At 36.4% G+C, this 72089-nt stretch overlaps 3 protein-coding genes across 4 annotated transcripts in view; 1 reads left to right on the top strand and 2 right to left on the bottom strand.

Annotated features, from left to right (window-relative positions):
• Window positions 1-12801: 12801 nt before the first annotated feature.
• Window positions 12802-28017, bottom strand: LOC110460490 (carbonic anhydrase 14-like). The gene is made up of 8 exons (XM_021513436.1): window positions 27879-28017; window positions 23967-23999; window positions 18752-18925; window positions 18255-18400; window positions 16766-16861; window positions 15644-15710; window positions 15179-15342; window positions 12802-14339 (listed from the first exon to the last, which is right to left on the bottom strand). Exons 1-8 carry the CDS (start codon window positions 27937-27939, stop codon window positions 13650-13652), a joined length of 1431 nt encoding a protein of 476 aa, XP_021369111.1. The 5' UTR covers window positions 27940-28017; the 3' UTR covers window positions 12802-13649.
• Window positions 28018-36842: 8825 nt separating this feature from the next.
• LOC110460478 (phosphatidylinositide phosphatase SAC2-like) lies at window positions 36843-58422 on the top strand. Its single transcript, XM_021513413.1, has 12 exons — window positions 36843-36879; window positions 37235-37448; window positions 39490-39567; window positions 40385-40505; window positions 40900-41028; window positions 44747-44817; window positions 45448-45687; window positions 48049-48120; window positions 48690-48763; window positions 49261-49416; window positions 49873-49963; window positions 54661-58422. Exons 1-12 carry the CDS (start codon window positions 36843-36845, stop codon window positions 55649-55651), a joined length of 2274 nt encoding a protein of 757 aa, XP_021369088.1. The 3' UTR covers window positions 55652-58422.
• A 7640-nt stretch (window positions 58423-66062) lies between these two features.
• Window positions 66063-72089, bottom strand: part of LOC110460488 (solute carrier family 23 member 1-like) — a 47230-nt gene continuing 41203 nt past the window's right edge. For both annotated transcript variants that reach the window (XM_021513434.1, XM_021513433.1), the window contains exons 10-12: window positions 69813-70086; window positions 68172-68267; window positions 66063-67825 (exon numbers count right to left, since the gene is read on the bottom strand). In XM_021513434.1, coding sequence (XP_021369109.1) covers window positions 67563-67825; window positions 68172-68267; window positions 69813-70086 — 633 coding nt within the window. In that variant the 3' untranslated portion in view covers window positions 66063-67562. The remainder of the gene's footprint in view (window positions 67826-68171; window positions 68268-69812; window positions 70087-72089) is intronic.

Genomic DNA, 72089 nt, shown 5'->3' with positions numbered 1-72089 from the left:
AACAGCTATATTTTATAAACGTTTACAAGAGATTTGTGGTAAAGCCTAGTGATCAATGAGTGTTCTACATCCTACCACTACCACTTTCATTTATTGAGTTTTGATATCCATAAAAGACCATATCTGAATCTCCTAATGAGAGTAACAAGACATTTCACTTCAAACAGTTTTTGTCCTGGATGGAAATAATTTTGTAATTCAAAGGGAAACAAAAATAATTAATGTCTAATAAATCTGTGGCTTGTTGTTCATTGATTTTAATGTCCATGTCATACACACAGCATTAAAAGGGCAGTTATGTTCAAGGTTCCCTGTTATATATGTCTGGTAGTCCAAGCTATCGGTTATAGTGGGACCTGTCTGGTAGTCCAAGTTATCGGTTATATTGGGACCTGTCTGGTAGTCCAAGCTATCGGTTATTTTGAGACCTGTCTGGTAGTCCAAGCTATCGGTTATATTGGGACCTGTCTGGTAGTCCCATCTATCGGTTATATTGGGACCTGTCTGGTAGTCCAAGTTATCGGTTATATTGGGACCTGTCTGGTAGTCAAAGCTATCGGTTATATTGGGACCTGTCTGGTAGTCCAAGCTAACGGTTATATTGGGACCTGTCTGGTAGTCCAAGCTATCTGTTATATTGGGACCTGTCTGGCAGTCCAAGCTATCTGTTATATTGGGACCTTTCTGTTAGTCCAAGCTATCTGTTATATTGTAACCTGTCTGGTAGTACAAGCTATCGGTTATATTGGGACCTGTCTGGTAGTACAAGCTATCTTGACCTGTACATGTCTTCAATAAAACCAATGACCTGTACAATGTCTTAATTGAGACCCATGACCTGTACATGTCTTAAATGTGACCCAGGACCTGTACATGTCTTAAATGGGACCCATGACCTTTACATGTCTTAAATGTGACCCATGACCTGTACATGTCTTAAATTTGACCCATGACCTGTACATGCGACTTAATTATGACCATGACCCATATATGTTGATTTTAATGTCCATGTCATACACACAGCATTAAAAGGGCAGTTATGTTCAAGGTTCCCTGTTATATTGAGACCTGTCTGGTAGTGCAAGCTATCGGTTATATTGTGACCTGTCTGTTAGTCCAAGCTATCTGTTATATTTGGACCTGTCTGGTAGTCAAAGCTATCGGTTATATTGGGACCTGTCTGGTAGTCCAAGCTAACGGTTATATTGGGACCTGTCTGGTAGTCCAAGCTATCTGTTATATTGGGACCTGTCTGGTAGTCCAAGCTATCAGTTATATTGGGACCTGTCTGGTAGTACAAGCTATCGGTTATATTGGGACCTGTCTGGTAGTACAAGCTATCTTGACCTGTACATGTCTTAAATGTGACCCATGACCTGTACAAGTCTTACACTTGTAAATGTGACCCATGACCTGTACATGTCTGAAATGCGACCCATGACCTGCACATGTCTGAAATGTGACCTATGACCTGTACATGTCTTAAATGCGACCCATGACCTGTACATGTCTTAAATGTGACCCATGACATGCACAAGTCTTAATTGAGACCTATGACCTGTACATGTCTGAAATGCGACCCATGACCTGTACATGTCTTAAATGTGACCCATGACCTGTACATGTCTTAAATGTGACCCATGACCTGTACAATGTCTTAAATGTGACCCATGACCTTTACATGTCTTAAATGTGACCCATGACCTGTACATGTCTTAAATTTGACCCATGACCTGTACATGGGACTTAATTATGACCATGACCCATATATGTGACTTGTGACCCTTAATTGACCTGTGCATGTCATATATTGTGACCAATAACTTAATTCAACATGTAAGTTTTGACCCATGACCTATATTATATGTGACTTAATTGTGACCCCTAACCTGTAAAAACATGTCATAACTTGACCAATGGCCATCACAGTGTGACTAATAATTTACAGGCATGACACGTGTGACCCATGAATACATGTACATAGAATCTGTGACCTGTGACCTGTGACCTGGAAAGAAATTAACTCCCAAACAATATAGAAAACCCTTAGTGATAACTGTGAAGTCAATATCAAGTTGACTGATCAAAATATCTGCTCATGAACGTAAAAAGAGGCAATATTTTGTTCCCATGTTGCAGACAGTAGCTACATATATGTACTATAGAGTAAAGTACACAGTACATACTACATGTACAGTAGGGTATTGATATAGGGGCCTGTAGTCCGACTTCTAGATAAAGACATTATTACTGCACGAAAGAATATATTCCTGATGGCCCTTCAGTTTCAGCCACTTAGTGCTCTATCGGTCCCTTGCTGCAGACAACTTGGGGTATCATCTGATTACAACATATATATATATATATACACGTAACTATTGTTATAACATAGCTACTGTTGTATTATTATACTGACATCTACAGACTCCAGACGTTTCCAAAGAGGATCTAGCTGTCACCCATAACCAAAGCCTCCCTAACTCAATAAAAGTAAGCATTTACTGCTGACTTGGGATTACATTTTTTCCCATCATGTCAGATTGAATAAAAAGAACTGTTTATAAAAGTTCAGCTGGTCTGGTACATGTATTCCAAAGTGAATTTTATATAGAGTGTGGTGAAATTCATTGAGTCACCAACACAAAGAGGGAAAAGGTCTTCAAGGAAGTTCTGGACAGAACAAATAAATAATATTTAGATAATTGAATTCCATTTCCAATAACAGAGGCAGTCTGTTAAGCTGTCTGATCTGATAACAAGTTAGCGAGTACTGGACCTTAAAGTCATCTGAAACAGTTATTAACACTTAATGACAATAAAAGTGACGATTTCTTAACATAAAGATGTCACATAGTGCTAACAGAAATGTCTTCTCATGATAAAAATGTCCCATAGTGCTAACAGAAATGTCTTCTCATGATAAAAATGTCACAACTATTAGTGCTAACAGAAATATCTTCTCAGCATGATGTTTGTGACAATAACTGTTCAGGAGTTGCTGGACATGCTAAGGTGTGTGCTGTCTGAGTAATATCTGGTTTGGTATTTGCATTTGTTACTTTTCACACTCCTACACAGTATCGCGATACAAACTTTATAGATAGATATATTAACCATTACAAACACAAGGCAGACCCAGACTTCAAAGGTTACAGGTTTTAGTGTTTATAGAAAGATATATCAACCATTACAAACACAAGGCAGACCCAGACTTCAAAGGTTACAGGTTTTAGTGTTTATAGATATGGACACAGAGACAAATAAATGTTATTCTAACAGAAGTAGATAGAGAAGTTGTACATCTGTTGAGATAGGAGACACTGGTTCACTTCAGCCTCACCCGATCTTATGTGTGATGATCACGGATAGAGAACTTTGTACGATATCTGCTGACATCTTTCGTCTGACTTCAGCTGACTCTTTATGGACTCAGCAGTTTTTAAAATTACCATCTTCCTCAGGGTCATTATGTAGGTCATCCAGGGATCACCATCAAATCTACTCCAGGGATCAAGTTCATTCCAATCCCTCGTTAACAGAGACGCGTTAAACTATATGGCTATCACATTATCAATATAAGTATTTATGTAGTCATATGACAATTGTATCTTATACTTATCTATAATATAGAACATTGTTGATAAGGTGTGCATGTGACGGAGTCCCACCTACCTTTAATTGTTTCTCCTGTGCTAAATGTTAAAATACACATTAATCCATATGTACATGATATTTTACTACAGGTGTTAGAGAACATTGTACTCCTATTATAGGATGTACAGGCTAAACACTTGGGATTTACTCTGTCTTTTGTTTCCCCTTATTACAATGTCCTTTTGTCTTCCTATTGTGTACTAATTTAACGTCACGCTACCACAATTGGCACAATTTTGACAGTTTTTCAGTGATATTTAAAAATTCAGATCTTATATCTGAAATGTGTCGTGATTATGGATGAAGACAACCCATTGTAGTTCATTTTCAGTAATTTGTTTTTGAAAATAGAACGCTAAACTTGCAGTGAGATTTCGTCCGTTTTTCAGCCATGATTAGTACCCAAATTGGTACAACACATCACAGGCTATGAAACTTGTTTTTGTTTCTATTAGTTGATGTGCCGATTTGCAATAAAATATATTGCTTTTATAAATACCATACTGAACTACAATATATACATATACTTTTATATTATCCAGTTATAAGGACCAGATATAAACTTTTTAACATGCTTATGATATTTAACCCCTTCAAAATCCTCCAAAATTTCATTGATGTACATCGTTTTTATTTGTTTTGTGACATGTTTACGTTGAAGTCATCGTGTACTCTTAAAATGTTCCTGAAAGCAAAACTATTCTGTGGAAATGCTGATAAATATCTATTTTTTGTTTTACTATCAGAGGAAAATGCTCAAATGGGATTTTCTGTTCGTGTACCAATTGTGGTAGCGTGATGTTAGTGACCATGTAATGTTATGTTGTCCTTACACTTTTAAAATGTCCTTGAATAACCTTGTAATGTATGGTGACTTTGAAGTGTTATGATGACTGTGCCGTGAAGATTACCTTTTACTTTTATAATGACGTTGAACTTTTATGACTACTTTGAGCTGTTGTGATTATACCCTTGTATGACCTTGAACTTATGGTGACCTTGTACTATTATGATAGCCTTTTATGAACTTACCCTGTTGTAATGACCTTGTATGGTTATGATGACCTTGTATGACCTTGCACTCTTATGATGATCTTATTTGACCTTACACTGTTGTAATGACCTTGCACTGTCATGATGACCTTGTATAACCTTCACTCTTAAGATGATCTTGTCGTGTTTTGTTGATCTTAAGCTGTAATGTTTTCCTTATATGACCTTGTACTCTTCGCTGGCCTTGCTGTTTATAATTGCATTTTTAGCCCACCATCATCTGATGGTGGGCTATTCAAATCACCCTGCGTTTGTGGTCAGTCGTCCGTCCTTAAACAATACTTGTTATCAGTATTTCTCAAGAAGTACCAAAGGGATCTTTCTCAAATTTTATATGTAGGTTCCCATTGGTCCTTAGCTGTGCAGGGCAACTTTTGAGACTTATCGGAAAAAGAAAAAAAACATGGCCGACAGGCAGCCATCTTGGATTTTGATAGTGAAAGTTTGTTATCGCTATTTCTCGGTAACTACCAAAGGGATCTTTTTCAAATTTGATATGTAGGTTCCCCTTGGTCCTTAATTAGCTGTGCAGCAGTGCCTGAAAAGTTGTCAAAAGTGAGGTAGTCACTGGCCAAACAAAAATTTTTTGGGCAACTGTCAAAAAATTAATGAATAAAGAAATTATTGTCCCTTCCACATTAACTGGGGGGGGNGACCTGAATGGAGTGGATCATGTCAGGTTTTAACTAGGGTTGAAGAATTAAAAATATAATGTTTTATTCTGTTTTACATATTACAAACATTGTCATGTTATATGTGATTTAAATGTGCTGAAGCATTGTGTTAATTTGCTGTGGAAATATTTCTTCCCAAAATTATTTGGGCCACCAATATGTCATTTGGGCCAGTACTAGTGCTTCAAATGTTTTACTCGCCCAAAAAATTTGTTTTGGGCCAGCCAATGCAGGTTCCCCACTATCCTTTATTGTTCATGTTAACTTTTGAAACTGATCAGTTAAACAAAATGGCCTACCAACAGCCATCTTTGATTTTTGACATTGAAGGTTTGTTAGTACTATTTCTCAGGAATAACTTGAGGGATCTTTCTCAAATTGATATGTAGGTTCTTTGATCCCTCGTTGTGCATGGTATATTTTGAGACTGATCATAAAAACAAAATGGCTAAAGGAAGAACTAAACAGATCTTTCTCAAATTGCAATGATCGATTCTATTTCTTTCACATTAAGTACTGTACTAGTAAATATGTGAAATGACAAACTCACTTTGAAGGTTGGCTTTCATACACATCAGTATAAAGTTTAGATCAAAAGTTACCTCAAGGTGCATTTACTGTTTACATGACTCGATCAAACAGATTAGAGGAAAGAAGAGAAAGGATCGAACTGACAAAGAACTAATGAAGACGGTACAATGGTGGGTGCCAAGATCTCTCTGGGATCTCTTGTTGTGTATATATATATGGGGCAAAGAAGTAATTCCAACAGTGTGGACAAGTTTAGGTTGTCAAATTTTCGGAGCGATCCGCTCCTTTTTCAAGACACAGTGAAACAGATATATATAGATATAGAAAAAATAAGATTAACAACCAACTACAAAATATATATATATAGATATAGAAAAAATAAGATTAACAACCAACTACAAAACTAGCTGCTTTCACTCTTCACAGGGCTCTTCAGGTTGTTAAAAAAAAAATAGTCCGTTGTTAATCTAATTTTTTCTATATTTACTTCCTTCACATTGACATTTAATCCTTTTTTATTATATATATATATATATATAGTCTGGTACGTTACATTGGTCACATACTGATATGTAGGCTAAACCCATGATTCATCATTTCAATGTTTCTAATGATGATTTACAACATGATACACAAGAAAGTTAAATAATGTGCATATACGCATGCAATATGTGATTTGTTTGAGACGGTGAAAGGACTAGCATGAGATATCGGAGCCTACGGAGAATTTACTAAACCCCAAAAGGCCTTAAAGTAAATATATGACTCTGGCCTAGTGATATATGCCTGTGATAATGCAGATGGTGTTTATATGTAATGTATAGTTTATCATTTGAAGTAACATGTCAGAAATGAGATTCTAGATAAAATTGATGACAAGTTTTTTTATTAGATCATCCTTATCTTTTGTTACAGTTTTTTTACGATTTGTTCCAAATGTTGGAAACTATAAAAAAAAAGGAAGACTTTAAATCATATAATAAATCTTTAGATTGCTTCTACTAGCGGAGACTGTTGCAAGGGAGAATGACATTCATGCCTGTGGTTGCTATTTTATCAGATAGTGTTACTTTAACTCATTTACCCCTGAAATTTCATAATGAACTATTCCATCCTTTCAATTGGAAAAATTTGAATGTGTCTTCAGGGGTAAATGAGTTAAGGCTTTAATACTGTCACTTACATTTTCTATTTGCAGCACATTTAATGATACTCAGTTTGACATCATAACAAATAGTGAACAAGTATGTATATGTAGATATAGCTCTCAATAGGTAATTTGAACTAATATGGCCTGGAATATTATTTCTGCCTCCTGTTGAGCAGGACCATGAAACAGTAACAATATGACTCTTCCGTCATAGATCATAAGCTTATGTGATATATGGTCAGTCAACTTAACTTGCCTGGGGAAATAGCTCTGATCTCAGGGAACCAGAAAGTTGCTATATCCCTCAAGCCCATACTTAAACTTTATACTTATATGAACTACTACTGCTTAAACCTAATAGAATTTTAGATCACAAACATCGCCATTATAGTCTTCTCAATCTCAGTTAAACTGTACAAAGCATTTAAATTCAACACATGATCTATTGTTATGTAGCTCTAAGATGTGATATATATTATTGTGTTCATTGCAATTTTGGACACATGATTTTATTCATCTTTTAGGCAAGATGTATATGTGTTCCTAGTGATGGGGCTATATGTTTATATAATTACTGCCGATATATATTATTGTGTTCATTGCAATTTTGGACACATGATTTTATTCATCTTTTAGGCAAGATGTATATGTGTTCCTAGTGATGGGGCTATATGTTTATATAATTACTGCCGATATATATTATTGTGTTCATTGCAATTTTGGACACATGATTTTATTCATCTTTTAGGCAAGATGTATATGTGTTCCTAGTGATGGGGCTATATGTTTATATAATTACTGCCGATATATATTATTGTGTTCATTGCAATTTTGGACACATGATTTTATTCATCTTTTAGGCAAGATGTATATGTGTTCCTAGTGATGGGGCTATATGTTTATATAATTACTGCCAAACTAACTGGAAACATGAATGGTGTCATCTAGTGTATATTACCTACATCTATGAATGCACCCAATCTGTACCAAATGTAGAAAATATTCTTTAAAATCGTCAATACGTCCAATGGTTGAGAGCTGCAACGAGGCAAGAAATCAGGAAAAATCTACACAAAATCTTACAATATTTGATTTTGGCCAAACTACAAAATAAAATTTTAAATTATTACAAAAAAAAAGGCTTTTAAAGATTAGAAAATAATTAAATACCAACCATGAAACATAAGTCTGAAATGTCCCTATCTTACGATACAAGATTAATTATTCATTTCTGTTCTGTTGCTAATGTATATTTCTGGTCCGTTGCTAATGTATATTTAACTCTTTGAGTTCTCTGCGATCTTACAATTCTGGAAATTAAACAGATAATTTATTGTTCTTTCATAAAATTTTCTCACCGATATAATTTTGAAATATCTGTTTTTCATTTTTTTCTGTTGGAGAAATTAACAATCCAAAACCCAATAGCCTTGATTTGCTTAATGATGAAATGCATGTACAAATTAAATGCAACATAACTTTGTGATTGTCATTATTTTTATCATTATTCGCAATCCTGAGATGTGGTTATATTTCTTTGGATATGATTACATTGCCTTATCACGTATTCTGCCTGATGGACAAAACAGAATGAGGTGAATAATTTCTGGGGAAAACTATGAGAGTTATCTCCCTTAGGGAGCATTCTTTCACTCTGTAGTAAAATATTCTCGTTCTTCAGCTCTACATGAGTGCAGTCTATGTAATGGGCAGTTGTTATTGCACACACAATTTTCTTTCATTGGTGTTTATTTCCTTTTCGGATATAAAACATTAATTGGGGTCATCCGCCTGAAACCATGGTCTTTTTTAGGTGCTATGGACATCATTCCTTCAATATATTAAAGCCCCTGCATGCTTCTGTACAGCCCACATATTTCAAAAGAGAAATTAATACAATCATTTTATATGCTTGTTTCATAATTGTTGAAAATCAGATAAAAAAAAAAACAAATTTCAGAAAAACATCAAAATGTTTTATTTATAGGGAACTGATGATTGCTCAATTGTCAACATCAGTAAATTGATCTACAAATCTATTGGGGCATCAGTACATTGATCTACAGATCTATTTGGGCATCAGTAGATTGATCTACAAATCTATTGGGGCATCAGTAAGTTGATCTACAAATCTATTTGGGCATCAGTAGATTGATCTACAAATCTATTGGGGCATCAGTACATTGATCTACAGATCTATTTGGGCATCAGTAGATTGATCTACAGATCTATTGGGGCATCAGTAGATTGATCTACAGATCTATTTGGGCATCAGTACATTGATCTACAGATTTATTTGGGCATCAGTAAGTTGATCTACAGATCTATTGGGGCATCAGTAGATTGATCTACAGATCTATTTGGGCATCAGTACATTGATCTACAGATCTATTGGGGCATCAGTAGATTGGTCTACAGATCTATTTGGGCATCAGTAGATTGATCTACAGATCTATTGGGGCATCAGTACAATGATCTACAGATATATTGGGGCATCGGTAGATTGATCTACAGATCTATTGGGGCATCAGTAAGTTGATCTACAGATATATTGGGGCATCAGTAAGTTGATCTACAGATCTGTTGGGGCATCAGTAAGTTGATCTACAGATCTATTGGGGCATCAGTAAGTTGATCTATAGATCTAATAGGGCATCTATTGGTTAGGTTTATTGCTGTTTTCATGAAGACATCATGCATATATTTGAAAACATGCATTACGATCTTTTGCTTTAAATTCTGAAAACTTAAAGCATCCCCATACCGCTGCCAAAAACTGTTACAGAAAAAAACTGTGTTTTCCAGCATGACAATAGCTTTGATAAATCATTTCTGAAAAGGAAATCATACCTTACAGGACTTTTATGAGAAAAGGAAAAAAAAAGAAATAAACAAGATACAATCAACAACCACAGTTCTGAGTTTAAAAACACACCAGGTGGCTTTACTTCAGGATTCGAACCCTGTACCTCAGACTGCTTACCTATTGCTCTAACTGATTGAGCTACATGGTCAACGGACGCGTTCTGGCCCATCAGTTGTACAGTTATATCTGAATGTAAGTTAAGTGGAGGTTACTGTATATAGGATAAATCACAGTGCAGTGTGACAGGGGTCCTTAAGGTGAGGTTACTTTATATAGGATAAATCACAGTGCAGTGTGACAGGGGTCCTTAAGGGGAGGTTACTGTATATAGGATAAATCACAGTGCAGTGTGATGGGGGTCCTTAAGGGGAGGTTACTGTATATTGGATAAATCACAGTGCAGTGTGACAGGGGTCCTTAAGGGGAGGTTACTGCATATAGGATAAATCACAGTGCAGTGTGACAGGGGTCCTTAAGGGAGGTTACTGCATATAGGATAAATCACAGTGAAGTGTGACAGGGGTCCTTAAGGGGAGGTAACTGTATATAGGATAAATCGCAGTGCAGTGTGACAGGGGTCCTTAAGGTGAGGATACTGCATAAAGGATAAATCACAGTGAAGTGTGACAGGGGTCCTAAAGGGGAGGTTACTGCATATAGGATAAATCACAGTGCAGTGTGACAGGGGTCCTTAAGGGGAGGTTACTGCATAAAGGATAAATCACAGTGAAGTGTGACAGGGGTCCTAAAGGGGAGGTTACTGCATATAGGATAAATCACAGTGCAGTGTGACAGGGGTCCTTAACCATTTCACCCCTCTATAACTTTACTGAACTCTACCATGCATTGATCTGGTTGTGTCCATTATGGTCTACAGTGGTGAAAGGGTTAAGACATCACAATTCCTAACTACAGATAGAATCATCACATATTCAGTTAGGTACTACATGTTATGCGTATAGGATCCTGAACTTTGGTCAATATTTTCCCAGTTCCAAAGTATGGCTACAATATCTACAATTACATATATCTAATTTGAGTTCTTTACTTCAACCTCTTGTTAATTAACCATTAAATACTTTGGTGAATCTCTTTATAAGACAACATAAGCATTTTTCGGGTATCATGTGATAAGCATAACTTAGAGTTGTCTTCCTTAAAGGGGCTGCATTTCAAACAACCAGAAATGCAAATGCAATTTTTTAATGTGTTTCACAACATTTCATCGTAAAATGGTCCACAAAAAGGATGCTTTTTTGTGAAGATTTGATTTAAAATTTGAAGGATTGTTCTTCAATATGATTAGATCTCTACATCATAAAGTGGTCCTCACAACAGATGGGGCGTGCTGTTATTCACACTGGAGCTGTCATATATTGTGAATTAAGCTTCCCAATGCATAATTTTACTCTAATTTTCAAAGGGTAATGTTCCCCCCTGGTCTGTTTTCTTTGCCGAGATAAAAGCTACAGGAGGTCACTAGCACTACCTGGGATAATGGGCGATACAATCCTAATGTTCAGATGTACTCAATAACTCCGTCGGAACAATACCACCAATAATAACGCCAGTTCCCTCTCCATGGCCAAAGCTTGGCTACATCAAACCCCTGTATCAGTTATTGGAAAGGCAAATAATGTGTATTGTGTAGCTCTTTGTTGTGGGAAGTGTTTCAGTGGGTGTTCCTAATACAGGGAGTGCTGTCTGTGGCAAGATGTCCCAATTCTGTTACTGGCTTATTAACTTGTGGTCATGGTACTTGTACCGGCTGTCAGGCATCAAACATTCTGTCTACATGAAAGGTGACGTTTAATATGTCAATACATTAAAAAGGCGCTAGATTTTATACATGATTTTGATATTCAATTTGAAGTCCCTCACTTTTTTTTTTGCTAGTCATTGCTTGCCTTGATTTCTGCCTTTTATGTCAATTTTATTGACTCAAAATTCATTGAATTCCTTTTAAATGTGATTTTACTTGTCAGAAATTTGTCATAGTTTCTGATATTATCATTTCTAATATTTTTAGGTGTGCTTCACAATATAAATAAAATTGAAGAAAAATCTCTCATATTATGATATTCAATGGAAAAGCATTTTACAATGGTTTGTAAAGTTAAAATCCCTGTCAGAGAAGGAAAAACAGATCCTTTTTTGTAAAGTTTTAAGTAACTGATCTGGATTAGAAGTTTTGAGTGTATTCACTGGAACTACAAGGTCATGAAAAGGTTATAGCAAGGTCATCTGCTGGTGAACCCTGTACAGTGTCCTAAACTATAAGACGAAGCACACAAGAGGATGTGCTTTCTCGTTAAAGAATTCAAGAATATTAAATGGGCCTGATGTTTATGGAGAAAAAAAATCCAGAATAAATAAATTTCAGTCAAAAGTTATCACGCTTGTAAGTGGTATAAGTAATATTGTGACAGGAGTTATTCCAAAGTTGTCGCTTTGACTGTGGTATTTGTATGTCGAAGTTGTTTGAATAAAGATCAATGTTGCACTCTGCAATGGTATAGCAACCTGTATAGACAAGAATAGTCTACTGTCTGTGTGTGGTCCTTTACTTATTATGTCAAAGATGTTTGAATAAAGATCAATGTTGCGCTCTCCAATGGTAGCAACCTGTATAGGCAAGAATAGTCTACTGCCTATGTGTGGTCCTTTACTTATTATGCTGATGTCTGTTGACTTATATTAGATTATCATGATATATCTTTTGTGTATCCCCCTTTTTCACCAGGTACGTGGTCTGCCTTCAGCTGTTAGTATATGTTTACTTCCTTTCCAGTGTCAGTTTTAATATGACACATATCACACAAAATGGCTTAGTTTTCAATTTCATCAAACTTCAAAGATATCAAGACAGCATCTCAATTAAAACATTGTTTATTTTCCAGAATGTTTATACAGAAGTTCTTGGTTATTAAAGATCAAAATAATCTAGACTAGGAGATTTACAAAACTTGTCCTGATCAAGTTTCCTTTTAGCTGACGAAATTTTTAATGTATATGTAGCATGTCCAGAAGTTTCCTTTCAGTGCTGGCTTTATAAAGGCCTAATTCACTAGTCTGTGAATTGCCTTTTCGGTGGCCTACTAGGCCTATAGGAACTTATCCAGAAGTTGCTGTTTAGCTGGCTGAAGGCTTGTCAATATGACAAAGTTGAGGTTTTGTATTTTTGTAGATCTCAGGAAATGAAAAACTCATTTAAGATACCCGACTTGCATGCCTGACATCCTGTATAATGCTGTACTTAGTTTTACGAGAAATAAACTTCCCCGCAATACTGTTCATAATCAAATCCTCTCTTAGAACATCACCAAACTGGTTGGATTTGTATTTCACTTCTTTTGTAGTTCATGGAGACAGAATGAAATCAAACTACTGCAGACTTTCAGCACAATTCAATAGCATCATTGTGTCAGTATTTTTAACAAATTACAATATGTTAAAAACGGGGATATAAAGACATATTTTCCTTATAACTTATAAAGCTCCCCCGGCCTTTTCATTCTTGATCCTCACCGATTATTGAATCTAACATTTTCACGTCCAGATATATATCGGTAGATGTTTATGCTGACATGGTAGCTATTAGGGTGGTGTTCCTATTACAGTATTATCACTAGCTGTAAACCTCTAGTCTATGTGAGGTGTAGCTACAGCATACAGTATCAATCACACAACATTTGTACACTAGACATCGACAAGGATATAGTTACAGACATGTTAACACGGACAAAATGGCTGACATGAGGATAACGATATGTGATATGTATAATGGGTTTCCGGCGTTGTAATCGTTTTGGTAACTGTTGTAGTCCCGCGATCTTGAACTTCCTGATTGATAGCGAACTCTTACTTCATCGAATTCAAAACTGCGTTCAATGGTACGACCGTTGAGTGGTTGGACTGGCCTGAAGTTGTTGACCAGGTATTCCTGGATTAATTCTATCTCGTCCACCTCAATCTCTGCCCCAGCGTTGTTTTGATGGTGACGACTGCCGTGGTCAGCATGGTGTCTAGGTTCTGGCTCTGGTGTGGGTTCCTCCTCATGGTCCGCATGGTCTCCGTGATCTCCGTGATCTCCATGGTCTCCAATTGTGGGTTTGGTTTCACTTTCATCTTGCGCTTGTTTTGGAACCTCTTCATCGTACAATTGAAATTTCGTTGGTGTTTCTCCGATTTTGGCGTGACCAACTGGATCGTGTTCATGATGATCAGGTGGAGAAGTGTTCAATTCTAATTCACGCTTTAATGCTGCTTCCAGTTCCAACTCCTCTGCTATGTTGCCCTTAATTCCAGCCTCGTCAAGAGCAGCTGCCGAACCTCTCTTCATATGTCGCCGGTTTCTCTTGGGTTTATGCTTCCTGTGTTTCTTTTGTAAAACTTTTCTAAATTTGGCAAGCTGAAATTGATAAAGATGAAACTTCAGAATTCTGTAGAAGCAAAATGTTGTCAAGTGAAATGCCCATGGGAAACAAGCTGCCAACCATTTCCAGGGAATAACGATCACCCACCAAATTAATTAGACTTGCTTTGTAGAGTTTAAGTGAATATAAGATCGCTATTGAATATGGAATAGCAAACTACAAAAAGTCATGTGGCTTTTTCTTTAAGTCAGATTTGATACAATGAAATTGCTAGGTCAAGTTAAAATTATAAAGTCATCATGGTTCATATCTCTATATGTTTTCATATTGTTGACGACAATTCCAGCAAAGTTTTTGGTGATTTTTTTCCCTGTTGATTACATAACTTTAACATACTGTTCTTGATCAAACAGATTTTAAAGTTAAAAATAGTAGATTAAATGATTTTTTTTTAAAAATAAAAATCACATATAGTGTTAAATTGGTCGTTTGATATATACAAATTGTAACATTTACAAAATATAAACCGGTACTTTCAAAATTCCAATAAGTCTCTAATACTACTTTTAGCTCCAGTTCGATTTGTTGTTGATCACAATAGGATGACACAAATATATAATCAACAGGAAAAATATAATCGACAGGAAAAAACACCCAATTTTACGTGGACTTTTCATCGTCATCAATTGTGCCTGTGGGTTAGGCTATGTTGTATCAACCAAAACATAGTGATGTGATTAAATACGACAAGTTTTAATAAGATGGATGCTGATATTTCTGTTGCTAAAAAATATTCAAAATTGGTCGATCAGAAAATAAGAACTGTTTATCATACTTTAGAGAACTATGGTAAAAAGTTGGGAACAGTGTTTACCTGTCTAAAAGAGATTGTCTGTTTGTCCTCAAACACAGTCCAGATGACACTTTCGAAGCAGCCCGGGGTGGTCAGAGACCCGTTGTATCGGTAATATTTACTGGTGTCCTCTGGTAAAAATTCCCGCATCCTTGTGGCGGGGATTTCTACCTCCATATTGATGTCTGTAACAAATTGCGCAGTTTTATATACCACGGATAATAATTTGTGAACCGCTTTGAGACAACCTACGAACTAGGTTGTGATAAAGCGGTATATAAGAACCTCAAATTATTATTATTATTATCATTATTTTACTTCATTGTTTAGAACATAACTCTAAACATCATATTGTGACCCCTTTTTTAGTTCCCTTTTTTTTAGTCCTATGCAAAGAGATATTATCTGATGAATACAACTTATAAGGACCAGATTGTAAATGTTTTAAAACTTTGAAGTGTAAATGTTGTACGTTGTATCACCAACCTGGATCCTGGATCATGTCCAGCGCCTCTATGATTGGTGTCAGGACAGGGTTGTCTCTCTCACTGATCTGTGAAGGAGACGGAGATCAAGTAAACATATTACATCAAAGTCTGGAGGATGTTTATTGTAATATCACATACATGTAGCTTATACATGGTATTATAAAAAGTTACCAACTTATGTAATCCTACTCGTAAGTAAGGATGTCAAACAAACCCTATATCATAGCTTATCCTTGAATAAAACACTCACTTTGGTTTGTCTCTAAGTTAGGTAAGGTAGATGATAGAGGGTGGAGGCGGGTATTAAATATACAGAATGGAAATTTTGTCTGAATTATTGCAATCCTTCATTAAAACATACATGAACAAATGTCAAGATTGTTGGTGGTAGTTTGGGTGGTGAGAAAGAGGGATCAAATGTTAATGGTTCCTGTGTGAGAAGTATAGGGGAAGATGTTAATGGTTCCTGTACTGTGAGAAGTATAGGGGAAGATGTTAATGGTTCCTGTGTGTGGAGTATAGGGGAAGATGTTAATGGTTTCTGTGTGAGGAGTATAGGGGAAGATGTTAATGGTTCCTGTGTGAGAAGTATAGGGGAATATGGTAATGGTTCCTGTGTGAGAAGTATAGGGGAAGATGTTAATGGTTCCTGTACTGTGAGAAGTATAGGGGAAGATGTTAATGGTTCCTGTGTGAGAAGTATAGGGGACTATGGTAATGGTTCCTGTGTGAGAAGTATAGGGGAAGATGATAATGGTTCCTGTGTGAGAAGTATAGGGGAAGATGATAATGGTTCCTGTGTGAGAAGTATAGGGGAAGATGTTAATGGTTCATGTGTGAGGAGTATAGGGGAAGATGTTAATGGTTCCTGTTTGAGGAGTATAGGGGAAGATGTTAATGGTTCCTGTGTGAGGAGTATAGGGGAAGATGTTAATGGTTCCTGTTTGAGAAGTATAGGGGAAGATGTTAATGGTTCCTGTGTGATGAGTATAGGGGAAGATGTTAATGGTTCCTGTGTGAGGAGTATAGGGGAAGATGTTAATGGTTCCTGTGTGATGATTATAGAGGGAGATGTTAATGGTTCCTGTGTGAAGAGTATAGGGAAGATGTGAGTACAAACCTCGAACATGACTCCCAGCACAGCTAATCCCTGCTGTTTCACCATGGCATCTGCAATGGTCTCATACTTGTCAGCATCCCAGTTCACTACGTGTAGCTGTGGGAAGAGAGATAACTCTTGGATCTCGGATGAAGATATTGTGTTCTAGCTGAGCTAGTGTCTCTACTCAGTTAAAGAATCCTTTTGAATAATTCAATTTTGAAAGTAAAGAGTTTTGTCTAGGGCCTGATTTCAGCTCAGAAGCTTACAAAATATATGAATTTCACAAATTCAAAATAATCAGTTATAAAATGACATGATTGCAATATTATATGAAAACCATCCAGTCAGGATTATTTACCTGAATATTCAGGTATGCCTAAATCTGAAACCAAATTAGTCTGGCTCAGTTGTAATTTAATTACTTTAGAACTAGCCCATTCATTACCTTTACCTCTATAGGACTAGCTTGTATAGGATTAGTAAGATCATTTCTCACCTCTATAGGACTAGCTTGTTTAGGATTAGTAAGATCATTTCTTACCTCTATAGGACTGGCCTATCAAGTCTAGCAGGGTCATTTGTCTTACCTCTATACTTGCTTGTTTAGGGCTAGCAAGGTCACTTACCTCTATAGGACTAGCTTGTTCAGGATTAGTAATATCATTTCTTACCACTATAGGACTGGCCTGTTAAGTCTAGCAGGGTCATTTGTCTTACCTCTAGAGGACTGGCCTGTTAAGTCTAGCAGGGACCTTTGTCTTACCTCTATAGGACTGGCCTGTTAAGTCTAGCAGGGTCATTTGTCTTACCTCTATAGGACTGGCCTGTTTAGAACTAGCGAGGTCACTTACCTTTATAGGACTAGCAAGGTCACTTACCTCTATAGGACTGGCTTGTTTAGCAGGGTCATTTGTCTTACCTCTATAGGACTGGCCTGTTTAGAACTAGGAAGGTCACTTACTCTATAGGACTATTGAGGTCATTTGTCTTACCTCTATAGGACTGGCCTGTTTAGAACTAGCAAGGTCACTTACCTCTATAGGATTAGCCTGTTTAGAACTAGCAAGGTCACTTACCCCTAAAGGACTAGCCTGTTTAGGACTAGCAAGGTCACTTACCTCTATAGGACTAGCTTGTTTAGGACTAGCAAGGTCACTTATCTCTATAGGACAAGCTTGTTGACGACTAGCAAGGTCACTAACTCTATAGGACTAGCTTGTTTAGGACTAGCAAGGTCACTTACCTCCATAGGACTAGCTTGTTTAGGACTAGCAAGGACACTTACCTCTATAGGACTAGTGAGGTCACTTACCTCTATAGGGCTAGCTTGTTTAGGACTAGCAAGGTCACTTACCTCTATAGGACTAGTGAGGTCACTTACCTCTATAGGACTTGCCTGTTCACGACTAGTGAGGTCACTTACCTCTATAGGACAAGCTTGTTTAGGATTAGTGAGGTCACTTACCTCTATAGGACAAGCTTGTTTAGGACTAGCGAGGTCACTTACCTCTATAGGACTTGCACGGCCATTGACGTAATGCTCTGAGCCGTGATGGTTGGCATGGCCCCAGTGGAAGTGGAATTGAGCCGTGGAGTAGGCGGAGGGTAGACCACCATTAGCCACAAAGAAAGGGCCGAAGATGTTCACCTGTACTGATTTAGTAAATAAAACATAAAGAGTTAAGTCTATAGGGAATCCCCTGGGATAGTGTTAGCTTTTACAATATAGCAAGGTAATTGAAGTTTTGTTAGGACCCCAGGGGTAAAACTCAAAAAGATATTTAATTGTATCAAAAAATAATTACATAGGTCCTGAGGTTTTTCTTAACATGTTTTACATGAAAACCAATTACCAATTTCCTTGGATTTCATTATCAGCATTCTTTACTCTTTTGGAGTCGTGAATAGCAAGATTCTGCTGTGATTGCATTGTGCCAGGGTTGTATAACACAACCAATGAGATGTTCGAGATGCTGTTATATTTGGTTCCTCATTTATACTCACCAGCATGACCATTGTTGAGGATGTTGAACTTTGACCCTGGTTTTGGTGGGTCGTGCCAAAATACAAAGTCATTTAATTCGGAGTTGTAGGAGGTTTTCTTGGTGATTATGTTGATAGGAGACTGGTGTTTCCCGCCGCAAGCTCCAGGGAATAGCGTGTCCCACTCGTGTGTACCTGAAGGTTACATAAGGTCATAAAGGTCATTTAGTACAGAAATATGTCATCTTCAAGGTAATGATGTCTCAATTCAAATTAAAATATTCAGAACTGACAGCAATCCATTACCTGTTTGAGACCCCCTTGAAACATCCATGATTATATGGTTGTCGTTTTGATATTCATTGTTCTAAATTTCCTTTAATAATTTTGAAATTAAGAAATACATTAGCTCGTGAAGTTGAATGGACTACAAGTTGTGATATACTGTAAGTTAATAGTATTGAAAATTTTGTTAATACTTTTTCGAGTTAAGCTGACTGGGTTTGTACTGCCTCAGTGTGTTCTGTCAATGTCAGACAAGACGAGTAATTAAGTGTTTAGGTAGACGGCCAGACAGTTTTACATCTGTACGTGATCTCCTATTTGGTGTTCGTGGACTTGAAATGCACTGTAAGGGGAGATAACCTGCGAATGTCTGCAGTTTTGTTTTTTCTGTCAATAAGCTAGAAATAAAGTCCTCAATCATAGTTTAACCAGACAGTATTTATTTTATTGATTAAATGTTTATTTCTGACAGTTGATGTCGTCTATTGCATTAGGTGTTATAGCAAACTGTTGTAATTGATTTATATTTTCTGTTTAATTGAAGGCAAATATTTACTGAGTTTTTAAAAATTCTGATTGATCAACAAGATTGAAAAAATTATGACAATTAACACATTGTTAATAGTAATAGGATAAACTGTTTATCATTTTATATCAAAACAAGCCGATTAAATGTGAAGTCCCCATGACCCAGAAATACATACTTGTGTTGTGTTATCAGGTTTGTTTAATTTGGCAGACACACTGGATCTTTGACCCCAGCACCATGACCTTTCAGGAATTTTCATGCTATGTCACAGTTTAATTGATGTACGAGAGTTCAATTTTAACATGCTGGCCGGGCCGGACTGGACATTTCTCCTTATTCGAACAAGTGACACACACACACGGAGGATAGATAATATTTAATCTTTTTGTAAAACTTTAGTTGTTTGTATGGATACATTTTGTACTTAAGATATATAACTTTTATTACTGAATTAACTAGATTTTCATCAGAAACAAAATCAAAAATCTGTGCATTAATCTAACAAGTAAATACATGTTTTTTAAATCATATCCAATGAAAATGTTGGAAAAGATGCAGATTACTTTTCAAGCTTAATAATTGGTGGGGAAAAATGGATGCAGAGTAATATAATAGTCCAAATGAAGTGATATATAAAATGGCAGTCTTTAGGTACCTTAGTTCTATACCATTTATACAGAATAATCCATGTATGGTAATTACTGGTATGTTAACATATATTGTAGACAACTTCATGTATGCGAACATCTTTATGTATGTGAACATCTTTTATGTATGTGAACATCTTTATGTATGTGAACTTTATGTATGTGAACATCTTTATGTATGCGAACATCTTTATGTATGCGAACATCTTTATGTATGTGAACATCTTTATGTATGCGAACATCTTTATGTATGTGAACATCTTTATGTATGTGAACATCTTTATAAGATAGAGAGGTCAGTGTTGATGACCTATTGTTTACATGCTTTGTCTGTGGGCCTGCTACAATTACACACTAAATTCCTTATCATGCTCTAAAACAAAAGCTGTAGGAAACAAAGGGGTGTAACATTAGTGTAACAACCTCTTATAGACCCCAGCTATATATAGCGATATAGCATGCATGCTGTCATACTAATTCACGGCTTGTCTCTTACTTTATCCATCAGGAAACTTTTGACAGATTAGCAATAATATCCCAAGCGTCTGACACCAATAGCGGTAATTAAAGTGTAATTTCGCTCATAAGGTGTGACTTCAGTGTAGATTTTACGGGGTCTCTTGGCATGTTCTTATAGAAAAAAAATGTTATACATTTATAGACATTGTAAATAATTTGTTAAAAAGAAATGTTATACATGTATAGATATTGTAAACAATTTGTTTATGGTAACTAAATAAAAGGACCCTTTAGACGTGTAAATATCTACAGGCATTTGAATAATGAGATGAAGATTAAAAAGACGATATGTACGGGTATAAAAAAGTGTCAACATCACAACTTTTGAAGTTTGTTTTTCAGTCATTTATGAGATCTAGTATTTTTATATCATCTGTATATGTCTCAGGGGTATCCATAAAACAGATGTGTTTGAAACCTGATCATAACAAAGTCTTGTAAGTCCATAGCTGAATTAATTTTTGCTGCGATGTACATTTCCAACAGTACCGAAGGCAAATCTGAACGCCTGAGATTTTTTCTTTATCTTTTTGATATTACGATACAGAGGCTTGCCACCTTGTTTCAGATTTGGCCCCACATTTTAAATATCCGTTATCAGTGTCTGAGTCACTATAAACAGGACACCCAAAGCTGTGTTGTGTCATGATATCTTCATATTTACGTTAGCATAACAATGAAAGTTGTCAAATGTCATTTTATAGTCAGATTTGATATTCGTTTTGTGAATCCAAATAGTTGCAGTGTAAGATTGTTTTGCAGTTGAAATGATTTTTGGGGGATAAGATTACAACCCGACTCCCTTTTTTCAGCTAGATGTGAGTGGTTCAAGAGTGGTGTCACTCTGAGGTATAACAACGTAGTTCAAAGTTTGAGTTCGCCATAGCTTTCAAACTACTGAGTGTCAAATCTGCTTTTTGTTAAGATTTATTTCCAAGCACGAAATCACTACTGATCATAACAAATCTCTTTCAATTCTGCTGTTTATTTTAGTGCCCTGGCCACATTTGTCTCATCCTTTGCTGTCACGGTCAATTTCAATTTGCTTTGGGTAGTAATTCATTGTCTTGACTCTGGATAAAACATGAATGCCAGCTGATCTGATTTCACCCCAAAGTGAAAATGCATAATTTATAAATCCAACACCAAATTGTAGAACAATTACATTAATCAGTACACGGTTCAAGTTTGCTTTACTTCCTTTCCATTACACCTGACTGTACATTTCGACCTCCTTTCCATTACACACATGACTGTACATTTCGACCTCCTTTCCATTATACACACCTGACTGTACATTTCGACTTCCTTTCCATTATACACCTGACTGTACATTTCGACCTCCTTTCCATTACACACCTGACTGTACATTTCGACCTCCTTTCCATCACACACCTGACTGTACATTTCGACCTCCTTTCCATTACACACCTGACTGTACATTTCAACCTTCTTTCCATTACACACATGACTGTACATTTCGACCTCCTTTCCATTACACACCTGACTGTACATTTCGACCTCCTTTCCATGTAATAGAAACAGTTCTGCACCACTGAACATGTGACTAATGTATGTAGGATTATATATGGAATTGGCATTAAATTAATGTACACGATATTTGTAATAACATCAACAAAATTGATGGATTGTGGCAAAGGATCATTGACAGTGACCCGGATCCACCCCCACAGACGTACCCTGTACACAAATAGTCACACCAAAATGTCATGTGGAAGGTCAACTCACTGAATTTGACTCATCACCAAAACCATTCTAGAGCACCAAAGAGTGGGCTAGCTGTGCAAAGTATGGGAACGGAGGATGATGTACAAAACTGTGTACTGTGGTGTACTAATAGGATCTTTCACCCCTTGTGGGTGAGATAGGAGAATCTCAACCCGAGGGGAAGATTCTTAAGTTGCCAAACACAAGGCTTTGCCGAGTGTTTAGCTACTTAAGAATCTTTTCCCAAGGGTGGAGATTCCCCTATCTCACCCACAAGGGGGTGAATGATTCTTTTTCTCTTTCCCTGTTCTCCCATTGTGTATCATATACACAATGTAACGTTAACGTTACATGCTAAATTCAGGGTTGAAGTGACGTTGATGGATTGTTGAAGTGACGTCATGCCATTGTTATGAATAGGGGAATCCTCCCGGTCTCAACCCTAGGGTGAGACAAGGAAATCTCACACCGGTAAAAGTGCGGATACACCTGTCCAGGGTAAGAGAAATATATATTCGCCCCCTGCCCCTGCTTGATATAGGTACAACCCAACCAAACTGTACTGTGGTTTACAGTTATATTCGTCCCCCCCATTTTATTTCTGTCAGTTATCTTTATACTGCATCATACCTCCGTAGGCAACACCTTCAGTTCTGGCTATATTGCAGAATGTTCACCAAATAATGGGGTTGTCTCCCTAGGTTCGAATATACCAAAGTTCTTAAAACTGGTAGTTGTTCTTCCCTGCTTAACGTTCAGCATTTAGGGAAATGGCAACAACTGGTTCACCCGTTGTCAGTATACTGTTTCTGGGTGAAATACTGTAATGGATGCCTTCGACATGGTAATTCATAGAGGTAGCACTCAGAAGAAGGCATTACATTCGCACAAGGGGCTAATATACCAATATACCGCCTCCTGGGTACGCACACATTATAGTTACACACATACAGACACTTCCTTAAATTACCTTGGCTTGTATTTAACCCTTTCACCCCTAGGTAACTTTAGTAGACTCTTCCATACATTTATCTGGATGAGTCCACTGTGGTCTACAGTGGTGAAAGGGTTGAAGACATTATGAACTCAATAAATCAAACCATCTTCATCAAGGTTCAGTTATAATTGCATATATCACTTTAAGGAGACCAAGTGACCGAATGAGTATCATAAAATTCAGATGAAAATACAGAAATAAAAACTTTGATTTGAGATTATTTTTACAATATGTTCATCAAAACCTGTTAATTACCTATTTTTGTGATATATTGACTGCATGAACAATTAAGAAAAACACCACAAGATATAATTAGCTTGTCAGTGTGACTTTGTGTGACCTTCATGTAAATTACACATCTATTTTTTGTGTTTTAGTGGGTGATTATTCACAAATGTTACATGTCAGAAATGTATACGATGGTATTTATTACATTGCATAGCTGTCTGTGTATATGATAGAATGATATGTGTTAATGACATACCACTACCGGACTCAATAGCAGCTATGGAAGTGTAACGGTATACCTACCCCTGTTGCCATGGTAATTCCAGTCAGAGGCACCTGAAACATTCAATAACATATTGGGGATAAGATTCATCAGTTCTGTATAAATAATAAAGGTTAAGTTTGTTTTGAATAAAAACATGAATTGAAAATTTGCTTTGCAAGCTTTCGAAAATGTCTGTTTCCTTTTTTAAGCAAAAAGTGTGCTTAAATAAAGAAGATCTTGTCATACTGTTTTAGAAAGCATGCAAAATAGGTTTTCACATAAATGAGTCACCCGTTGTATTCCATATAGTTGTTGCTTCATGGAGGTCAAATGTCAAGGTCAGAAAGGTAGACAAATTATAACAGAAATTTTATTGTTTCTTTTTTTTTCTTGGAGATATTTTCAGAATATTAGTTGTGTAAATGAATGTTGAAAAATTTAATTTAACCACAATAAAGGCAGCCAAAGCTTTGGTCATAACATCATTGTATATACAAACACAGCACTCACTACAGTAATCAAGGCTTGGTCATAACATCATTGTATATACAAACACAGCACTCACTACAGTAATCAAGGCTGTGTGTACATTTCTAGGATGTTGCTTCATTGAAAACAAAATCAAGTCTGAATCAAATTGAATTTGTTTATATCGATTGGAACTATGGTAATGTTATAACTGGTTTGTTGATTTGAGACAATAAATGTAAAATGAGGATTGTATTCAGAAATAATTAAGCCCTTCTCATATATATATATATGAAGGCTAAATTTCAAATGTACTGGCCCAATATAATCATAAGTTTTTTCACCCGATCTACCACATTAGTGAGACAAAATCATCAACGAGATCAAATGTGATGTATGTATGAGCATGCTCTCTATTTATTGAAAGGAAATTTATGACTGAGAGCAACAATAATATGCTTTCTCAAATGTTATTTGATAATGTTCAGGTACATTGTACTATACCTGTAAGTCTGATCTGATCCAAAGACTGACTTTACTACAAACTATTGAGATGACCATTGAAGAGACACCACACAGACTTAACATCTAATGAAGAAGGAATTAAATGTCAATCAGATTGTCATCAAAGTTATTCAAGGTGAATTGTTAACAGAAATTTGACAAAAAGAACACGAGTTAAAATTGGCTTTGCCCTTCATACTGTGAAGTTCTTAACTCTGTGTCCCCAGGCCATGGGACTTTCCGACCAATCTCGCTCTGTACATTGTCCAGTCTCTTGTATTATACAATATACATTCGTTAATACCACAGAAAAAAAAACACATTTTTTACCTGGTACTTGTGGCAATGACCTGACACGCCATTTGTTGGCGAAAGGTGACTCCTTCGAAAGTTATACATATCCTAGTTATAAAGGAGCTAGAAAGTGTAATTCTTTTTACATCTGTTATAAAACTAATTCTTAGATTTTTGCATTAATCATGTAAAGTAGATGAATCACGTACACTACCAAATATCTTAACTGTGTATCATAATTGATAAAAAATTACATGTTAATTTCAGTGATCTTTTGTACAATATTGCCAGTACATGTATACTACTTGTAGCTACAATAGACAAGGTAGTTCATTTGGTAATATATACATTTGCATTGCATTGTCACTTGATATCCTACTTGAAAGTGAGGGTTTCGTTGATGGGACTTTAAATGACATGCACCACATGATACAATTCGTAGCCAATAAGCAAGCAAAAATATGCTGTTCCAGTTATTGAACAAATTCATTCAGACTGTCGATAAGGTGAGAAGCTTAAATATAATTTATAAGTTCAAAAACGTGAAAGGTGGAGAAAACTCAAATATGAATATTGAACTGTTTTTGTATGGCATTTATGATCTGATTGAATGACACTCCTTTGCAAGCAAACAATTTGAAATGTGCTTGCATATGCCTTACGTTATGTTAATTAAATTAGATCATAAATGTCATACAAAAAACACTTCAATGCTTAGTTAATAAATCAAAATATTAAATGATGAATATTTAATTTTCAAAATTACTCTTAAGGTGTTTAAGAGTGACAGTACTATTATCAAAGGGACAGGGTTCAAACGCTTGTCTCAACACAGGTTATGTTGTATTTTTACGCTCAGAACACTTGTTTATATTGTTTGTTTATTTAACCTTGATTACTCTTTTATGAAAGTTTTGTAAGGTTGGATTTTCTTTTTAACAATGATTTTTCAGAGCAATTGATATATTTTAAGCCAATTGCTGAAAAAATAGTTCTGAAACACAGTTACAGTTTAGACAGTGGTACAGGAACCCTTGATGGTTTAAAATGTGTTACCACTGCAAAAAAAAAAGAAGAAAATGAACTGATTCAATCTACAGTTGCTAAATTAAGCCAGCCATTTGTATTTATTACTCGGAGAACCAGGATGTCTTCAGGACTGTATATATATTATTTAACTGGTATGTTGAAGTATATATAAATACAGGTCTGTAGGACATGTACATTTCAAAGATACCAATCTGATGTACATTGCCTAGCTGCAGTTCTGCGCATATCTTACCATAGCAGTCAGGAGTACATGTGGTTAAATGAACTAATTTGGTAGTAGAATGTGTGATGGATGTTTTACCTGTGCACCTACCTGTCACATATCTTCTGTCTTACCTGTAATCACTCTGTATGCACACATGTCATACAAATATTTAACTGGATGTTAATTAACTGTCGATTTTATATTAACAGTTTAAGTTTAGAGCTGAATATCATTGTTAAATTTTTTGACATTGTGAAAGATTTTTTTTTTTATAAAGATTGTGGCATAGTTGCGCTTTGTAGCGGTGTATTCTTATGTGTTACTCATTTGGGTATGCACAAAAAAATTGGTCATAAATCGGCCAGAAGATGTTTATATGTTTACCATTGTCATTAAGTCATAATTTCACTTTTATGACCTTGATAACCTGGTTTATTGATGTCACCAGCTGCTAAGAGCCTTGTACATTTTGTATGTTATACCTAGGTTAAAAACTGTTTTATGATAGATTTGTACGTAGATTTAAATAAATAGAGTAACTATATATATATTTACACATTTAAAAAGGAGAAATTGTTATACCTAAATATTAGTCAAAAAGGTTTTTCGCAATTTGGGTTTTAAGGGAATATCTGATAAAAATATTTAATATAAATACCTCTGTGATTAATTACCTCTTAGAATAATGTGTACTAGTCTCGTTCCTCAGTTCAAACTTACAAGTTAATATCACATGAAGGAAACAACTTTATTAAGTGTTTTTATAAGGTTAAATGTCAGGAAACATTTGTTCACACAGAGAAATCTTAATTGATATGGGGAAAAATCCTCTGTCTGTTGTTTTAAATTCAAGAAATGTTAAGCAAATTGAATACAAATTAAGTGAACATTTAGAAAAAAGCATAAAAAAAATTGCTTTAAACTAAAAAAAGCAACTGCATTTTTCAATATTTTAAAGTAGTGTTATTTTATTACAGAGCTGGTTGTCAAAGGATTGTGAAATCCAAATATATCCGGGAGAAATCTTTGCATCTATTGCGTATAACATACACGTATGAAAAAAAATCAGAAGTAGAAAATAATTGTCTATATAATTCTCTCTTGTTTAGTCTTGTAAAATTTTATTAAAAACAGTTTTGTTTGTTAAAACTTTTCTTTTAGACAAAAGTTTCATTTAGAAATTTCTAAACTTCGATATACTGTGAAGTTACAGATATTAAGTTATTTTTTCTCCCAGATAAGACAAAGGTGACAGGTAAAGAATGTATTTGTCCTAGCGGTGACAGCTACACAAAACCAAGGGCATAGGGACAATTAGGATAACTAAATATATGAAAAATGAAAATAATTCATCTATACAAATAAACAAAATACAGATAGATCATCAATGGAGAAAATGTTGGAAGTTTTCAGTGAAAGGTGAACTTACCTGTACAGGTGACTAGACTAGCTAACAAGGTGCACACTAATGTCAAAGTAAAGCCCAACATATTTCGGCAGTCAGCTGTAAGTGTATGTCCTTGTGGTTGTCTCTCCACCTAACCATGTGATCACACGCCGACTCTGTGGGGGGGTTATACTTACCTTCACACTATACAACTTTCCTACACCCGTCCGGTCCCCAGATTTTAACTCTGTTACAGTGACTCTCGAGGGGTGTTATCCTGTTCTATTATAGTGATAATCTGTGGTGTTACCCTGATGTATATAAGTTATATATGATGTTTGTCAATTAAAGTATAATTATAAGTCTGGTGTTACCTTGTTTGATTTCCAGGTGATACTCTGCTTCGATATATTGTTTTCTTATAAAGTTACAGTCTAAGGTGTTGTTCTGTTTTCAGGTGTTATCCAGTTTTGAAGTGCTACGTATACCCTATTTGAGGTTTGAAGCAGTTTTTATGTGTTCCCCAGTGTGTTGAGGTGTTACCCACTTTTTACTTTTTAGGTGTTGCCCAGTGTTGAGGTATTTTTAATTACCCAATTTTGAGGTGCTACCCACTTTGTTGTGGTGCTACTTATATACCCTAGTCCTATTTTGAGTTGCTACCCAGTTATGTGACATTACCAATTTTTGTTTAAATATTTTAATTACCCTGTTTTTAGGAATCCCAGTTTTGAAGTGCTACCCTAGTCTAGTTATGAGGTGCTACCCATTTTTGAGATTCTACCCAGTTTTGAGGTGCTACCCAGTTTCGAGATGCTACCCTGTTTTGATATGCTTATACCCTGTTTTGAGATGCTTATACCCTGTTTTGAGATGCTTATACCCTGTTTTGAGATGCCAGTTTTGAGGTGCTATACGTACCCTAGTCTTTTTTTGAGGTGTAACTTGTGGGTTGGAGGCTGGTGTGTTGGTGACAAGCTGAAGTGTTAGGTGAGGCTATGGTAACTACTGTTGGGGTGTTGGTGTCGGGCAGGAGTGTTTGTCCCCCCCATAACAAATGATTATAGTTGACTGTCCAACATTGGACCCAACCCTTCATAGCTCAGGTTAAGATTCAGTCTTGGGGTGGGGATCGTTTTACCTTGGAGTGCTTTATTGCCATCGCTGCTAGCCCTGCTTTTGTTATTTATCTATTTTTTTCCTTCTTGCTCTGTAGAATGTTACAGTGGACATGATAAGTGTCTGCCTTTATTTCCATCAGGCTTTCTGTCAGTATAATATCTTTGTTCGACATTTAGCGCCAGATGTCCATTACTGTCCTCAGAATTCCTCGGTCGACATACAGAATGTGTACATTTTGAGAAGTAACAACAAATTTATGTCAAATGTAGGTCACTGTGACCATGCAATATTTCCACTTTACTGAGTTCAGTGCTGACGTTTCATTTTACTTTATTTCTTTGATTATAGACCACTAAAGAGGGGCATATTTATCTTTTAAAAAGCTATTTTTTGTTCAATTTATAAACTAACTGGTTGAGATATGTTTTCATTTGTGCCAGAAAAACATGAAAGTTAAAAAAAAAAATCTGAGCAACTTTTTTAGGGGCGAATCTGTTTTTCAGTCAAGGTGATGTCTTCCACAGATGGTCTTTACCCAGTATATTTCATTAAAATCAGAAATGTTGAATCAATCAAAAAATGCAGAATTATTTTCATTTAAAATAATCTTTTATAATGTTTTGTGATAAGTGTATGTACATTTCCTTTGATAAATAGTGGATAGATTGTGAGATATTTTTATGAAATTTAATAATAATTCTTATTTTTATATTTATATATATATTATTCTTCAGTTCGTCTGAAGAAGCCCAAAAAGGCAGAAAGTCCTAGTGGTCGATCTTGGATACTTATTATTTTGTTTACTATATATACAAACAACTTTAATTTATAACTTATCAAATGGGACATTATAGTTTTGTAACAAGTATTAGCTGTTTGACTTTGAGAGAAAACTGCTACATGTGTATACTAATCCCAGGAGTTGTCACCTTCTGTCTGGCCTGAGTGCTCACAGACATAGCCTGTATATAGTAACCTGTGATTTCATTAATTTGGAGAATAATTAATACCACTTTACCTATTTGATGGTATGTGGTTCTACTGGTAAAAAAAAACACTTCAAAAGGGAAGACAGCAGCCAAGATAAATGGTACTGTGTTTTGTGTGAAAACAAACCTCTTAGAGAGTTTTATTGTCGCACTGAATTGCCTAATAGGGTGTAATTAAATAATTCAAGACATGCTTATTTAACATTGGGTAATCTTACAACACCCTCTCAAACCTAATTGTCACAGACAATCTGAGCCCCAGGCAATAACTTAACTCTATGCAACAGGTTTTTGTGAATTGAAAAGGCCTCAGAAGAAAACAAGAATATTTATTTTGTCCATGAATGAATCAGTGGTCAACGTTACTTAACTACTGAACAGATGTATACACTTAATGAATTGTATTTGTAGAGAGAGGATTACATATAGCTGGCATGTTAATGTGTTTCTAGTAACATAACCTGAATATAAGTAGCTATACTTCAGAAGGATACAAAAAAGTACTAGTAAATGCGGATCTGTATCAATGAGTCAACCACACAGATCTGTGTCATTGAGTCTACCACACAGATCTGTGTCAATTAGTCTACCAGACAGGTCTGTGTCACTGAGTCAACCACACAGATCTGTGACCCTGAGTCAACCACGAAGATCTGTGTCATTGAGTCAACCACACAGGTCTGTGTCACTGAGTCCACCACACAGATCTGTGTCACTGAGTCAGGTCTGTCACACACAGGTCTGTGACATTTAGTCTACCACACAGGTCTGTGTCAATGAGTCTCCCACACAGGTCTGTGTCAATGAGTCTACCACACAGATCTGTGGCAATGAGTCAACCACACAGGTCTGTGTCACTGAGTCTACCACACAGATCTGTGTCCCTGAGTCAGGCCTGTCACACACAGGTCTGTGTCATTTAGTCTACTCCACAGGTCTGTGTCAATGAGTCTACCACACAGGCCTGTGTCAATGAGTCTACCACACAGATCTGTGTCACTGAGTCATGCAACCACCCAGATCTGTGTCACTGAGTCAACCACACAGATCTGTGTCACTGAGTCAACCACGCAGATCTGTGTCATTGAGTCAACCACACAGGTCTGTGTCACTGAGTCCACCACACAGATCTGTGTCACTGAGTCAGGTCTGTCACACACAGGTCTGTGGCATTTAGTCTACCACACAGGTCTGTGTCAATGAGTCTCCCACACAGGTCTGTGTCAATGAGTCTACCACACAGGCCTGTGTCAATGAGTCTACCACACAGATCTGTCATTTAGTCTACCACACAGGTCTGTGTCAATGAGTCTACAACACAGGTCTGTGTCATTTAGTCTCCCACACAGGCCTGTGTCAATGAGTCTACCACACAGATCTGTCATTTAGTCTACCACACAGGTCTGTGTCAATGAGTCTACCACACAGGTCTGTGTCATTTAGTCTCCCACACAGGCCTGTGTCAATGAGTCTACCACACAGATCTGTGTCAATGAGTCAACCACACAGGTCTGTGTCACTGAGTCTACCACACAGATCTGTGTCACTGAGTCAGGTCTGTCACACACAGGTCTGTGTCATTTAGTCTACCACACAGATCTGTGTCAATGAGTCAACCACACAGGTCTGTGTCACTGAGTCAACCACACAGGTCTGTGTCAATGAGTCTACCACACAGATCTGTCATTTAGTCTACCACACAGGTCTGTGTCAATGAGTCTACCACACAGATCTGGCATTTAGTCTACCACACAGATCTGTGTCAATGAGACTACCACACAGATCTGTCATTTAGTCTACCACACAGATCTTTGTCAATGAGTCTACCACACAGGTCTGTGTCACTGAGTCAACCACACAGGTCTGTGTCAATGAGTCTACCACACAGATCTGTGTCAATGAGTCTACCACACAGATCTGTCATTTAGTCTACCACACAGATCTGTGTCAATGAGTCTACCACACAGGTCTGTGTCACTGAGTCAACCACACAGGTCTGTGTCACTGAGTCTACCACACAGGTCTGTGTCAATGAGTCTTCCACACAGATGTGTATGAATGAGTTTAGTGGACAAGCTCTATACCATTCTGATTTGATATACTGCTTCCCGTAGTCTAGCTACGATTACTTTTAAATGTACAGGTATAACGGATTAAGATGTCGACAGAATCAGTGAGGAATAAATTATACGGATATGCAAACACGTCAGACAGGTGAATGGCAGTGCTGATCTGCTGAAGGATTTATTAATCACACTTTCTCTCAAGTGTTGTCAAAAAGATGGCTGGTGAAAACGAAGTATATCAGTTTACATTGAACTTCACTAAAGCCCCAGTACAGAATCTATAGGTTGATCAAAGAACTGATTCATTACTCAAACAGCATTGATACAAACCTTTCAAAGAAGTTTAATGTAATAGGAAAAGTAAATGATCAGTACAATCTAATGTCCCAGATTCTGACAGAACCTTAGGTGTTATAGCTATGTGTGGCAGGGTCCTAGCAGCGGGATCTATTTAAGGATACCCGCACCACTGTTAAAAACTGTAACTAATTAGTAATGGAAACTGCAGACTTTTCCGGCATGACTTTAGCTTTAATAAACCATTTCTGGAAAGTAAAACATTCCTTGCAGGACTTTTATGAACACAATACATCTACAGCACACACACTGGGAGATATTAGCCAGGTGGCATAGGACTAGTAGTTTAAGCACCTGATAAGGCAGCTCCTGCGAATTCCTGAAATGGTATTATTAATGTATATGCTAATTGTATTGATTGTATAACTTGTATATATGTACCGTAAAGTGTTTTAGAGTGGCTTATTCTCGCTAAGATAGGGCGCTATATCAAATGTTGTACTGTTGTGTATATTGTATTGTTTGAAAATAAAATAGAGTTGAAATCAACAAAATAAACAACAACAGCGTTCTGAGTGCCTTAACGGGAGGTTAAAGTATATACAAACAAACCAGAGTGCAGTGGGACAGGGATCCTTAAGGAAAAACCAAATAGTTAACACAATTCAATAAAGACATAGGAGAGACAGGAAATGTTCCCCAGTTATTTAACATAAATGATGCTTATAAGTCACAAACAGATAAATTAGGCATCATTAATCAGTAGAGTAGACAGTATTTATAGGCCTGGTGAGGGAGGACGTCATCTCTGACAACTTGTCTACATAGCAGGACTGCTAGGCCTGGCAACATATAGTATTTAAACCTCCTGTTTGTATGTTACAGTACCCTACAGGTAACTTAAAGGTGAAACTGAGGTCACATATTTAGTTATCTAGAGGTCATACATTATCCTGGATGATAATGAGCCCAGAGTCGGTATAGATCTTGGGTATACTGTAGTACTTTCGTACATGATGCTATCAAGACAATTATTAAGAATATTTTAATTATCAAAATTCTATACAGAGAATATAGGTAAAATGAATTTAATATAAATGAAATATTATTACGTTGTACAAGATACCAGAGGACATTACCTTATCAGTACATTAATTAACATATGATTAATAAACTGACACTTAATTAAATGTCAAAATTTCTCTGACTCATGAAAGAAGAGATTGCCATTTTCGAAACAAATCCATAGTACAAATATTTTTAAGCTAATAATAATTAGTTTTACTTGAAAAAAATTGGAACTCATTTAAAAAATAAAAAATGTTTAATATATTATTCAATATGTAATTTTCTTCTTTTGAACATGCTGTATCTTCTCCTCATTTTGATTACATACAGCGCACAACCTTTGACCCCTAAAATAAAGGGGCCTGCATCATATCCCTCGGGGCGTGATGTTAAATGTATATGCACATGCAGGTCATTAAATATAGCTATTTTACACTAACTGTTAAAGGTTTTAAATGACAAATTAAACTAAAATTGAAAGCTATAAACCTGATTCTCATAATACAGGTAACATCTAGGGGATGTTTCAAAGGAAGTTTTAAACTCTCGGAGAAATACATAAAGCATGTATAATGTGTATACTTTGATGTAAACTGCTTTTCAGCAGGTAACGTTTGTAATTATGAAACATAACATTATGTCCAATTAAACTGAACTCTTTTATCCGATGAACCATTACAAACTAGCTTTCTGACGTTATAACTACAAAGAGATTGTTGTAGCGTGATTGTGATACACAAGTACACATACTGATTAAGTATAAAAGAGGTTCAACTTATATTGCATAATATATACCTGTTTTACGCTTCACACAGTTTTCACAGTACAAATGTACGTATGCCATATATTTCAATGAGTCCACGGATTCCTATACATCCGATACAAATATCTTACATGTTTAAGACATATATGTGCAGGTTTGAATTTGTGATGATCGATTGGATTATATTCCTGTACCTCACAAATATCATACTGTAGTGTTGTTTATTACAATATTTTCAATCTGGCTACTGTTTCACAGTTTTTTCTATCAAAACTAGTTTGCTTGGATTAAATTTTGTGAAACATTAATAATTGCCTGATTAAAAACTTGCACTCACAAGAGTACTTCCGTATTTGGATGATAAGACTTACCTTTCAGGTGTTTTGCCAAAATATAGTGAAATACGATATTTCATTAATTTTTTGATAACTCCATTATTTGGCAGTAGAATGCGGTACCCAGATCTTGTCTTTTATTTCTGTAAATTCATAGAATTACTATTCGCTGGATATTTTATTTCTCACTATAATCTTTGTTGACTCCAAATACATGTATAAGCAAAATTAAATCCCCCATGAAAACTTACTACCTATACAGTTGTTCAATAGATCTGAAACTCAGTGTCAAATGTAATATATTCTAGATTGAGTATCATCATATACTTGTCCATATACCTAATCCTTTTTTCATTTGGAAAAAAAATCCCCACCTTCCTATGCTATGAGGCTTAGAGTATACTTCTAGTTGAGTGAGTCTGCCCTTGTAATTGAATACCATCCCCTTTAGGTATTATATGACAATGAATGTCCATCTTTCATTTTGAATGCTAATGAGTAGACTAAGTTATATACTATAGTTGGTACATTTTGATAGACAGCAGACACGTAAAATAGACACCAAACACCTTGTGTAGTATATATTGTCAGTGTGACAGATATGTCTGACAACCGACCTGTCAAGGTCAAGTCAATTTTACTGTGTCATATCAAGATTTTTTTTTATTATATAATACAGATATAAAAAAAAAAATACAAATATAGTAAATGATATCTTGAAGTCAAATATTCAAATTTCGTAATGAGAAATTGAATTTCGGTAGCAAGCAGTGAAACACCTCTTCGTAACTACGTCGTAAAACGTACCACTGATATAAGTTAGTACGGTAAAATTACAGTGTACATGTATATACATAATTAAACAAGGCCTTATATACACTTCTCCTTGATGTGCCTTTCAGTTGTACCAGATTACACAAAACAATATATTACAAGCTTCAGAGACCTTTGCTGTGCTTTTTATGTCTGCACGCCATCCTTCATGTAGATACTTCGTAAAATGTATGAATATAAATAATGCACATAAGATTAATGCTAAGTTAGCCCTGCAGTAAAGGTTTAACGTAAAATCTCATTAACAGGTGAATTAAATTACCGGTGGGAATACTTTATGAGTAAGGAGATAACAGTCAGATTAAAGCATTACATTATTGTCGTACCGTTACACCGTATAGCTCCTGGTATTGTTTTTCTATCATTTAAGACATTTGTTGACGATCTTTTCTGTTATATCAGTAGGTTAAGATATTATGTTTTGTTGGTATGCTGTCATCATGAATTCCTGGATACAAATAAACCTTCTGATAAAACTATTTTCATCAGGATTACAGAGAATGCATGAATATATATATTTCTATCATTTCCCTGTGTGTAAGATTAATAGAATCCCTTACCCCCTTGGGGGTGTGATAGGGGAATTCATCTCAACCCAAAGGGGAAGATTCTTATGTTGCCAAACACAAGGATTTGCCGAGGTTTTCTCGAATTTTCTCTTTTCCTGTTCTCCCAATGTGTATCATATACACAATGTAAAGATAATGTTACATGCCAAATTCAGGGTTGACCTGACGTTGATGAATTGTTGACGTGACGTCATTGTTTTGTTAAAGTGACGTCATACCATTGTTATGAATAGGGGAATTCCCCGTCTTAACCCTAGGGTGAGACAAGGAATTCTCACACCGGTAAAAATGCGGATACATGCACCTATCCAGGGAAAGAGAAAAAGCTGTCCAGGATAAAAAAGGGGTGTAGGAAATTTCTATCTTACACCCCATTTCACGTGACGTGACGTCACAATGGCTCAACAATGAGGTGACGTCACCAATTTGGAACTCTCCGATGCCGCAATGCGGAAAAGGCGACTTGATGAAATTAAAACCTTTACTTTATATTTACCGTACACATTAGAAAGATGTGATTGATTTTTCTGCGCAAACACTGTTTGCAAATATGGGATATGCTTAATATGGCTGGCTGATTCGTTTACGTCTAAAAAGCTCGTGGGGAAAATTGATATTTTCAAAATGGTATGTGGCTAGTACAAACACATTTTAATGGTTTCTGGGCTTATTGAGACTGGTGGTTATTCCTCGGCAAAGCCTCAGGTTTTACCAAATTTAAAAAAAAACTCGGGTGGAATGTCCCAAATTCTACACCCCTGGGCATGAAAGAGTCTTATAATACCTACTAGCCACATTTATAGTAAGACTATACCACGTACCATGTTTTATAGTAATGTTGCAGACTGGGTCGATTGTAGGCGACCAGGTAGCTAGATTGGTAGAGTGTCTGTCTAGATTTCGGAGGGTCCCACTTCGAATCCCGGTCTGCCCGTTACATTTTCTCTTTCTCCTGTTACAAAAATGGCAAGCTTGCCAACCCTTGTTTCAAGCATTGGGAGTACGCTTAGCAAGGGGATACCCGAACCTGAGTTGTAAATAGTTGTCTTCTGGGGTGAAAACTTGGACTGGGTGGATCGTTGACGACCAGATAGCTCAATTGGTAGAGTATCGAGTTTGGAGGGTCCCTGGTTCGAACCTCGGTCTGGCTGTTACATTTTCACTTTCTCCTGTTACAGTCATAACAGTCAAGGGTTGTTTTCAGGGTATTGTAACAGAAATGGATAAAAACTTTTTATCAGATTGCACATTTTAGATATTTCAGTACATCAAATTCACCTGTAATTTAGTCATATCCACAGTTATCAGTAATGCACATACAACACACTAGCCACCGTAGCCATGGTTGATATAAGGCTGTTGTTCTGTACTTACAGATGACAAGGAGACGTACGAGGCCTTTACGGCACACTTTGACGAGCAGCTGTCTCTGTACCACTCTATCGTGGCCATCAACCTTGCGGAATTGTGTGGCAAAGAAAAGGCCATTAGTGATGCCTTCCTCCAACACCTCCTCAAATATAACTCCCCCGACATCACCTACGTCATGTTTGACTTCCACGAATACTGGTAAGTATCGCATTAAGTTTGCCGACATTACCTAGGTCATGTTTTTAGCTCACCTGGCCCCTTTGGGCCAAGTGAACTTATGGCATGGTGCGGCATTCGGCGTCCGTCCGGCGTCAACATTTTACTATAAACAACTGAATAACCAAAAGGCCGAGGCTGATGATATTTTGCCAGTAGCATAATGGGATGAAGGGCTACCAAGTTGTTCAAATGAATGACCTTGACCCACTTTCAAGGTCACAGGGGTCAAATATCTTAAAATCTTCGATCGACTTCTTCTTAATAACCAAAAGGCCTAGGGTACTGATATTTGCCTGTAGCATGCTGGGATGAAGGGCTACCGAGTTTGTTCAAATGAATGACCTTGACCCACTTTCAAGGTCACAGGGGTCAAATATCTTAAAATCTTCGATCGACTTCTTCTTAATAACCAAAAGGCCAAGGGTACTGATATTTGCCTGTAGCATGCTGGGTTGAAGGGCTACCAAGTTTGTTCAAATGAATGACCTTGACCAACTTTCAACCAAATGTCCTTGTTTGACATTCAAGGTCACAGGCGTCATATGTTTAAATCTTTTAATAGGTTCTTATGAATCAAACACTGATATTCTGCCTGTAGCTGTATTTCCGTCCACTTTTAAGATTACAAGTGTGAAGATTTATATCAGGTGAGCAATGCAGCTCCATTGTGCCTCTTGTTTACTTCAAGATTAGTACTCTATATTGCCTCATCTACAACTGTGATATCATATACATTATGTTTGACTTCCACATGTATTGGTAGGTATCTTAACTACAACTCCCCAAAAATCCTCAATGTCCTGTTTGACTTTCTTCAGAACTGGTATATTACATTCTTACCCTCAATTCCCCTGACATCATGAATGCGTTTTAGCTCACCTGGCCCAAAGGGCCAAGTGAGCTGATGCCGTACTGCGTCGTCCGTCCATCAACTTTTCCTTTAGAACAACTTCTAAAGAAGAACTGGAGGACCTAGGGTCACGACATTTGACCAGTAGGTAGATGGGATGCAGTGCTATACAGTTTCCTTATTAAAATGACCTTGACAAGTTTGTTCAAGGTCACAGTGGTCAAACATTATACTTTGATATGTTATGTAGGGTTATGTTATGTAGACTAGCGGTGCAAATGTTGTTCTTCATTATGGTAATGAGGACAAAGTTCAACATTGAAGTGCTAGCCGGGGTCAAAAGTCAATATAGGTAAAAAGCTTTAACAATCTTCTTCTCAAGTTCAGATTAGGCCCAGGGTCATGATATTTGGCCAGTAGGTACCTTGGATGGAGTGCTATACATTTTCCTCATTAAAATTACCTTGACCTAATTTCAAGGTCACATGGGTCAAATATGTTAGAAACTTCAAACAACAATATCCATTTGGACTAGAGTCATAATATTGGAGTATGTTATGTAAACCAGCTGTGTGAATCTTTTTCTTTATTACAGTAATGAGGTAAATGGTTGAATTTAAGTTCTAGTCGGGGGTTAAAGGTCAACACGTGTGAAAAGCTTTAACAATCTTCTTCTCAGGTTCGATAAGGCCCAGAGTCATAACATTTGACCAGAAGGTATCTGAGACAGAATGCTGTAAAGCTTCCTCAAATAAATGAACTTGACCTAATTTCAAGGTCACAGGGATCAAATATGGTAAACCTTTAAACAACTGTTTCTGAATAACCAGGAGGCCTAGTCTAAGTTATGTACACTTAAACTGATACTATCAGGAAGTATATGAACCGTTTTTATCAAATACTTTACCGGCTCAGCCAACTGATGATGTTAAACACTCTGATATTATGTAAAAGTTATTTGTTGCTATAATCACATAATATTTACAAATACTCCTTTTGCTGTTAGTGACTCGACATCACAAGAATTGCAATATTATATTATAATAAAAAAACAGCCACTATCTATACTTTGTTTAATTGTGTCAGAATAAATAGTAACAATTTGTCTGTCTTTGCATTTTAATATCTTTTACTTTAGATTGTTATCTTGATTAAATTGTGTTTTTGCAGTCGTGGTATGAAATTTGAAAATGTTTCTATCTTGACTGACGGCATCAATGACATCATAAAGAAGATGCGGTACTGCTGGTGAGTATGAGTCAAAGAATGTATAGTCAAACCTGCTTATGTGACCACCTCCATAAAAAGACCACCTGTGTTAAGAGACCATTGCTAATGTTCCTAAATGTTTGAATTTTATTGTTATTTGAACCTGTATTAATTAAGGGACCATTCACATTAAGAGACACCTAATTGTTCAAAGACTACTTGCACTGTAATGATCCTGCATGAATATATTGAATACTAAAATGTATTAAAAGACAACCTGTGTTAAAAGACTATTTCATTGGTCCTAAATGTATTGATTTACTGGTGACTTAAACCTATACTAAGAGACCACCTGTATTAACAGACCACCTAATTGTTAAAAGACTACTGGTCATGAATATATCGACTTCTTGTGACCCAAACCTGCATTAAGAGACCACCTGCATTAAGAGACCACCTGCATTAAGAGACCACCTGAATTAAGAGACCACCTGAATTAAGAGACCACCTATGTTAAACGGCCACTTTTAATGTTCCTGAATGTATTGATTTCCTTGTGATCTGAACTTCTATTAAGAGACCACTTGCATTAGAGGCCACTTTTTGGCTCTCCCTGAAGGATGACCTTATGGTACAAGTTTGACTATATCCTTACATAACTGACTACAGATTGTAATCCTTTATGTGTAGTTTTGTGTTGCACCTGTTGAAGTATCTACCAATGGCAATGCACATATAAACGTGAATGTGAAGTTTTTATATATAATTAACACTATTGGAGCATCTTTATTTAGGCTGTTGAGAATTTTCTCGAAATCGGGAAAAAATGTGATGAATCTGTTTCTTGTTTGCCCAGGGTTGACAGGAACGGAATGATTTGTGAACAGCAGGGTGTGTTTCGGGAGAATTGTGTCGATTGTCTAGACCGGACCAACGTTGTACAAACAGCTATCGCCAGAATTGTCATGGAAACACAGGTAAAGTGGCTGTGTGTCAAAGGAGGAGGTGATCGGTCACTATATACACAAAGTAGATGTTACATCAGATCTGGTTGTAAAGCATTCTGTCACTGTTCAATAACTCTTTTATCTATTTAAGAAATAAGTTACACTTTGTTATGTAATAGTAGCTGGTTACCAGGCCCCTAGGATTTTTTCCACATGCATCAAATACCTAGGAGGTTGGTACAGACAGAAATGATGTAATGTTTTTAAATTCAAATGAGGTATAAATCAAACTGTTCATGTTTTTGAAAATCGATTCAGTATATCATTTGTGTACTCTATGTATAGTTATTGAGTTTGTACAAACAAAATGTATATATGTAAAAAACGAATATGAGTATATTGAAGTTTGGTTGTTATGTTACAGTGTAGAAAGCTAGGTATTCTGGCTCCGGAGGAGAACCTGCCTCAAAGTTGTAAACTCAAATTCCAACAGCTCTGGGCCAACAATGGAGATGTTATTAGTCGACAGTACGCTGGGACAGCAGCACTTAAGGTAAATCAGACAGTGCATGGTGTCACGGTAATTTACACTCTACACACTTTACCATGGTAACCTTCTATAGACTTTACCATGGTTACCTTCTACAGACTTTACCATGGTTACCTTCTACATACTTTACCATGGTTACCTTCTACAGACTTTACCATGGTTATCTTCTACATACTATACCATGGTTACCTTCTACATACTTTACCATGGTTACCTTCTACATACTTTACCATGATTACCTTCTACAGACTTTACCATGGTTACCTTCTACAGACTGTACAATGGTTACCTTCTACAGACTTTACCAATGTTACCTTCTACACACTTTACCTTGGTTACCTTCTATAGACTTTATCATGGCAACCTTCTACAGACTTTACCATGGTAGCATTCTACAGACTTTACCATGGTAACCTTCTATAGACTTTACCATGGTTACATTCTATAGACTTTACCATATGGTTACATTCTACAGAATTTATCATGGTTACCTTCTATAGACTTTACCATGGTTACCTTCTATAGACGTTACCATGGTTACATTCTATAGACTTTATCATGGTTACATTCTATAGACTTTATCATGGTTACATTCTATAGACTTTATCATGGTTACATTCTATAGACTTTATCATGGTTACATTCTATAGACTTTACCATGGTTACAATCTATAGACGTTACCATGGTTACCTTCTACACACTTTACCATGGTTACCTTCTATAGGCTTTACCATGGCTACCTTCTATAGACATTACCATGGTTACCTTCTACAGAATGATTACCTTCTACAGACTTTACCATGTTTACCTTCTATAGACTTTACCATGGTTTCCTTCTATAGACTTTACCATGGTTTCCTTCTATAGACTTTACCATGGTAACATTCTATAGACTTTACCATATGGTTACATTCTACAGAATTTATCATGGTTACCTTCTATAGACTTTACCATGGTTACATTCTACAGACTTAACCATGGTTACCTTCTACAGACTCTACAATGGTTCCCTTCTATAGACTTTACCAGGGTTACATTCTATAGACATTACCATGGTTACCTTCTACAGAATGATTACCTTCTACAGACTTTACCATGTTTACCTTCTATAGACTTTACCATGGTTACCTTTTATAGACTTTACCATGGTTACCTTTTATAGACTTTACCATGGTTACCTTCTAGAGACTTCACCATGGTTACCTTCTACGGGCTTTACCATGTTTACCTTCTACAGACTTAACCATGGTTACCTTCTACAGACTATAAAATGGTTACCTTCTACAGACTTAACCATGGTTACCTTCCACAGACTTTACCATGGTTACCTTCTAAAGACTTTACCATGGTAGCATTCTACAGACTTTACCATGGTACCCTTCTATAGACTTTACCATGGTAACCTTCTATAGACTTTACCATGGTTACAATCTATAGACTTTACCATGGTTACCTTCTATAGACGTTACCATGGTTACCTTCTACACACTTTACCATGGTTACCTTCTATAAACTTTACCATGGTTACCTTCTACAAACTGTACAATGGTTCCCTTCTATTGACTTTACCATGGTTGCCTTCTATAGACTTTACCATGGTTACCTTCTATAGGCTTTACCATGGCTACCTTCTATAGACATTACCATGGTTGCCTTCTACAGACTGTACAATGGTGACCTTCTACAGACTTTACCATGGTAACCTTCTACAGACTGTACAATGGGTCCCTTCTATAGACTTTACCATGGTTTCCTTCTATAGACTTTACCATGGTTTCCTTCTATAGACTTTACCATGGTAACATTCTATAGACGTTACCATGGTTACATTCTATAGACTTTACCATGGTTACCTTCTACAGACTTTACCATGGTTACCTTCTATAGACTTCACCATGGTTACCTTCTACGGACTTTACCATGTTTACCTTCTACAGACTTAGCCATGGTTACCTTCTACAGACTTTACCATGGTTACCTTCTACAGACTTTACCATGGTTACCTTATATAGACTTTACCATGGTTACCTTCTACAGACTGTACAATGGTTACCTTCTATAGACTTAAGCATGGTTACCTTCTACAGACTTTACAATGGTTACCTTCTACAGACTTTGCCATGGTTACCTTCCACAGTCTGTACAATGGTTACCTTCTATAGACTTTACCATGGTAACCTTCTATAGACTTTACCATGGTAACCTTCTACAGACTGTACAATGGTTACCTTCTATAGACTTTACCATGGTTACCTTCTACAGACTTTACAATGGTTACCTTCTACAGACTTTACCATGGTTACCTTCTACAGTCTGTACAATGGTTATTTTTTACAGAATGAGTTGGTTTCTTTCTATAGACTGTGACATGATTATCCATAGACTTTTGACTTAACCATGTATGGTTACTGTTTTACAGTAGATTCAGGAACTATCAGACTATTAACTGCTAGCAAGCACAAGATATAATTAAATGTTGATTTATAACTTTATGAATAAACCTATAGGTATATAATATTAAGACAAAGAAATAAGCGGTAGTCAGAAACCTTTTTGTGCGGTTATATATTCAATGACTTCAATCCTGGTGTTATTTTCGGCTGAAGATACGTACATGTGGTGTATATGACAGTGTAAACCTTCTTCGTACCCAATAAGATATGTAAATATGATTTGTATAGCTATGGGGGCAAAAAGGTATCAATAAACACGACACTCAGGATCAACCATCTACAGAAAGGTTATCAAACAGGACATAAAAACCACGGTATATTACAGATTTTACCTGTAGGAAATTCTATACACATATATAGATCTACTGACGCACAAAAAACTCACATACGTAATTACTCACCTTAGCGAAAGTTTTCAGGAAGTACCTCACAGATATAACATAACATGTCGTATCCGTCTATATAGATATAAAAAACAGCAGGCAAACAAAACATCTTCCCAAAATTTATATTAATGTTCAATTTAAAACATCAAGTTTAAGTCCTGATCCGTTTTCCCTTTTGGCTCATGCTGCATATCTGGTTTGTTTTGTAAAAAAATATTTCGAATTGATTGTCTAGTGTTTTTTGTAGACTTGAGAAAAAAAGGGGTGGGGTGGCTGTGCATTAGCGTTTTAAATATATACACAGAATTTAGAATTTCAAATTTACAGGACATTACACCGTTAACTCTGTCATATATGTAACTACCAGTACACAGCTATTGCTAGCTAAACCTTCTACAGTATGTTTTTAAATATTCAGTATATTAATTACTTGAATGTTAGGGGTTTTTTTACCACTATGTTGCAACTATATAATCCTACTGATTTCTTATATCAATTATATCGGCTATACCCAAAGTTTGACTTCATAAGTTAATTAAGTATTTTATGGCGTCAAAATTGTAACTTTGATTACCAATGGCCCTCCCAGCTGGAAGATGGCCATTTTGTTCATTATAACAAGCATAAAACTGATACTAATTTGAACTAATGCTGAATTTTGCTGAATTGATTTGAAAGTTTTGTGATGATGAAATACTTCAAAAATGTTATATATATATATAGGTATTGAATTGTGTTTCAGTTGGCATTCACAGTCATTATGATTGTAAATGATGAATTTAAAGTGCCAGTGTGATTACTAGAGTTTGTCGTTTGAAAGCAGTCCAGTTCTTCATTGTCATCTGCAAGTGTTTGGTTTATCATTTTTTTTTTTTTTTAAGGGTGATTTTACGAGGACAGGTGAGCGAAAGTTTTCTGGAATGATGAAAGATGGAATGAACTCGGCGAACAGGTAACAAAATATTTCTAATAGGACCTGATCTAATCATACTTTATATCCAGGGACATGGTTCTTATAGATCCCCACCTCACCCTCTGTATATTTGTAGTATGATAATATTAACACACATATGGACCGTGGGAAAAACTATGTGTGCCATGCCCCTTTCATCTTATTAACACTGTTTGTAAGTGTTATAATGGAAAGTGGAAAAATATTATCAATAATGTACCACTAAACTATTCATTATACTGTATGTGTAGAGAAATAAGAATACCACTATAATAACTATTTTACAGTATGTGTGATCAAATAGAATAAGTTTAAAAGAAAATAGGATAAGAAATACCTACCAAATTCAATAAGTTCATATTATATGTTATCGTACATTTTAATGCTTGCAGGAAGATTATTAACCTTATGGTATACAAATCCACTTAAAAAAAGAAAAATTAGTAAATTCAATATATAATAAAGAAATTGCCACAACTGAAGCCTGGTTTCCATGAAGTATATTCTCTTTGGCATTAATATAATTGCCATAAAGTTTTAGCCCGCCGGGGTGCTATACAGGCCATCATCGTATGATATCTATGTAAATTGTGTCCCTGTTAATATGTTAACCCTTATGACCATCACCAGGTACTACCTCCGGTTCAAAGACAGTTACCGCCAGGCCTCCATAGATCTTACTTTGGGCAGGCCAGTTACCATGGAGGAATTCCTGTTGCTAGGCAACAGTAACCCAGAAGAGGAGGATGGTGCAGAGTTGATGGAGAAGGAACAGAATCTCAAACTGTTGGTGGAAGATTGTAAAGAGATGTTGATTGTGGAACCTGAACAGTGTCTAGGTGGTTGGAGTCTCATCAATGCTGACCCGGTGTAAGTAGATTGGTGAGATCTCGGAGGAGAAACAGAATCTGTAACCTAGTAACTGTTGATTAGGGACTTAAAACAAATATCAATTGTTGAGCCATAGAAAATGTTTAAGGGGGGGGGGGGGGGGGGGGGGGAGTTAATTCTAATGAATTTTTGCTGTGCATAAAAGTCCATGAATAATTCATAATCGCAAACTTCATGCAGAGTCATGCATTTTTGTGAATTTATTAATTATTCATAAAAGTTCATGGAGAATGCATAATAGCAGGTTGATGAATATTCATGAATAAGTATTCATGAATTTCAAACTGTCTGTATTCATGAATGTTCATGAATTGTTCATGACCATTCATGATTTCATGAATACCGTCTCGCAGGGGTTCCTCCATGATAATTCTATGTAATATATTTGGCGGATGTTGGAGAAACACTCTGAACCTGTAACCTTTTTGTCTTGTGAGGGCTGTAAAGAAACATAAATGGTAGATTTGCCATTGTCTAGAGTCTGCATCACTATGCTATGCACTGAGGTGTTTGGTCAGTGGGGTACAGTAAAGTTGGTAGCTGATGAGTTGGATAGGAATGTCTTAGAGGCTAGAAACTACTGTCACTGCCAACCCTGCACAGGTTCTATCTGTGGTAGAGGTATATGCATGGGAGGGAGTGAAAACCTGATGTAATGGTTGAGAAACTTGGAGAAATAAAATATAAAACATTGATGGATAACTGTAAAGTATGTTATTGATACTGTATTAACTTACCAAAGACAATTTTCCAGTCCCATGTATCATGATTTGGTGTTTCCAGTATCTGTAACCTACTAATGTACTGTGATTTTAAATGTAGTGGTTATGAGAATAAAGTGCTTCTGAATAAGGTAAAAAAAAGTTACAGCGGTATATCAAAGGTTCGATAGAGTTTGATTAACACTGCAAGGTCCTCTCTTGATGTGGGATATTCACTTGGAAGGTCGAGATTTGTGTAGGATATTTGGATGTTTGAGATTTTACCTGTTGGATATTTGAAGGTATGAATGATGAGACTTTACCTGTGTGATATTCGGAGGTATAAGACTTTACTTGTGGAATATTTGGAGGTATGAGACTTTACCTGTATGATATTTGGAGGTATGCGACTTTACCTGTGAGATACTTGCAGGTATGAGACTTTACCTGTGTGAAATTTGGAGGTATAAGACTTTACCTGTGGGATATTTGGAGGTATGAGACTTTACCTGTGGGATAGTTGGAGGTATGATACTTTACCTGTGTGATATTTGGAGGTAAACGACTTTACCTGTGTAATATTTGGAGGTATGAGACTTTACCTGTGAGATACTTGGAGATATGAAACTTTACCTGTGTGAAATTTGGAGGTATAAGACTTTACCTGTGGGATATTTGGAGGTATGAGACTTTACCTGTGGGATAGTTGGAGGTATGATACTGTACCTGTGTGATATTTGGAGGTATGATACTTTACCTGTGTAATATTTGGAGGTATGAGACTTTACCTGTGAGATATTTGGAGGTATGATACTTTACCTGTGAGATATTTGGAGGTATGAGACTTTACCTGTGAGATATTTGGAGGTATGAGACTTTACCTGTGAGATATTTGGAGGTATGAGACTTTACCTGTGAGATATTTGGAGGTATGAGACTTTACCTGTGAGATATTTGGAGGTATGAGACTTTACCTGTGAGATATTTGGAGGTATGAGACTTTACCTGTGAGATATTTGGAGGTATGAGACTTTACCTGTGAGATATTTGGAGGTATGAGACTTTACCTGTGAGATATTTGGAGGTATGAGACTTTACCTGTGTAATATTTGGAGGTATGAGACTTTACCTTTGAGATATTTGGAGGTATGAGACTTTACCTGTATGATGTTTGGAGGTATGAGATGTTACCTGTGAGATATTTGGAGGTATGAGACTTTACCTGTGAGATATTTGGAGGTATGAGACTTTACCTGTGTGATATTTGGAGGTATGAGACTTTACCTGTGGGATATTTGGAGGTATGATACTTTACCTGTGAGATAGTTGGAGGTATGATACTTTACCTGTGAGATATTTGGAGGTATGAGACTTGACCTGTGAGATAAGTGGAGGTATGAGACTTTACCTGTGGGATAGTTGGAGGTATGATACTGTACCTGTGTGATATTTGGAGGTATGATACTTTACCTGTGTAATATTTGGAGGTATGAGACTTTACCTGTGAGATATTTGGAGGTATGTGACTTTACCTGTGAGGTATTTGGAGGTATGAGACTTTACCTGTGTGATATTTGGAGGTATGAGACTTTACCTGTGTGATGTTTGGAGGTATAAGACTTTACCTGTGTGTTGACAGGTGTGGGGACCCAGACAGATCTGACATGGATGTGATTCTGCTGCTGTCTCAGAGATCAGTCTATGTAGCCTGGTAATGTATCCCCAAACAATGGCCACTGTATCTGTAAAGGTTGTAATGGTCGTGGCCATGACATTTAAATGTCCATCCAAGTAACAGTTATTACATTTCTACACACGGTTCTGACCATAACTTAAAAGATAACATTTATTGGAAAAGATCTGCACCAGTATTTCATGTATATGTTATATACTTTTATCCCTTTCACCCCTATGTAACTTTAGTAGACTCAACCATGCATTGATCTAGATGAGTCCATTATGGTTTACAGTGGTTGAGAGGGTTAATTAAGAACCCTCACTCTGAAGTCAAGGTCATGATAAAAGGTCAAAGCTGTAGCCATGTTTTGCTGGTCTCTGCCATAACGTTTACATCCAATGATAAGATATATCATGTTCTAGCTGTGTTTTTTTATCTGGAACTTCCAACTGTTTAGTAGGACCATGTGGTAAGAACAACACTGTTACCTGTGTAAAAGGACCAGTATCACTTGTGTAGTAGGTCGACCAGCACTGTTACCTGTGTAGTAGGGCCAAGCCCCTTTGCCTGTCAGTTTGATACCTGTGGTTTATACATTACAGGTATGACGATGAGGAAGAACAGCTTGTCCAATATCAGAGGATATTTCTGGAGGATATTGAAAATATAGAAATAGGTAAGAATTATCTGGTATAAAGTATAAAGTTCCCGAATTAGTTTGCCTTTTATTAATTACTGTCAACATATTTGAAGACCAAACTTGAAAATGGTGACACATTTGATATAACAAGATTTTATTGCCTTCCCTGGATGTTAAGAACATTTTTTGTATTACTGTAACGTTATTTTTCACTATAAAGATTCTTGAACTTCAGCTTCAGAACGAAGTCTATTAAAACACAGTTAGAGTTAACGGTAAACTTTGTACATGTGCATCGTAGACAAATCATAGATGTGTCCGTGATGTATACACTTCTGTACATGTTGATCCTTAAAACAATATGAGCAGGACATTTTGAAAAACTCTCCAATGAGATCTAGCCAATGAGTTAAATTTGGTACTTATAATACAGATGCATGTGTAATGGAGGTAGGGATGTCAGGGGGCAGTAAAACAAAACCATCTCAAATATTTACTATTACAATATGACTTAATTACTCTCTACACTGTAGGCTTAGAGCCGTCACTGTTCAAGTCTAAGTTTGTGTGTATGCGGTTACACTATACCAACTTTGCGGAGGACGGATTTTTCCACACATTCCGTACCCCCCGAACACGCCTCTTCAACAACATGGTTATAGCTGTCCGCAACCAGGAGGAGTCTCGAGGTATGAAATGGGTATTGTTTTAGTCCTAACAACAAATAAGGAAGGGGTATTGTGTACATGTGTGTTGATGTTTATGTAGGCGTTTGTGTGTAATTGTAAGTGTGTGTTTACTGAGATGAGGAGGAGGAGGAGGATCGAAGGAGGAGGAGGATAATGATGGTGACTTAGTGATAAGTCTTAGTTGATGATGGGTGGGGGGGGGGGGGGGGGGGGGGGGGTCTGAAATCTTTATGTTGGACATCTCCGCATCGCGAATATTAACAATTTTTAAATAACTAGTAACAACAGACAGAGAATGCACCTTGTTCTATTGGGAACAAAAATATGGAGAATGTGTATGTTTACATGGTACATTGTAAATGTGTAAAATACTGTTCCTTTTTGTTTGTGGTATCTCTGACCGCTAAATCCACCTGTTGTAATATAACTATACTAATTCGTTCCGTTTGATTTCAGAGTCGCTGAAGGCTATCCACCAGGCTTTTGCTGCAGCTAGACAGATATTCTCGCTGGACCTGGAGGCTGTTGACAGGCAGAAGCTTGACAGGTACAAATCTGTTTGTGTACTTCAACTTTCAACTCACCCTTATGCTGTAATGCATGGAGCACCTTTTTTGTCACAATTGTTTTGCCTTAAAAGATTTCTAGATTCTAGGACTAGTTGAAAAATTATTACTTAATTTGGTATTAATTATCTCTGTGCTTAGCCAATTCATGTTTGTATGTATGAAAGCTGCTCCTGGCCTACTTGGCAACAGAAGGATGAGGCCAATTAGGGTAAAATATTACTTCTAAAAAACAGGTGTAGATATTCAAACGGTTACTATATTTATCTTCAAGTGTCTATAAATGGAATATGCCCACCAAATCTAGGGTCAAGGACCAATAGGAGACATGGAGATAAATGGTCAAATACTACTCTTTAAGTATTGATGAAGGAATTTAAACCTAATTTGGTATGGAGCATCCCTGAGCAAAAGTGATTCAGTAGTGTTTCAATAAAGGGCGTGGATACAATTTGGGAAGAGGGCCAGAATAAAAAATAAGGAAAAAATGGAACTAAAAAAGTGTTGACTTTTTCTCCAGTTCCAATTGTTTATGTTATAATATTGGTTAAAAATGATCATGTCATGGCTATTAGTGAGTGTTGTTAATTATCATACTGATTTCAAATCAATGATGGCCACTGCACCCTGACTTGGTCTAATTGCTCTTTTCAACACAGCCAATTCTCACAAATTTTGTACAAATAATTTGCTCATGGTCCTGACAGGAAGGTGTTATATAGTTCTGATTGAATCCAAATCCAAGATTGGAAACCTGCAGTCCTCTGAAAAGCTAAGCTGTTTTCAATGAAATCTCTAGTTCCAACAGGTCAATTTTAACAACAATTGGTACTTGACCTGTCATCTCTCTGACCAAGTGTAATTAAGGTAGCCAACAAGGTCTCATTTTAGCAGAAACATTTTCAGCAATGCTAGCCCCTTGGGCCTCATTTTGCTTATATTTCCCCTAGAAGATATGTTTGACATAGAATGCATGTAGCTCTGTTCTCATCGACGACATGTAGCTCTGTTCTCATTGTACGACATGTAGCTCTGTTCTCATTGTATGACATGTAGGTCTGTTCTCATTGTAAGACATGTAGCTCTGTTCTCATTGTATGACATGTAGCTCTGTTCTCATTGTACGACATATAGCTCTGTTCTCATTGTATGACATGTAGGTCTGTTCTCATTGTATGACATGTAGGTCTGTTCTCATTGTACGACATGTAACTCTGTTCTCATTGTATGACATGTACCTCTGTTCTCATTGTACGACATGTAGCTCTGTTCTCATTGTATGACATGTAACTCTGTTCTCATTGTACGACACCTAGCTCTGTTCTCATTGTACAACATATAGCTCTGTTCTCATTGTACGACATGTAGCTCTGTTCTCATTGTATGACATGTAGCTCTGTTCTCATTGTACGACATGTAGCTCTGTTCTCATTGTATGACATGTAGCTCTGTTCTCATTGTACGACATGTAGCTCTGTTCTCATTGTACGACATGTAACTCTGTTCTCATTGTATGACATGTACCTCTGTTCTCATTGTATGACATTTAGCTCTGTTCTCACTGTACGACATGTAGCTCTGTTCTCATTGTATGACATGTAGCTCTGTTCTCATTGTACGACATGTACCTCTGTTCTCATTGTATGACATGTAACTCTGTTCTCATTGTATGACATGTAGCTCTGTTTTTATTGTATGACATGTAGCTCTGTTCTCATTGTACGACATGTACCTCTGTTCTCATTGTATGACATGTACCTCTGTTCTCATTGTATGACAGGGTACTCTGTTCTCATTGCATGACATGTAGCTCTGTTCTCATTGTATGACCTGTAACTCTGTTCTCATTGTATGACATGTAGCTCTGTTCTCATTGTATGCATGTAACTCTGTTCTCATTGTATGACATGTACCTCTGTTCTCATTGTATGACAGGGTACTCTGTTCTCATTGCATGACATGTAGCTCTGTTCTCATTGTACGACATGTTCCTCTGTTCTCATTGTATGACATGTACCTCTGGTCTCATTGTATGACATGTTACTCTGTTCTCATTGTATGACATGTAGCTCTGTTCTCAGTGTATGACATGTAGCTCTGTTCTCATTGTATGCATGTAACTCTGTTCTCATTGTATGACATGTAGCTCCGTTCTCATTGTCTGACATGTACCTCTGTCCTCATTGTATGACATGTAACTCTGTTCTCATTATATGACATGTAACTCTTTTCTCATTGTACGACATATAGCTCTGTTCTCATTGTATGACATGTAGGTCTGTTCTCATTGTACGACATGTAACTCTGTTCTCCTTGTACGACATATAGCTCTGTTCTCATTGTACGACACCTAGCTCTTTTCTCATTGTACGACATGTAACTCTGTTCTCATTATATGACATGTAACTCTTTTCTCATTGTACGACATATAGCTCTGTTCTCATTGTATGACATGTAACTATGTTCTCATTGTACGACATATAGCTCTGTTCTCATTGTACGACACCTAGCTCTGTTCTCATTGTACGACATGTATCTCTGTTCTCATTGTATGACATGTAGCTCTGTTTTTATTGTATGACATGTAGCTCTGTTCTCATTGTATGACATGTAACTCTGTTCTCATTGTATGACATGTAACTCTTTTCTCATTGTACGACATATAGCTCTGTTCTCATTGTACGACATGTAACTCTGTTCTCATTGTATGACTTGTACCTCTGTTCTCATTGTATGACATGTAACTATGTTCTCATTGTACGACATATAGCTCTGTTCTCATTGTACGACGCCTAGCTCTGTTCTCATTGTACGACATGTAACTCTGTTCTCCTTGTACGACATATAGCTCTGTTCTCATTGTACGACATATAGCTCTGTTCTCATTGTATGACATGTAACTCTGTTCTCATTGTATGACATGTAACTCTATTCTCATAGTACTACATATAGCTCTGTTCTCATTGTACGACATGTAACTCTGTTCTCATTTTATGACATGTAGCTCGTTCTCATTGTCTGACATGTAACTCTGTTCTTATTGTATGACATGTAACTCTGTTCTCATTGTATGACATATAGCTCTGTTCTCATTGTATGACATACATGTAACTCTGTTCTCATTGTATGACGTGTAACTCTGTTCTCATTGTCCGACATGTAGCTCTGTTCTCATTGTATGACATGTAACTCTTTTCTCATTGTACGACATATAGCTCTGTTCTCATTGTACGACATATAGCTCTGTTCTCATTGTACGACATATAGCTCTGTTCTCATTGTACGACACCTAGCTATGTTCTCATTGTATGACATGTAGCTCCGTTCTCATTGTCTGACATGTAACTCTGTTCTCATTGTAAGACATGTAACTCTGTTCTCATTGTATGGCATGTAACTCTGTTCTCATTGTATGACATTCTGTTCTCATTGTATGACATGTACCTCTGTTCTCATTGTATGACATGTATCTCTGTTCTAATTGTACGACATGTAGCTCTGTTCTCATTGTATGGCATGTAACTCTGTTCTCATTGTATGGCATGTAACTCTGTTCTCATTGTATGGCATGTAACTCTGTTCTCATTGTATGGCATGTAGCTCTGTTCTCATTGTACGAAATGTACCTCTGTTTTCATTGTATGACATGTAGCTCTGTTCTGATTGTATGACATGTAACTCTGTTCTCATTGGATGACATGTAACTCTGTTCTCATTGTGCGACATGTAGCTCTGTTCTCATTGTACGACATATAGCTCTGTTCTCATTGTATGACAAATAGCTCTGTTCTCATTGTATGACATATAGCTCTGTTCTCATTCTATGACATATAGCTCTGTTCTCATTGTATGACATCTAACTCTGTTCTCATTGTATGACATCTAACTCTGTTCTCATTGTATGACATTCTGTTCTCATTGTATGACATGTAACTCTTTTCTCATTGTACGACATATAGCTCTGTTCTCATTGTACGACATGTCCCTCTGTTTTCATTGTATGACATGTAGCTCTGTTCTCCTTGTATGACATGTAACTCTGTTCTCGTTGTACGACACCTAGCTCTGTTCTCATTCTACGACATGTACCTCTGTTTTCATTGTATGACATGTAATTCTGTTCTCATTGTATGACATGTAACTCCGTTCTCATTGTTTGACATGTAGCTCTGTTCTCATTGTCCGACATATAGCTCTGTTCTCATTGTACGACACCTAGCTATGTTCTCATTGTATGACATGTAGCTCCGTTCTCATTGTCTGACATGTAACTCTGTTCTCATTGTGCGACATGTAGCTCTGTTCTCATTGTATTACATGTAACTCTGTTCTCATTGTATGGCATGTAGCTCTGTTCTCATTGTACGACATATAGCTCTGTTCTCATTGTATGCCATGTAACTCTGTTCTCATTGTATGGCATGTAGCTCTGTTCTCATTGTACGACATGTAGCTCTGTTCTCATTGTACGACATGTACCTCTGTTTTCATTGTATGACATGTAACTCTGTTCTCATTGTATGACATGTAACTCTGTTCTCGTTGTACGACACCTAGCTCTGTTCTCATTGTACGACATGTAGCTCTGTACTTATTGTAATAAGAAGTTTGTGTTCTATCTGAACACTTATGTTTTCTTTTCTGCATCTCATATCAAATGTGCTTATGTTTGTTTTAGAAAAAAGACCAAGCCCCATCCTGATGTCCAGGACATCCACAAACAGCAGCAGGAGAACGCGTTGACTGGCATCCACATTCCTCGCGATATATCCTCACCAGACCTCGCGTATAAACACAAGGCCCTCGTGTCGCCAGATCTCCGCAGGAAGGGCCGTGTGTCTCCAGACGTGCAGAAACACGGCCTTAGTCCAAACTCTCCGAGTGCTAGTAGCGCCACCTCCCCGTCAACCAGCCCTAGCCGACCACGCCACAACATTTTACCCAACTTTGCAGACGTCAAAAAAAGTCTGAATTCAAGCATCAAGCTAAACTTTACTGTGCCAAAGTTTAGTTTGCAAAATGTGAGCCTACCAAGACGGTTTGGTGGTACCAAATCAAAAGAGGATGTTACTGACGGAAGCAACAATTCTGATGTCGTCACTTCAGATGAGGTGCAGCAGAAAAAAACAAAACTGGTGAGGAAAAGGACATACAGTCAGGATGACTCCACTGTAGGGACGACCACTGCAGCATTTGATGACTCTATGCAAGCAGAGGATGACAACATTGTGCTGGACAGTTGTGGCATCATTACAAAAGGTCGTCAGGGGTCAAGCTTTGATGACACAGAAGGATCTGCTGAAGGTTTGAAAGAGACCGTGCAAGGTATCGATTCATTAAAACTTCAAAAGGACAATGAAGATGACTCTGATCAGATCAGAGATGCTTCTAATACAAAGGGGGATATCCTGCACAAAGTAGAGAATGCTGAAGGTGATGATGATGCATATTTAGTCATTGAAGATTCTGATGTTGAGAAACTTCTTGAAGGCAAAGAGAAAACAGTGCCAAATAAGACAGTTGAGACTGTGTCTAATGTCAAAGTGCCAAAGATTGTAACGTCGGCAGCAAAAACCCGCAAACTACAACGAATTCTGGAGAGCCTACAGGAGGAGATCAGTGAAAGGTTAGATGGCAAAAGGTGCCTCACTCAGATCGTCATCGTATGACACCAGCGACCCCTAGACCTGACAACCCTCACTCGACTTGCAACTTATGAGATTTTTAGTGATTTTATCAGATTATTTAGTAGATCATTGAGAAGTTTTAATTCCATACTTATGAATATATTGATGGCATAATATAAACTTATGCAATTAGTGGATTGCAATAGAGCTGTTTACTACACCATAATGTTTTATACAACTGTGTTACTCTTGTTGTTAAGTCCTCAATTTACTGGTGGGCAGATCTTAGTATCAAAACTATAAGTACTAACTGTGTTATTTACAATGTTTCTTATATCGTTCTACCTTTGTAGTCGTAGATTTTTATCTAAATTTATTGTATATACCAACTGAAACCTTAAGGTTATATGCTACCTTATCTTTATAAATTAGAGTTATCTCCTTTTTTTTTTCTTCTTTTTTTTGTTGTATTATTGTCATCTAATGAGCCGAAACAACCTCAGTGTTATAAATGTGTGTCATTTAGTTGTCATCAGGTAAGTATGTAGGTCCAACATGTCATCTTAAAAGGCTATTCATAGATTTTTTTGTGTGGAACTCTTTTCTGAAAAGAGGTGCATATCATGGGTATGGCTAAGTTTATAGCCTTAAGTGTAGAAAGGCCTCATTTTAGCATATCAGTAGTCTTATTATAACAAGAACTAAAAGGGAGCATTCCTTAACAATACTGATATTGAAACTATAGATTTCATCACAGCTAGAAAGATCATGGTCAGAGGTGTTGTAGAATAAGTGTCGTTACAGGTCTTGTTTTTAGATGTTGAAGCATAAGTGTCTTCACAGTTTGACAAGTTTTGTCTGTAGACGTAGCGTAAGGGTTATCAGAGCTTGGCATGTTTTGTCTAGACGTACTGGGTAAGGGTTAAACAGAGCTTGGCATGTTTTGTCTTTGTCTAGACGTAGGGTAAGGGTTATCAGAGCTTGACATGTTTTGTCTTTGTCTAGCCGTAACGTAAGGGTTATCAGAGCCTGGCCTGTTTTGTCTAGACCTCCTGGGTAAGGGTTAAACAGAGCTTGGCATGTTTTGTCTTTGTCTAGCCGTAGCATAAGGGTTATTAGAGCTTGACATGATTTGTCTTTGTCTAGCCGTAGGGTAAGGGTCATCAGAGCTTGACATGTTTTGTCTTTGTCTAGCCGTAGCATAAGGGTTATCAGAGCTTGACGACACGTTTTGTCTTTGTCTAGACGTAGCGTAAGGGTAATCAGAGCTTGTTAGATTGCTTAGAGATGTTCGAAGGTAATAGTTGTCCAAACATTACGAGAGGTTTTCTAGCATTGACTTAATTTCAGACATGACATCGCTTTTTATGTGTGGGTGTGGCACCTGGTTTATCGCTGTTACGAAGCCGTTTTAGTTAATCTTGTGTTCAGACCGTCTCATTATACAACGCTCTCCTTCACCTGCCTTTATGTACATCGCCATTATTTTTATTTTAAACATGTGTTATTATATATCTGTTGTTGTGTTGAATTTTTGTTTGTTTTTCTTTTACATCAGATACAATCTAGATCATTTAAACTCACATAGCACAAGGTGCCTGTGACGCATTGATGTTGCATCTGTTTACTTTAAAATTGTTCATGTTAGAACCTTGCGGACTAGTCGTGATATATAGCACGCTGGTCTCGCTCGGATGAAGTGCTATCAAATGCAGTAAAAAAAATCCAAAAAGTTGTTGAGTAATTTATTAAGACATAGAGGTTTATTTTGTTTAAAACTTTGAAAAACTTTGATTCAGAGAGTAATATGATACTTCACATATAGCTTGCTAAAATGAAAGGCTATCGAGTGTGTTTAAATAATTGACCTTGACTTATTTTCAAGGTCTCAGGGGTCAGATGCATTATTCATGTACATCATCAAATGATTTCTTTATAAGAAGTCTGCTCTGAGCTTACTAGAGGGAGGAATAAGTCCAGTTTCCGTATTAAATATTTTCAGGAAATAACTTATACCTGGGTTATCATTTGTAATGACTGGGAGACCACTCTGCGTGTCATTTAATGGGAGACCACTCTGTGTGTGTCATCCTAACTACAGACTGTTACTAAGGTATCATACCAGCAAATAGAATTAATGTAAATCGTGTTATTTTAAAATGTTCAGGGAAACCATTTGAGTACTGGTAGCTTTAAAAACAAGATTTGAATTTTTTTTTGATTTTTTTTTTACTTGAAATCAATGCTACTGTTTTTGCCCATGCTGTGACGATAGTCTAGATGACATTAACTGATTATTGAAATTGTTTTATAAAAATCAACATATCTGAGCAGACCTGAAAGATGTAGAAAATATTGATATTTAGACTTTAAATGAAAAGAAAAATAGGTGAAAGCCAATCCGTATCTGGTATTTCTCTGTCTTCTAAAGGGAGACAACTCTAGAGTACTTTAGATTGTTATAGCCATCTAATCTTCTAAGGGGAGACAACTCTAGATTACTTTAGATTGCTATAGCCATCTAATCTTCTAAAGGGAGACAACTCTAGAGTACTTCAGATTGTTATAGCCATCTAATCTTCTAAAGGGAGACAACTCTAGATTACTTTAGATTGTTATAGCAATCTAATCTTCTAAAGGGAGACAACTCTAGATTACTTAAGATTGTTATAGCCATCTAATCTTCTAAAGGGAGACAACTCTAGATTACTTTAGATTGTAATAGCCATCTAATCTACTAAGGAGAGACAACTCTAGATTACTTTAGATTGTTATAGCCATCTAATCGTCTAAAGGGCGACAACTCTAGATTACTTTAGATTGGTATAGTCATCTAATCTTCTAAGGGGAGACAACTCTAGATTGCTTTAGATCGTTATAGCCATCTAATCTTATAAGGGGAGACAACTCTAGATTAGTTTAGATTGGTATAGCCATCTAATCTTCTAAGGGGAGACAACTCTAGATTACTTTAGAGCGTTATAGCCATCTAATCTTCTAAGGGGAGACAACTCTAGATTACTTTAGATTGGTATAGCCATCTAATCTTCTAAGGGGAGACACCTCTTTTATTACTACCCTTTGTTGGTATGGACAACTTTATAAGTTACATATAGGAGAACTAGAGATTGTATAAATGGCTGTTGTCCTCCTAAAACTTCAACATTTTCACAGAATGTATCACAATTACTGTGTTTATTGTATTATTACTATTTTTTCCTGTCACTGCCATTACATAGGTTATTGTTAATTTTTCTGTGTTTTTACATTTGGTCTAAACTTGTCTTAATTACTGGTCATGTCTCATAATTAAGGTTGTGGCTACATTCCTCGAATAATTTTTTAGTAATAATATTAAGGTTTGTATGTTCTTGATGTGATATCATAAAAATGTATGGCATTTAATGAATGTGAAATAGATTACAGTAAATATATACACGTCACAACTATTCTTTGTTTGTATCATCCACCTACATGTATTCTACTTTTTCTTCAGTGTTTCTTTTTTAATACTTACAATCTTTTAAAGTGTATACTTATATTCTGTCAATCAAACAAAAATGTATTTTATAATGTGTTTTCTCAGAATTTGAAACAAATTTGTTCTTGTTATTAAATTGTATGCATTTTATTGTTGGAGTGTTATCCTGGGTATAAGAGCAATGTTATCCCTCAATGATCTGGGGAAAAGAACAATGCAGATTCATACAATTCTTTTCATACCCCAATGAAAATAAAAAAAATCAACCTCAATGCTTAATTGATCTGGGAAAAAGAACAATGTTATCCTGCAATGATCTGAGTATAAGAACAAATTGTTATCTTTCAGTGATCTGGGTTATAAACAAGTACAATGTTATCCTGCAATGAACAATATTAGGATTTGGATCATAATTATAGCAGATGTGCAGTTACCTGTCTCATACAACCTTGAACAACACGAAAGGCTGAAGTTACTATACAATCAACAGAAAAACCTCGCAAATGGGAGTTTTGATATATTCATTCATTATAAGATACTGGTTATTTGTTAGTTATCATACCGATGTTTTCAAGTGCCTGCTGACATGCTAAGTAATTACATGTAGATTTACTGTTATTATTTCTTGTTTGAACACCAACATTGATCATCATGGCGATGTAGTTTACGTGGTCACGGTTTAGCTAAACTCATTTAGTACTGACACATTTCCCAACAAAAATTTATTGCATTTCTCCACAAAGCGCATTTATATTAAGGAGTCACATTTCAACCTAAAAACGTTTTCTGTACAGTTGAATTTCCCCAAAGAATTACATTTATATTATATAGTTCAATGTGTCTACAGAAGGCATTAAGATATAGATACATGTCCCCCTTTAAATAATTTTCTGTATATATAGTTTACATTCTATTACATTTTCCAAAAGAATAAATCTATGTATATATAATTACTCTTTCACTTAGAAAACATCCCTTTGCAGTTAAATTTTTCCGACAGAGTACATTTAGATATAGTCACATTTCCCCACAGAGAACATTTAACAATAGTGACATTGACCCATAAAATGGTAATTTCTGTCAGTTTTATTTCCCACAGGTGAAAATTTTCCATATGTAAAATTTCATTGCCTGTACATATTATAATCAAGTACATACCAGGCTTTTTCAGTAAACACCTAGTGAGGAAGGTCTTACTTAAAACTGCCATTCCTCTAGCAATTCAGAATATGGGGCCTTCATTACCGTTTAGCAGTTATTTGATAACAAAACAGTTATTTCATAAAAAAAGTGCATTTAACATTTCAGCAAAAGTTCTTTTTTTGGATATCAATATTTTTTTTTAATCTATTTTTACTCTATCACTTCCTACTCCTTTTTTTTTAATTTTCTCTGTAAAACTTGTTTATCGTATGAAATGTTGATATACAACATTTACTAACGTATTACTGTAGTGATGTCGGAATGTCTTGTGTGAGTATACTGACTGTACCAGTCAAAGCAATATTATCTTAGTTTATATATCAATTGTTGGCTGTTATCTAGGAATGTGTTCCATCATGAAAATGCATAATAATTAACATTGATAAGTTTTGAAAATGATGTCTAATTATTGTTACACTGTACATAATAAATCTGTAAATCACTCAAAGTTATATCAGTTGTGAGGAGAGTCCATCATTAATTCATAAATCAAGTTGAAAATATTATTTTGGCATATTTAAACAAACGTTGCATACTTTGAAATCACATTTTTTGTTTGGTATTTTTAAATAATCTGATTTCATAAATTCATATAGCTCCACAGAGAAATTAAAACTTTGACATCAAGCAACTCTCCTTATGAGCGGTTTCTCAAAATCAACAAATTCTTGTACCATCGAAATGGTGTTTTTGTGGAAAACCTTTTGGCCCCATAAAAATATCTGATTTCACAGTATACATTATTGTTCCTTTTACGAAATCACTAGTACTGTTCAGTAAAACGTTATTACATTTCCACCGTCTGTCGAGTGATAATTTTGGCATTACAAAGGAGTATGGCAATACATTGAGATAGACACGGAAGGAATACTATGATAACAGGAATAGAGGACGGTAGGAATACAACATACATGGTAATTGAGCTGGCAAATGAAAGGAGCCTATAATATTTCAGGATTAACTTGAAAATATTTTTTATGTTATGGAGATATAACACAAAGAAACGGAGTGTACTCTGAATAAACCGCGAAGCAGTTTATGATGAGAGTACACTCCGTTTTTTTGTGTTATAGCTCCATAACATAAAAAATATATTCAAGTTAATCCTTATAATTTAATCTACTTTACACAATCCCTGTGGAAATCAACTTTTATTGATGGACTCTTTTCTCTTAGAAATTATTAAGCCGCTATATCGGCCAATCGAAAACAATGTTACAAATGGCGACTCTTTTCTCTTAGAAATTATTACGCAGCTATATCGGCCAATCAAAAACGACGTTACAAACGGCGACGTCATTTTTTTACGTTATGGGCTGATAACATAGTTTTTGAGGCCAATAAAAAGGTTTGTTACAAGCGAGATTAAATTATTAAAGGTTTGCTGTATGTTGTGTTAATAACATTGAAGTAATTTACATAAGCTGTTATCTGATTGGTTGTACTTACATCGTTTGACTAATAAAGATAGTACAATGTCCATCATTGGATCAGATTAGACAATTATTTATACATGTATATATGTGTTAAGTGGAAAATTGTCTGCATCTTGAACGTCAGTAAATGACCATGATTTTGTAACTTTTTGACAATAGAACCTGGTGAAATTCAATATGTTAATCACATAGAGATGGTAAGGGATGAGACACCATATATATATATATATATATATATACATCTCCTAAGTTCCAGGGCTAATACCCCCTCTTACATTATCTGCACTCTGGGAATATGTCCTGACAAAATGCTCAGTGAGCGCCACCTAAGTTGTGGATGATACAAATAGACTAAGTTTGATCCTTTGGTGTGCATCAAAAGAATCATGCGTTAGTGTAAAAGTATCAAAAGCTTTCAAAACGGGTGTCACTCCTCTGTAAACTGCAAAGGACAGTTATCTGCCTAGCAATTGGTCAGGTTCTGTCACCTGAGACAGATCAAATAGCCAACTTTGTGCCTTCAGTTTTGTCGTGACATACCCTCGGGGTTTGTAGAGGATGTTAGTGAACGAAACGTTACCACTGCAGTATTCAGGATCATCACACTGCATTGTATATTCTCTGTGAGGAAAAGACCGACACTAAACCAAAATCACATTGATAATGTTGATCTCAACAGACTTACTCCATGAAAATCTAGATAGTTTCAGCAAAATCTTACCTATCATTGTCATAGATCAGCAGTGTTTCTCACTTTGCTGTAACCATTTACTTGACTGTTCTATTTACAGGATTACAGTGCTGTTCTATTAAGTGGCCTGACTTACACTAAATGTCAGAATAATGAAGTTTTTTCTGTGAAACATTTACCTCAGTATAACATGAATATGACACTGTTTTAATGTTTGATATGTTAGATGTGTACTGTGTTACTATTGCTGTCACTGCGATAATTCACTCAGAAATCTCTTCCATGATCTGTACCAACAATGTCAAAATTCTCTATTATCACCAAAAACTGTGTCACCTGACCAATAAGTCAGACACATGATATCTACCACCCAAATCTGTGTCACATGACTCATAACTTTGTCACATAATTTGTACTTCAGGCATTCTTAGAATTCGATCTTTATCACCGAAATCTGTGTCACCTGACCCTAAGTCTGTCATGCGACTTTTACCAGAGTCAATGTCAGACTTCCCCATGCCCACCCAAATCTGTGTCACATGACTCATAACTTTGTCACATAATTTGTACTTCAGGCATTCTTAGAATTCGTTCTTTATCACCGAAATCTGTGTCACCTGACCTTGTGTCTGTCATGCGACTTTTACCAGAGTCAATGTCAGACTTCCCCATGCTCACCCAAATCTGTGTCACCTCATGACCCTGTGTCTGTCATGCGACTTTTACCAGAGTCAATGTCAGATTTCCCCATGCTCACCCAAATCTGTGTCACCTGACCCTGTGTCTGTCATGCGACTTTTACCTGAGTCAATGTCAGACTTCCCCATGCTCACCCAAAGCTGTGTCACCTGACCCTGTGTCTGTCATGCGACTTTTACCAGAGACAATGTCAGGCGTCCCCATGCTCACCTAAATCTGTGTCACCTGACCCTCTGTCTGTCATGCCACTTTTACCAGAGTCAATGTCAGACTTCCCCACGCTCACCCAAATCTGTGTCACCTGACCCTGTGTCTGTCATGCCACTTTTACCAGAGTCAATGTCAGACTTCCCCATGCCCACCCAAATCTGTGTCACCTGACCCTGTGTCTGTCATGCCACTTTTACCAGAGTCAATGTCAGACTTCCCCACGCTCACCCAAATCTGTGTCACCTGACCCTGTGTCTGTCATGCCACTTTTACCAGAGTCAATGTCAGACTTCCCCATGCTCACCCAAATCTGTGGCCAACAATTTGTCATTGAACTTGTATCAGCAGTCTCAAAATTCTCAATCACCAACTAAATCTTTGTCACCTAACTCATAACTCTGTCTCACGACCAGAACAAACACTTCAGGTTTTGTTAATCTGCCCCACAGTGTTTGTAATCAAAGAGACGACCATTTGTTTCGATGTCAGATATTTCTGTGTGGGTTTGTTATAGTGTTCTATACAATACCATGTGTTCTATACACTGTTCTTGTTATGTACATCATACATGTTACATGTACTGTGTACAATGCTTCATGTCCATTATACATATTTTGTGTACACTGTACTTGTTTTTACATGATAGTTCTGTAACATGCTGACTTGTTCTTTATGCATTGTACTACATTGTATGTTTTGTGTACACTATATGTTTTGTACACATTGTATATGATATGTACACTGTACATGTTTTGTAAATTGTATATGATATGTACACTGTACATGTTTTGTACATTGTATATAATATATACACTGTACATGTTATTTGTCGTTGTATATGATATGTACACTGTACATGTTTTGTACATTGTGTATGATATGTACACTGTACATGTTCTTTGTACATTGTATATGATATGTACACTACATGTTTTGTACATTGTATATGATATGAACACTGTACATGTTTTGTACACATTGTATATGATATGTAAAGTGTACATGTTCTTTGTACATTGTATGTGATATGTACACTGTACATCTTTTGTACATTGTATATGATATGTACACTGTACATGTTTTTTACACATTTTTTGTTTTATATACACAGAGTATGTTTTGTTATACACACTAGTTCTGTAATACACTGAACTTATTCTGTACACATTGTTTTATGTACATTGTACATGTTCTTATGCACTATGTAATATATACACATTAGTTATGTTATACATTGTACACACACAATGATCTGTTGTGTAATTGATAAGATTACAATTTGCTGGTGACCTTTCCACAGTTCTGTTGTACAGAGCGCTACACGTGTGATATGGTCACTGTTCCTCTGTTCCCTTGTATGTAGACTTTCATGATCAGTAAAGGAACAAATAGCTGCATGCTTTTGTGTTCTTTGTAACAAATAATAAGGACGTAAGTTCTTCTAGATAAGAGTCTATGGTAAAGTAATGTACATAATAAACATAAAGGTACCCCAACGAGTGGAGGTTCCAACTGTTGCATTAATGACGAAGCTGATCAATTTTGATATCGTGACACAAAAAGGCCGTTGTGTAGAGAGTGGTTATCATGAACTTACTACACTATCACTGGTAGAGTATGTATCTGCCCAGTTGTGCAATGATGTGTTGAAGATTTTGTTAAACAGGAGAAGTCTGCAATGTTTATCACTAGTTAGGTATCGTAACTTTGAACCTGTTAAAGAAATGATCCCAATGAAATCGGTCTGTCTTTTGATTATTTTCCCAAATAACTTGTTGATTAACCACTTTTATTGCATACAGAATCATATGTTTCGATTGTGTTTGAATAGATGCAGAAGTGGCAGGACTTTTCTTCCACGAAATAAAACTTCCTTGGCGTCACGACCTGAATTGAAAAGATAACTTATCTTGTATCCTTACTCGGTAGTTGTATTCTCGTTGTTTGTTATATAGAAATATCACCTCTATGTTGCACCTTCTATAATACCCGACACTATTAACGGCAAAGCAGAAGACGCTTACTCTTCCGAAACACTTGGTCTTATTCTTCTTGTACTTTTTCAAGGGTCTCCATATAAAGCTTCCCTTCGTTCATATGTTGCCAATGTTTTAATTTCTAATTACGGTTTTGTTAATACTTCATTATTCGTTTGTCGTTTTCTGCTCACTTTGGGGAGACCAGCAGCTAATTTCCTGGACTTTCATTCTCATTTTTGAATATCCTCCTACGAAGTATTTGAAGTTTGTAGCCGTAATCATTTTGCTTCGACCAGACAAAATAAATTTTCGTTAGTGGTGTGTATCATTTTCCATGGCTTCATCTAACTCCATGAAAATGTATTCATTGTTGCTGTCCAGTCTAGTTATGATATTATCCTGTTAGTTGATCTCATCTTTTACAATACGCTCCTGTTCAAATCCGCTAAAATCAGTTGTTCATTTCTGATGAAGACATTACAACAATCCTTTTCTATTCTTAAACTTCATATCTTGACATTTACCTTTACATGTGACGAATAATGGTCACCTCACTTCCAAACTGACTAATATTACACCCTTAACTTACGATCGTTAAGTGTTCTTTCCTTTTATTAGTAGCAACAGACCAGCGTTCCTCTAATGTTTAGTACATGTTTATCTGGATATAATGCGTTGCTATTTTGTACTTATCATCACCTTCTATTAGTTTTTATAATGATATTTACACAAGAAAAATTAACAAGACAAGATCTGCTGATTATAAGACTTTATATGGATTTTTATATTCTATTAGCACTTGGTTCTATGTATCCGTCCGTTCAACTGTAGCACGGAGGACGTTAAATACAAAGGTTTACTCTTGTTCGATGTTGCGGAGCTGACATCAGGTGCAAGAGTCAACTGCTGCTGTTGAAATCATGACGCAAAACACTCTTGTTCCGAGAACAGCAAGAAATTGAAAACGTTTAAACATATAGGACATGTGGACAACGGGCTTTTACAGTATATATAGCAGAGCATTCTAAGTGAAAGTATCCTGTTATGTTACGAGAGTCGGAGTACTCCCCCCTTACTTCATGGCAGGTATATAAATATACCGACCAAGAGAATGAGTGTTAGTAACAGAATTAACGCGACAACATATATATTAAAACTGGTTATCTGTTGAAAAGGGACACATCTTGTAGAACGGAGATTAACTGAATGACGATGTGGAAGTTTGAAAAGAGGAATGTATTTGTTGAAAGGTAGGTAACTTATAAAACAGACTAATGTAAAAACACATAATGTAGAATATGCTATTTTAAAAACACCCAATGTGTTGAATGGTGACAAGTTGAAAGTTGAAAGACCCACGTCTCTTAAATTGATTATTTTGAAGGGAAATATGTGTATCGTGGAACAATGAACAGTGTAAGACACATCTTAGACACCATAAGGAACGGAGATAAGTGGAAAGGCACAAACCTGCAGGCAGAATAGATTTTAGTTTAAAAGGAACATCTTTCAAAATGGATAATGTAAAAACACATTGCCGATTATATTATTTTAAAGACATTAATGAAGTAGAATTTAAAAGAAAGGGACATATTTTGTAGAAAACAGGTTGGTTGAGAGGAGCATAGATTATGGAGTAGGTACCCTAATTGGTTGAAAGACGCGCCAGGTAGAATAGAGATTAGTTATAGGTAACTATTATTTTTCGATGAAAGATAATCATATACAATAAGGATTAATTAACATTGTGTAAAATAGGGATTCATTAAACCCATGTATCATGTAAAATAGGGATTCATTAAACCCATGTATCGTGTAAAATAGGGATTCATTAAACCCATGTATCGTGTTAATACAAATACAAATTTTGGTGTTCAGGATGATACATTGATACGCTAAACAATAAACGTACTAAAGGGGAAAAACTAGTAACTAGACATCGAGTGTTTTGTGTGACATCAGGAACCGATGTTCCTAACACACAAGTTATTCACTGTATACAAATAAATCACGCCAGTATTAAATACAGTGATAGGGACTTTGTGTTTGTGCTCCTTCCTGAGCGTGTAGAAGTGCGAACGACAAGATTAAGTTCACGTCTTTCGATTAAATTTTGTTGTAAACGCCTGTGGTTCAGAACGATGACGTTCATTGGACTCCGTCGTCAAACAACCTTTGCTCTTTCAACGTTTGAAGTCAAGGCACGAGAAACCACAATGCTTTGTGGTCATCAGAAGTCGCGGTATCCTGATCATCAGCGTGTGGAGGACAAGATGGCAGAGCCAGACAGACTACGCCGTCTGCCGAAGTCATGAGATAAACTCCTTTCTTTAGACCCGTGATGTAGAGGATTCGGCATGAAAGGCAGAAACCGTAGTATCTTGGAATTCTTGTACCTATCATAGAAGATAGGGTTATACACTTCGTATCCTTCTGAGTAGTCGGACCCAGTGGTAGCGGAAGCGCTGGTATCATCTGGTGTCTCCCAGGCCGCAATGCCTCGCTCTTCTCTAGTTCCTGATGAAAGAAAATTATATTCTGGAGCTCAATCAAACGTTTCTATACGAAATATAGCCCAAATTCCTCCGCCATCTAATGTAAGATATATACATTTATATAAAAACAAAAAATTCGCAAGAGGTGTAAACAGCTGTACCAACGAAGGCCCGAAGAATCGGTCTTCTTGTGTTTTTGAAGTTTTTGTATAATTTTCCTGTCACACAGTCTACAGTTCCATTTTGTATTTTATATTAATAAATAAATTATTTCCCTGATCAAGTATTTTTTATACGGCTTTACGTATTGTATTGTTCGTGTTTAATGCTTATAATGGCAAAAGGATCAAAACAAATGGTAAGCCTACCTGGAATTGTGTTGTCAAGGAAACATGCCAGGACACCGCCTGCCAGGTTAGGGTTCCCTAGAATCATGGTGATAATATCGTCTGCTTCTTTATTACCTAATTGAATATAAAATATTATGACAATATCAGTATGATTAGATTATATAATTCTTCGTACAAATTGAAGAAAAGGCTCTTCTACTTAAAAAAAAGCAATCGATCAGGACAATTTGCAGAAAACCTAGCTGGTAAATATCATTGACGCTTACCGCATCCACAATCATACTATTTACTGAAAAAAATGTATTTAGGCATTTTAGGTTAACTTCTGAAAATCTGAAAATGGGTGCAATTAGTAGGAATTTGTATTTTGATAGTTGCATTTAAAATAACCTTTCAAAATTTGACGTTCATTTAAGAAGTACCCCTCTCAAAAAGAAGGGCGTTCTGAACACATCAATACCGTGTGTTCTCCAACAGAATTGTAGTGGCTGTGACTATTTTGTGCCTTGAATAGATTAGGACATTGAACCTCCTAATTGTTGTAAAGTTCCATTTCTTCTTCAGTGCCATTACAACCTAAAAGACGTTGATCGGACGATTCGACGTACGCCTTATCCTTCTTTCCAACTCGTACGATAAATAATCTGTCGCTGAAAGATGGTTAAGTTTAAGGTGAGGTCATTTTTGGTTGTCAGATAATCACGACAGAACATCGCTACATGCGGTAACGCGTTTTCCTGCTGTACAAGAGGAACAATACGCGGCGCTACTACTTGCTACATGCATCTGAAGCGGCAGTGCTATTGTATTGTATTAAGACCAGTGCAGTACTGATACCATGTATAATCCCTCCCTATAACATATGACCTATCCGCTCCAGAGCGGTCCTTCTCTAGCACGCAATGAATGGCTTCGAACATGAACCTCGGCTTACTTGGAACATGGCATTTTTCCAACTTCGCATTTAAGTTTCTTATGGGGTATGCGTTCAGTTGCTGCGTTCGCCTGGCTGGCGCGTAGCTGCACATTAAACTGTGTGTCAACATATTGCCTCTGTGGCCTTATATTGAATGTCGATGGACGATTTCGCACTATCTTTGGATCACAATGATACTTGTTGTGTACTTTGTGATTTCTGTTGCCGTAAGAACGCGTTTTCACTTAATCGAATTTAGTATTTTCCTACACTGCCGACGCGTCGTCAAGCGTGGGCAACCCATATGTTCTACAACCTTTCCTATGACATGGAGATAAGGCGGGAAATAGTTGATGGATTGACTCCAAATTACCACTACAAATACGATGTAAGGTAGCTAAAAGTGACATGATCTTGCGGGTCACCTTACATAGGCATACAATGACGCGTTTTCCATCAACTTCTGAAAAGGCTCGGTGTTTTAAGGTTAATCCGTCATTGACTGGTATGAATTAAGGTTCTCCAAGAGTGTTATTGAGTTATGTTTTATTCTTGGTTCGGAATCTCATTTTTGAAGAAATTTTCCCGGTTATTTCGTTTTGCTTTCCATACAGTATACATATATTTAAAGTCTTCTCAGAACTATGTTGGATACATGTATATCCCGGTCAACGTGAAGTTGTATTTTCAAACTTTGTTTTTTTAAAGTTTAATTTAAACCTTCTTCGCTTGGATATGCCTACCTGTGTCGATGACGTTGTCGTACTCCTCCACCCAGTGAGGGATCATCAGACCAACAAGTAGAGAGGTTCCGATGATAGCAAGGTTCCGAGTGGACGACAGATCCACAGACTTCAGATTTGACAGGACGACGCCATTAAAGACACCAAACATGACGATGAGGACGCCACCTAGCACCGGATACGGTATTGTGATGAACACAGCGGATACTTTTCCAATGACACCAAATACTATATAGATGAGGGCGACGGTAATGAAAACCCACCGACTTCCAACCTGAAAAAAATAGCATTCAAACTCAATCATATGAATATCTTGAAAGCAAACATAAAATAATTCAACTCCTGTGTGATTTACTAGCATAGGATGGACAGAAAAAGCCATGTATTAAAATTGTGATTGATGAATCGGCAAAGAAATGTAGAAACCGTTTTCTTGCCCTAACTCTGATTTTTGGATGCTGTTTAAAGACATTCATAGCGCTCCTCGCCAAGCCTGGGCAAATCAAAACCAAACAACAGACTTTCTTCTTCCGCGGAAGATCTTTAAATGCTGTGTTGATTATTTCATGGTATGATTAATGCTATAAAATGTTGAAATACATATGAAAACGATCAATAAATCAAAGAAAAAATGTAAAAACTTTACTAAAAGACGAGTTTTTTCAGTGAGCATCATGAACTTATCAATCTCAGATGACTACGCTTTTTGGACCGAATAATTTCTTAACAAAAAAAAACAACAACACTTTATCTCCTTCCGCGAAAGATCTTTAGATAATGTGCTCATTATTTCATGATAGGATCAATGCTATAATATGGTAAAAATTATCTGTATAAGACAAAAAAAAAATCAAAGAAAATATGTAAAGATCTTTAACAGTGGCGTTTTTAATCAGTGAAAGTTCCGATCTATATCTGGTTCAAATTACTACGCATCGTATTCCAATACTCTAAAGTGAGTGTGTAAGAGTTTTCTCCTCTTGACAATCATTGCGTAGTTTCATGCTCGCGACTTGTTGAACGACTGTTTGATAACTGTCCTTGATCAAGTAGGCTTCGTGTTTTCTTGTCTCAATGGAAAGTCTCCAAGTGAAAGAGAATGTTGACTTATACTAAAATAGCCGTTAGCGGCTGTGCCTAACGAGTTTATAGATAGCTTCCCAATACGACAGCAGCTGTGTCTAATGAGTTTGTAATTAGCTTCCCAATACAGTCTCTAGATAATGGCCCGATTAGTATATACAAGTGCTTCGTGAATATAGCATATTGAACATCAAAAATTAAAACCGTATATACATATTATTCACATTAACCAGAAACTGAAGAAATATATAGGTCTTTAACCTTCGTTACAATATCGAGAGAAGGAGAGATACACAAGGGACTTGTATAAGTCCGTGATTACACGCACTGGAAATAATACAATCTCGTTTTTAATTTTTGTATAATTAATCATGATAATAACAAATAGTAATAATAATATAACAATTATTTATTTATATTATCTATAATATTTATACATTGTATATATATTTTTATTATTTAATCGTAAACTTGCCCATAATCTTACGGGACAATTTTGGTTTGCAGGGTTGTCTGGTCAAGGTCACTGCTACTATTTTTAATAAGATCATTGTCTGCGCTGTAGCAGCTTCAATCCTTGAAGGATTTTAATCGATTTGAAACACTAATTAAGGAAAATAATATCAGACAAGTTTCAATTGTTTTAGCAATACTCTGCTTGCTATATATATTTTTATTGAAAATTATGGTTAAGGGATGGGCTATTAGGACCCTTAGTCAAGAACATGTTCTTTATTATTTACTGCCATTCTGTACTGATATACCACCTCTTTATTCCATTATTTGAATCCTTCATACACAGCATCCCTGAGTGCCCTCGGCACTTTGATTTTTAATTGTTGGGGTTGCAAAGTCAAATTATTGTTTTTTAGTAATGTGAGGGAATTTTGAAGAGATTCATATATTATTTCAAACATCCAGATTTTACTTTTTACTGTGTTTCAGGCTTTCAGTGAATTTCAAGGAAACTTGTTTTAACCCAGAATGCTCTGCTGTACTTATTTTCTTCACCAAGGCAAGACTGGATACAATAAAGCAGCGACACCTCAGATAACGTTCTCTACCAAACAATTCCTTCAGTCGTGACTGAATTAAAACACAATGCCGGTTTAACTTATCCGGTCTTAATGTACAAACTTCTATAAAAAAAAAAAGGCAACTAACAAATGTTAGGACTGGGGTTATCTCCCCTGA

The sequence above is a fragment of the Mizuhopecten yessoensis genome, unplaced genomic scaffold, assembly GCF_002113885.1.
Source record: "Mizuhopecten yessoensis strain PY_sf001 unplaced genomic scaffold, ASM211388v2 scaffold10409, whole genome shotgun sequence".
NCBI lineage: Eukaryota > Metazoa > Mollusca > Bivalvia > Pectinida > Pectinidae > Mizuhopecten > Mizuhopecten yessoensis.
The sequence above is the reverse complement of the archived record's forward strand: the minus strand, read 5'-3'. Positions and strand labels throughout refer to the sequence as shown.

Bases quoted from the DNA above. Each gene is read 5' to 3' on its own strand.
- LOC110460478 (XM_021513413.1), top strand. From the start codon at position 36,843: ATGGCAAGCTTGCCAACCCTTGTTTCAAGCATTGGGA. The intron at 37,449-39,489 runs GTAAGTATCGCA...GTGTTTTTGCAG, and splicing joins TTTGACTTCCACGAATACTG to TCGTGGTATGAAATTTGAAA. The intron at 45,688-48,048 runs GTAAGTAGATTG...GTGTGTTGACAG, and splicing joins CTCATCAATGCTGACCCGGT to GTGTGGGGACCCAGACAGAT.
- LOC110460490 (XM_021513436.1), bottom strand. From the start codon at position 27,939: ATGTTGGGCTTTACTTTGACATTAGTGTGCACCTTGTTAGCTAGTCTA. The intron at 24,000-27,878 runs GTAAGTTCACCT...TGAATGTTTCAG, and splicing joins TAGTCTAGTCACCTGTACAG to GTGCCTCTGACTGGAATTAC. The intron at 18,401-18,751 runs GTGAGTATAAAT...TTACTAAATCAG, and splicing joins CCTCAACAATGGTCATGCTG to TACAGGTGAACATCTTCGGC.